Raw genomic sequence first — 72,089 nt, 5'->3', positions numbered from 1 at the left:
TTCCCGAAGGGACCCGGGAGACCTAATCCTAGCCGCCTCCTGCCAACGCCGTCGCCTCTTCCCTCGCGCACGACGGCGCCCAGCCGCCGGCGACCGCGAGATCGCCCACATCCAGCCCCCTCCTTCCCCTACAATCTCCGCTCTAGATCCGGTAGAACCCTAGTTTCTACCAATTTGGTATCAGATAGCTCGGTTCCGATCATGTCTGCACCACTGCCCCCACCACCCAGCTGCCGGCACCCTCCACCGCGCCACCCGCCGCCATCTACACCCCAGAGGAGGTCACCGGGGTCCTCCACGCCCTCCTCGCAGCGGTCCAAGAGATCCTGCTGTACTTGGCCAGCCCCTACGGGCCTCCGCCACCCCCGCTGCCGGCAGCCGCCACCGGTCGTCCGGCCCTGCCATGGTACTCGCCGCACTCGGCGGCCTTCGCGGTGTTCGTTGGGCCGCTGCAGCCCCAGCTACAGCTGCAGCCGCCGCTCGCCACCACCCCGCAGTGGCCGTCGCCAGTTCTCACGACGCCCTCATGCAGCAGCCGCCCCCGCCACCACCCCCATCTGGCCGCAGTGGCCATGAACGGCCCTTGCGGCTCCCGCCACGCCCGTCACCCACATGCAGCAGCAGCTACAGCTTCATCCCGCCGCGTCCGTCACGCCCATGCAGCAGCCGCTGCAGCGGCTGCAGCCCCAGGCAGCCCCGTTGCTTAGCACCGGGCCGGCGGGCGTTCCGATCCAGCAAGTCCGGTTCCCACCCTCACCGTCACCGCTTCCGGCCTGGCCTACACCACAGTCGGTCTACACTATGGCCGGGGACATATATTAGATAGAATTGAACTTTAAATAGTGGCCTAGCTGATATTCCGTATGCGACATATATTAGATCAGTAAGTGCAGTTACAACTCAATTTATATTTGATATAATTCCTAAATAACATTAGATGTAAAATATGAATAATGGCAATTTTATTTTTGTGGAAACGCTAGAAAGCAGAGTCGTGAATGTATTTTATGCTCTCATCATCAGATATGTCTGCTTTATTTTTTTCTCTTTGTTTAAGAACAGGGTCATTTGTCCTACGACACGTCGGAGAGAGAAAATGACCGTCAGACACAAAACAAAATCTGATATCGAGAGATGCCTGATTCTTTAAGGCAGTCAATGTGGATCAGTTTGTGTTGTTAGACTTAATTAAGAGCAATTCAAACAGTGTTATCGTATAGGCAGCATTCCAGTTTGATGGAGCGTTTTCATTGATTATGGAGGCCTCTATGATGCACAAACTCAGTGTCTTCATAATTATTGTGTATGTTATCATTGGACCAATTCTTTTCCAATTAAAACAAAAAAAGTGAACTTTCCTCTCCATCACACACAATTGTGACAGAAAGCGCGCTTTTACAAATTATGCTGACTCCATAAGATGGCGACTCTAGTAGATGTATTTTGTCAGTCCGTCATAGTGGCAGTTATTATGGCACTTTGGCCAACATGACTTGTTCTAATTCTCATTTAGATGGAAACTGCTACTGCTGTCGATTTAAAATAAGTGTCGTAGTTTTGAATTAATTCTAAATTAAATTTGCGACACTTATTTTGGATCAGAGAGAGTAACAAATATGAATATTTTATTGATAATTCAATTTCTGTACTTAAGAAAATATTTCAGCATTGCAACACACGGTCATTTTAGGTGCATGCAAATGGATAAATGAAACCAAAAACTGTAAAAGGAGGGAAATGATGTGTAATCAAGGGCAAACGAGACAGGTGGCAATTCTTGCAAAACATATGTTGGGCGTTGCATTTTTCGAAACTCCAATTTGCTCCATGTACCTCAGTAATGGCAATCTTATTTTTGAGAAAACCCCAGAAGACAGAGACGTGAAAATATTCATGCTTTCATCACCAGGTCTGACTACTTTATTTTTTTTCCTCTTTGCTTAAGAACATCACCATTTGTCTGGCGCACGTTGAAGAGAGACAATGGCTGCCAGACACATGAGAAATGCTTGACTTCTTTGAGATAGTCAATGTGGTTTTGTTTGTGCGCTAATGTGGATTTGTTTATGTGCTTATCTGTCAGACTTAACAAAGAGCAACTCAAACATAGTTGTCGTATAGGTCTTCATATTCATATGGAGCTATGGATCTTTTTTAATAGATACGGAGGTTGCTTAGGGATGCGAAATTCAGAGTCTTCCTAATTGTTGCCCCTCTGGTTATGGAACCTACATGTCAATGTGTCATTTTCCCTAATTAAGATAAAAGTTTCTTATGAGGTAGGACTACATGAAGAACCCCTGAGGAAGTACTCGCTTCTCCTAGCGTCTCCTCAATAGTGGCCTCTGTTTTCATCGCATTTTGAAGATCCGACAACATTATCACGTGTGCAGGCTTGACCCAGCCCACCATCATCGGGTGGGCCCGTGGTCTTCCCTGTCATGTGGGGCTAGCTGCAGGGGCGACCTACTTTTTTTGAAAAGGGGCGCTTTATTACTTAAAAGGTTCAAGCATTATACCCGGTGAGGGAGTCCTGAATTAGGGGGTGTCCGGATAGCCGGACTATACCTTCGGTCGGACTCCTGGACTATGAAGATACAAGATTGAAGACTTCGTCCCGTGTCCGGAAGGGACTTTCCTTGACGTGGAAGGCAAACTTGGCGATACGGATATGTAGATCTCCTACCATTGTAACCGACTCTGTGTAACCCTAGCCCTCTCCGGTGTCTATATAAACCGGAGGGTTTTACTCCGTAGGACGAAGAACAATGATACCATAGGCTAGCTTCTAGGGTTTAGCCTCCTTGATCTCGTGGTAGATCTACTCTTATACTACCCATATCATCAATATTAATCAAGCAGGAGTAGGGTTTTACCTCCATCGAGAGGGCCCGAATCTGGGTAAAAACATCGTGTCCCTTGTCTCCTGTTACCATCCGCCTAGACGCACAGTTCGGGACCCCTACCCGAGATCCGCCGGTTTTGACACCGACATTGGTGCTTTCATTGAGAGTTCCTCTGTGTCGTCACTTTTAGGCCCGATGGCTTCTCCGATCATCAACAGCGATGCGATCCAGGGTGAGACCTTTCTCCCCGGACAGATCTTCGTATTCGGCGGCTTTGCACTGCGGGCCAATTCGCTTGGTCATCTGGAACAGATCGAAAGCTACGCCCCTGGCCATCAGGTCAGATTTGGAAGTTTGAGCTACACGGCCGACCTCCGCGGAGACTTGATCTTCGACGCATTCGAGCCGCAGCCGAGCACGCCGCACTGTCACGATGGGCATGATCTAGCTCTGCCGCCGAATAGTGCCCTGGAGGCCGCACCCGCATCAGCTCCGACCCTTAATTCAGAGCCAACTGCGCCAATCGAGGATGGGTGGTTGGACACCGCCTCGGGGGCTGCAATCTCTACGGCGATCGAGCCGAACACCATCCCTATTCTCTGCGAAGCCCGTGACTCCAAGGAGCCGGACTCCTCTCCAGACTCCGAGCCCTCCGCGCCCCTACCGATCGAACCCGATTGGGCGCCGATCATGGAGTTCACCGCCGCGGACATCTTTCAGCACTCGCCCTTCGGCGATATTCTGAATTCACTAAAGTCTCTCTCTTTATCAGGAGAGCCCTGGCCGGACTATGGTCAGCAAGGTTGGGATGCGGATGATGAAGAAATTCAAAGACCACCCACCACCCACTTCGTAGCCACTGTCGATGATTTAACCGACATGCTCGACTTTGACTCCGAAGACATCGACGGTATGGACGCCGATGCAGGAGACGATCAAGAACCAGCGCCTATAGGGCACTGGAAAGCCACCTCGTCGTATGATATATACATGGTGGACACCCCAAAAGAAGGCAATGTCGATGGAACAGCGGAGGATGACCCCTCCAAGAAGCAGCCTAAGCGCCGGCGTCAGCGGCGCCGCTATAAATCCCGCCAAAGCAAAAAACGGTGATTCCGGCACGGGAGATAATAACACCCCGGACAGTGCCGAAGACAACTGTGACGCCCGGATAATCTTGCTACAGTAATTCCACGTTAATCGTGCCACGTCACCTCGGTTACTGTTGCTAGGCTTTCGTTAGATCAAACCGCGTCGGATTCAAATCTAAATTAATGTCAACAATAAAAGTTTTTGAAAGTTGAAACAAAAATGTTCGGTGGGTGCCGAATATTACAAGGGTAATTATAATAAAGCAAACACATTTTTATAAAATGTTTAGATAATTTAAAATGATTTAAAAACAGAAAAGAAAATAAATAAATAAAAAGAACAGAAAAAAAACAGAAAACAAACACAACAAAAAAAAAGGGGAGAGAGAGTCCCCCCCCCACTGGGCTCCGGCCCAGCAGGCCGGCCCTTTCGGCCGCAGGCCCAACCGCCCCCCCCCACGCCTCCCTTATCCCCCCCCCCCACGATCGAACCCTAGCTTACACCACCCCCCACTCGCACCACTCCTCCCCCCCCGCTGGATCTGGATCGGGGAATCCCGATCCCCTCGCCCTTCTCCCTCGCGCACCCGTCGCCGCCTGGACCGTGCCTCCGCCTCGACCTCCCCGTCGCCGGACCCCCCCATCACCGGACTGCTCCTCTACGGCGTCGTCGCCGTCTTCCTCCTCAACCCCCGCTCCCCACACCCTACGCACCCCGGTGAGGCCCTCGGCCTCCTCTCCCCTCTCCGCCGCACGCTCGCGCCCGCCTCGTCTCAGGTCGGACGAGCCCCATGGCTCCGCCCCCCCCCCCCGCCTGGAGCTCTGCTCCCGCACGCGCCCCCGCACAGCCCCGTGCCTCCCCTCTCGCTCGCCCGCGCCGGGGCGCACCCCCTGGCTGCGGCCTTTGCACGCACGTTCCGCCGTGCCCATCAGCTTCGACCACCGCAGCACACCGTGCCCCGCCTCCCGCCTCTCCCCCCGCTGCGTTGCCGCGCCGGCGTGCCCTCAAGCCCGCACGCGCCCCCACTTTCCTCCTCCCCGTGCGCGCACGACCGCAGCGGCCGTCGTGCCCGCCTGCCTTCGCATCGCCCGCCACTGCTGCGGCAGCTGCTACCTCTGTCGCACCCCCCGCTGCCCAGCATCGCCGGCGCCGCCCCATTCCGGCCACCCTCGCCGCTGCCGCTGTCGTCCCAGGCGGCCGGGCTTGCCGTGCCCGTGGCCGGCGTGGCCGGCGCCCCCCCTGCCCATCTGGGCATTTGCCAATCGGGCTGGGTGCCTGCGCCCGTAACCCGTGCGCCCGAATCGCTGTGGCCCCTTGGGCCACTGACATGTGGGGCCCGGCCCCAGAACGTTTTAATTAAAAAAAAGAGAAGAAAAGAATTTTAAAATAATAATAATAATAATAAAAATAATTAATTAAGTTAATTAATTATAATTAGATTAACCTAATCACTAATTAACCTAATTAACTGTTAGTTAATTAAAACAGAGTATGACGATCGGGACCCACACGTCAGTTGACTGCTGACGTCATGCTGACGTCATGCTGATGTCAGCAGGCACTATTCTGGATAATGTTGATTAAATTAAATAAATAAATCCTAAAAAATGATTTAAATCTTTTAAAATTAATATAAAATAAACCGTAGCTCGGATGGAAAAACTTTGTACATGAAAGTTGCTCAGAACGACGAGACGAATTCGGATACGCAGCCCGTTTATCCGCCACGCATCCCTAGCATAGCGAACACGCAACTTTCCCCCTCTATTTCACCGGTCCGAAAACGCGAAAAACCGGGGATACTTTCCCGGATGTTATCCCCCTTCACCGGTATCACCTACTACCGCGTTGGGGCACCTCTAACGCCGTAACTTGACAGGTCATGCATCGTCATGCATTTGTTTGCATTATATTTATTGTTTCTTCCCCCTCTTCTCTCGCTAGACACCGGGACCGACGCCGCTGCTACCCAGTACGACTACGGAGTTGACGACCACTCGCTCTTGCCAGAGTAACCAGGCAAGCCCCCCCTTTGATCACCAGATATCGCCTACTCTTCTCTATACTGCTTGCATTAGAGTAGTGTAGCATGTTACTGCTTCCCGTTAATCCTATACTGATGCATAGCCTGTCCTTGCTACTACTGTTGTTACCTTTACCTGCAATCCTAATGCTTAGTATAGGATGCTAGTGTTTCATCAGTGGCCCTACATCCTTGTCCGTCTGCCATGCTATACTATCGGGCCGTGATCACTCGGGAGGTGATCACGGGTATATACTATATACTTTATACATGATACATGTGGTGACTAAAGACGGGTCGGCTTGAGGAGCACCCGCGAGTGGATCTTTGAGGCGGAGCGACAGGGCAGGTTTCGACCACCTAGGAGAGAGGTGGGCCTGGCCCTGGTCGGCGTTCGCGGATACTTAACACGCTTAACGAGATCTGGGTATTTGATCTGAGTTTGGCCATTTGGTCTATACGCACTAACCATCTACGCGGGAGTAGTTATGGGTATCCCGGCGTCGTGGTATCAGCCGAAGCCTTCTTGACGTCAGCGACGGAGCGGCGCGCGCTGGATTGGACTGGAACGCCACTAGGCTAGGTCTGCTTCCGGCCGCCCACGCAACGTGCAGGTGTGCTAAGGGCGATGGGCCTAGACCCCTGGGCGCTTAGGTTTAGACCGGCGTGCTGACCTCTCTGTTGGTCTAGGTGGGGCTGCGACGTGTTGATCTTCCGAGGCCGGGCATGACCCAGAAAAGTGTGTCCGGCCAAATGGGATCGAGCGTGTTGGGGAATGTGGTGCACCCCTGCAGGGAAGTTAATCTATTCGAATAGCCGTGATCTTCGGTAACAGGACGACTTGGAGTTGTACCTTGACCTTATGACAACTAGAACCGGATACTTAATAAAACACACCCTTCCAAGTGCCACATACAACCGGTGATCGCTCTCTCACAGGGCGACGAGGGGAGGATCATCGGTTAGGATTATGCTATGCGATGCTGCTTGGAGGACTTCAGTCTACTCCCTTCTACATGCTGCAAGACGGAGGTGGCCAGAAGCGTAGTCTTCGATAGGACTAGCTATCCCCCTCTTATTCCGGCATTCTGCAGTTCAGTCCACATATGATACCCTTACTCCACTTGATACCCATGCATATGTAGTGTAGCTCCTTGCTTGCGAGTACTTTGGATGAGTACTCACGGTTGCTTTCTCCCCCTTTTCCCCCTTTCCTTTCATTCTGGTTGTCGCAACCATATGCTGGAGTCCAGGAGCCAGACGCCACCGTCGACGACGACTCCTACTACACCGGAGGTGCCTACTACTACGTGATGCCCGCTGACGACGACCAGGAGTAGTTAGGAGGATCCCAGGCAGGAGGCCTGCGCCTCTTTCGATCTGTATCCCAGTTTGTGCTAGCCTTCTTAAGGCAAACTTGTTTAACTTATGTCTGTACTCAGATATTGTTGCTTCCGCCGACTCGTCTATGATCGAACTCTTGTATTCGAGCCCTCGAGGCCCCTGGCTTGTAATATGATGCTTGTATGACTTATTTTATTTGTAGAGTTGTGTTGTGATATCTTCCCATGAGTCCCTGATCTTGATCGTACACGTTTGCGTGTATGATTAGTGTACGATTAAATCGGGGGCGTCACAAGTTGGTATCAGAGCCGACTGCCTGTAGGAATCCCCCTTCCACACTCCTTGGCCGAAGTCGAGTCTAGACATTACCAAACCTTTTACTAACATGGCTGTGTGCCTTACGGGCCCACGTCGCCATCTGGGTGGTATTAGGATCTTTTACTCCTCGATCCTTACTCTGGGACTCTGAACCCTCTTCTACTCGGGTTAAACGATTTTTACTAAACCTGACTCTAGGTTCTCGTAACTACTTTCTCCCGGAGAGCCCCTTATCACAGATGATCGCATGCTGCACCAGAAGATTCCGAAGATACTCTCCAATGTTCTCTTGAGACTTTGTGCCCGCCGCCTTTGCAATTCCCTACCACCGAATTATCCCTATGGGTAAATAGATACACCAGTCGTCCTTACTTTTATTCCTAGCTGATCTTGTTATTGCAAGATACCCCGAAATTCTCTCTATTGTTCCGAGAATACTTTGTGCCTACCGCCTTGTAGTTCTTTGCCGCCTGAATGTCCCTATGGATAAATCTCGCACCTACCGAGTATCCGCTCATCCCCAGTTGCTTATGTGTTTCACTAGGGTCTTCGAAATAATATTCGATCTTCCGAAAATCCTTAGTAGCTTATTGCCCTTGAAATTCTTGCTTGCTTGCATTATGGTTAATCCCATAAGTCTCGTAATCATTATTGGCATCCCTTGTCATTGTCATTTTGGGTCTTTGATCCAATATGGTTGTGAATGCTTGCAATCCTCAGGATTTATCCTTCCGGCTCAGACATCATTTTAAACATGAGCTGGTTCTCGACCAATCGGATTGCCATCGATTGTACCCTAAGCATACGTAACTTATCCATCCTTAATCATAGTGTTGCTTCTGATCCCTTGGTCAGAAATTATAATTCTTTTGCATTTGAGCTTTGAATTAGTCAGTTGTTTCTATAGTCTGATCTCCTTGCATTGTTTCTTCCTCTGGTTGAGTACCGATGCTCACATCAGATCCTTTGAGGACCACCGGATCCTTTGTTGGATTTTATCCGATAACGTCCTTCATATTCAATCCCTTTGGAAGTTCTTTCTCCATTGGTAAATCCTATCCTTTGATTGACCAACCATGCTCTGCTTTCGAGCTTGTGGTATTTACTATTGAAGCTTGTGGTATATGTTTCCACGGTACCCTGGCGGGTTGAACCTATGCCTTCCTTAATATGTGTGAACTCGAAAGTTTTCACGAGTCATACTCTTCTGGTGTTTTGCTAGATAAAATCTCAACACTACAGCTTCTTCGAAAGTGAGAGGTGAATGGAAGGTTATACATTGAAGAATTGGGAGTCGACCTTGAACTTTGTGTTCATGCCCATGGACACGACGTAGATCCTACCATAGAAGCTTCTTGTAATAATAACTATTTCGTTGATATAATACCATCTGGTATCTGTGAACTGATCCTATGCAATCGTGGTTTCGACCATATTTTCTCTTTGATCCCATTTCTCGGGCAAGTTTAAGCACTTGTCTTTTGCAAGTCAATACACCAGTCCAACCTCTACCTTGATCTACAGTCGAGTATTACCCTCTGGTATCTCAAGTATATCTAAGAACTATGTTGCATCTTATGAGTCTCCATCAGCTATTATTTCTCACCGATTCCAATTTTTCATGGGTGATGAGTTGTTAGTCGCTCAAGAACACCGGTAAGTGAACCGATTCCGCACTCTGGTTCGATAACTCTAAGTAATATTCGTTGCTTATGAGTTTAATAATCCTTCAAGTCATTCCTAGCCTGATCGGCTATACCATTATTGGGCTAATTTTTAACTGTGCTACCTGGTCCTGCTTCACGGAGCACAAATTTCGACAGTGAGCTAATCTTATGTCGATCTTCTTTGTCATATCATTTCTCCTTGAATAGCAAACTTGATTTCGAGTTTGTTTCATACCCATGGTTCTGATAATTTTCCCTTCACCGTTCCTTTTGCTTGATGTCATCGATGATCGATTATATCCTCATGAAACCCCTCGACAAGTGTGCCATGATCATCATCAACATTTTGACCCCTTCCAGGATATCAATTGAATTCATGATGAGAAATACCATCCTTGCCCTCGATGAGTTGTTTTGTCATCGACCACTTTATTGCCTTCCCTCCAACACAAACTTGTCCGTGTTCTGTGTTGTACCTTGAGTTCATTGCTATCCAGCATTTGTTCTTCTTTACCTTGGAGTATTACCATCTTTTATGACAAGAATTTCACGAGGATTACTCCACCTCTTAAGAATTCTTGGTATAGCGATACTTCTCACCATCACCATTCTTTCTTGGTCCCCGTGTTGATTCCAACAAGTGAACGGTGTTGTTTGGATTCTTTCCTTCTAGCAACCCTATTGCTTTGGAGATAATGGTCGGCCGTTCATTCTTAGACTACTGGTTGTTGAACCACCATTCTAACATTGATCATTCTACGTAAGCCCATATTTCGGGTGCACCTTTAACTGTGTATGTTTTCCTCAAGCATACATCATTATATCATTTGATCCGACAAATGATATCTCTTTGTTCACCTGATTGTGGAAATTCATTTTTTTGGAAATCTTGACAAAATGTTGCTGAATCCATCAGCCACCTCCTCATCTCTCCTTGGATTAGTGGAGAACTCTTGTTTCGGAACTCGCTTCCATAGTTCAATTCCCGAGAATCTTACAATGTCATCTCGACAATGTGTGTTACACCTTTCTTCTCAGGCATCCCTAGTCTGAGTTATCCTGACACCAATCAGATCTGAATCTCGGTCAGATATGATGGTTGGAACCTTTTCCAAGAGTCATAACATTGGTCTTTATATAACCGGTAAGGTGGTGTCATGCCTAGTACACCTGGCCGGAGGACCTATTGTCATAGCTCCCTTCTTAAGCAAGGTTAGCGATTTTTCCATGCGGAAATTGTAAAACTTATTCTACAAGTTGTTCCTGATGGATCCTTCGTGCATCCAAATTCTGAACCTTACTTGATGACCTTGTCAATGCTATCTCGAAGCATGTCTATGGTACTCTGCACATTTTGAAGCACCATGCTAAATTTCCTTTATCAACTATTCAAACACTGTTGTATGGGTAATGTCATGAAATTTCTCTCCCCTTACCTAATGAGTTTTCTACATTATATCCTATCATGGATATCATGCTCTGCTTCACCTTGGGAAGGATATATCCCTGAAATATGTGTTTAAACACATTTTCCTTTCCATTGTTCTGTTTAACCTGATGATTACATTTTCCTTTCCATTGGTTTCCTTGACCTTTCTTGTGATCTATATACTCTAAGCAGTAATAATTCACTGCTTAGGTAAGCACCTCGTTGCACCACTCTGTTAGTATGACCCTGTTACTAGTGTTGATGACATTTCGGTAGCCACCGATGGACGAGAACCTTGCCTATTGGCCCGCCTCGTTCAACGAGCAGGAAAGTGGTTCTCTTCGTCCCTCGCCCTTGGTATCGATGTTGTTGCCGACATAACTGGCAGGCTACCCTCTGAATTGCCTTGCTATCATGACCGTGCAAGATGTCAGCCCCCTTTCTACTTTTTACCCACATGGTGGGCCCATAACCTACCGTTCCACAGGATCGAAACCTGACCCTCCTATGCACCCTGTTGTCGAAGTTAATCCTCGCGCTTGGCTTCGTATTTAATTCACGGGCCACCTTCCTAGTGCTCTATTCTGGTATCAGACGCAATACTTACTCTCGTTGCTCTGAAACCCTTTCTCACTCTGGTTCAGACTTCAAGCAACTATCTATCCACTTGGAACCCCTTATTGTACCTTCGTACCTTACTCTTGATGTATTCGATATGTTCAGCTCGAGAGATAATCTTACGCTCATTCATGGGTTAACCCCCAGATTGTTTCCCTCATAAACATTCTGTCGTAGCTGAGCTGCCCCTTACCTATTCGTAAGTACGTTGGAGTTCCCGAGAAAAGGACGACATCACCATGATGACCTGAAGCAGAGAAATGAAGACGTCGATGTAATGGATCGACCTCTTCAAGAAGAGCAACCAAGACTGAGAAGGTTCGTTAGCATTTCGTAACCAGACCTTTCCCCCTTATTCCCCCTCTTAAATCTCGGGACGAGATTTCTTGTAGTGGAGGAGAATTGTGACGCCCGGATAATCTTGCTACAGTAATTCCACGTTAATCGTGCCACGTCACCTCGGTTACTGTTGCTAGGCTTTCGTTAGATCAAACCGCGTCGGATTCAAATCTAAATTAATGTCAACAATAAAAGTTTTTGAAATTTGAAACAAAAATGTTCGGTGGGTGCCGAATATTACAAGGGTAATTATAATAAAGCAAACACATTTTTATAAAATGTCTAGATAATTTAAAATGATTTAAAAACAGAAAATAAAATAAAAAAAAGAACAGAAAAAAAAACAGAAAACAAACACAACAAAAAAAGGGGAGAGAGAGTCCCCCCCCACTGGGCTCCGGCCCAGCAGGCCGGCCCTTTCGGCCGCAGGCCCAACCGCCCCCCCACGCCTCCCTTATCCCCCCCACGATCGAACCCTAGCTTACACCACCCCCCACTCGCACCACTCCTCCCCCCCCGCTGGATCTGGATCGGGGAATCCCGATCCCCTCGCCCTTCTCCCTCGCGCACCCGTCGCCGCCTGGACCGCGCCTCCGCCTCGACCTCCCCGTCGCCGGACCCCCCCATCACCGGACTGCTCCTCTACGGCGTCGTCGCCGTCTTCCTCCTCAACCCCCGCTCCCCAGACCCTACGCACCCCGGTGAGGCCCTCGGCCTCCTCTCCCCTCTCCGCCGCACGCTCGCGCCCGCCTCGTCTCAGGTCGGACGAGCCCCATGGCTCCGCCCCCCCCCCCGCCTGGAGCTCTGCTCCCGCACGCGCCCCCGCACAGCCCCGTGCCTCCCCTCTCGCTCGCCCGCGCCGGGGCGCACCCCCTGGCTGCGGCCTTTGCACGCACGTTCCGCAGTGCCCGTCAGCTTCGACCACCGCAGCACACCGTGCCCCGCCTCCCGCCTCTCCCCCCGCTGCGTTGCCGCGCCGGCGTGCCCTCAAGCCCGCACGCGCCCCCACTTTCCTCCTCCCCGTGCGCGCACGACCGCAGCGGCCGTCGTGCCCGCCTGCCTTCGCATCGCCCGCCACTGCTGCGGCAGCTGCTACCTCTGTCGCACCCCCCCGCTGCCCAGCATCGCCGGCGCCGCCCCATTCCGGCCACCCTCGCCGCTGCCGCTGTCGTCCCAGGCGGCCGGGATTGCCGTGCCCGTGGCCGGCGCCCCCCTGCCCATCTGGGCATTTGCTAATCGGGCTGGGTGCCTGCGCCCGTAACCCGCGCGCCCGAATCGCTGTGGCCCCTTGGGCCACTGACATGTGGGGCCCGGCCCCAGAACGTTTTAATTAAAAAAAAGAGAAGAAAAGAATTTTAATATAATAATAATAATTAATTAATTAATTAAGGAATTAATTAAGTTAATTAATTATAATTAGATTAACCTAATCACTAATTAACCTAATTAACTGTTAGTTAATTAAAACAGAGTATGACGATCGGGACCCACCCGTCAGTTGACTGCTGATGTCATGCTGACGTCATGCTGATGTCAGCGGGCACTATTCTGGATAATGTTGATTAAATTAAATAAATAAATCCTAAAAAATGATTTAAATCTTTTAAAATTAATATAAAATAAACCGTAGCTCGGATGGAAAAACTTTGTACATGAAAGTTGCTCAGAACGACGAGACGAATTCGGATACGCAGCCCGTTTATCCGCCACGCATCCCTAGCATAGCGAACACGCAACTTTCCCCCTCTATTTCACCGGTCCGAAAACGCGAAACACCGGGGATACTTTCCCGGATGTTATCCCCCTTCACCGGTATCACCTACTACCGCGTTGGGGCACCTCTAACGCCGTAACTTGACAGGTCATGCATCGTCATGCATTTGTTTGCATTATATTTATTGTTTCTTCCCCCTCTTCTCTCGCTAGACACCGGGACCGACGCCGCTGCTACCCAGTACGACTACGGAGTTGACGACCACTCGCTCTTGCCAGAGTAACCAGGCAAGCCCCCCCTTTGATCACCAGATATCGCCTACTCTTCTCTATACTGCTTGCATTAGAGTAGTGTAGCATGTTACTGCTTCCCGTTAATCCTATACTGATGCATAGCCTGTCCTTGCTACTACTGTTGTTACCTTTACCTGCAATCCTAATGCTTAGTATAGGATGCTAGTGTTTCATCAGTGGCCCTACATCCTTGTCCGTCTGCCATGCTATACTATCGGGCCGTGATCACTCGGGAGGTGATCACGGGTATATACTATATACTTTATACATGATACATGTGGTGACTAAAGACGGGTCGGCTTGAGGAGCACCCGCGAGTGGATCTTTGAGGCGGAGCGACAGGGCAGGTTTCGACCACCTAGGAGAGAGGTGGGCCTGGCCCTGGTCGGCGTTCGCGGATACTTAACACGCTTAACGAGATCTGGGTATTTGATCTGAGTTTGGCCATTTGGTCTATACGCACTAACCATCTACGCGGGAGTAGTTATGGGTATCCCGGCGTCGTGGTATCAGCCGAAGCCTTCTTGACGTCAGCGACGGAGCGGCGCGCGCTGGATTGGACTGGAACGCCACTAGGCTAGGTCTGCTTCCGGCCGCCCACGCAACGTGCAGGTGTGCTAAGGGCGATGGGCCTAGACCCCTGGGCGCTTAGGTTTAGACCGGCGTGCTGACCTCTCTGTTGGTCTAGGTGGGGCTGCGACGTGTTGATCTTCCGAGGCCGGGCATGACCCAGAAAAGTGTGTCCGGCCAAATGGGATCGAGCGTGTTGGGGAATGTGGTGCACCCCTGCAGGGAAGTTAATCTATTCGAATAGCCGTGATCTTCGGTAACAGGACGACTTGGAGTTGTACCTTGACCTTATGACAACTAGAACCGGATACTTAATAAAACACACCCTTCCAAGTGCCACATACAACCGGTGATCGCTCTCTCACAGGGCGACGAGGGGAGGATCATCGGTTAGGATTATGCTATGCGATGCTGCTTGGAGGACTTCAGTCTACTCCCTTCTACATGCTGCAAGACGGAGGTGGCCAGAAGCGTAGTCTTCGATAGGACTAGCTATCCCCCTCTTATTCCGGCATTCTGCAGTTCAGTCCACATATGATACCCTTACTCCACTTGATACCCATGCATATGTAGTGTAGCTCCTTGCTTGCGAGTACTTTGGATGAGTACTCACGGTTGCTTTCTCCCCCTTTTCCCCCTTTCCTTTCATTCTGGTTGTCGCAACCAGATGCTGGAGTCCAGGAGCCAGACGCCACCGTCGACGACGACTCCTACTACACCGGAGGTGCCTACTACTACGTGATGCCCGCTGACGACGACCAGGAGTAGTTAGGAGGATCCCAGGCAGGAGGCCTGCGCCTCTTTCGATCTGTATCCCAGTTTGTGCTAGCCTTCTTAAGGCAAACTTGTTTAACTTATGTCTGTACTCAGATATTGTTGCTTCCGCCGACTCGTCTATGATCGAGCTCTTGTATTCGAGCCCTCGAGGCCCCTGGCTTGTAATATGATGCTTGTATGACTTATTTTATTTGTAGAGTTGTGTTGTGATATCTTCCCGTGAGTCCCTGATCTTGATCGTACACGTTTGCGTGTATGATTAGTGTACGATTAAATCGGGGGCGTCACAACAACCACCTCCAGCAAGATTCAACACAGGAGGATGGAGAAGCCAGCCCTCATGAGAGAGCGGCAGACAGAGAGGTCGAGGACGATAATTATATGCCTCCCTCCGAAGACGAGGCAAGCCTCGACGACGACGAATTTGTCGTGCCGGAGGATCCCGTCGAACAAGAGCGTTTCAAATGCAAGCTTATGGCCACGGCGAGCAGCCTCAAGAAAAAACAGCAACAGCTTAGAGCTGATCAAGATTTGCTAGCCGACAGATGGACTGAAGTCCTTGCGGCCGAAGAGTATGAACTCGAACGCCCTCCAAGAGCTACCCAAAGTGCAGATTGCTACCCCGATTAGAGGAGGAAGCACCTAAACCTACATCACCAGCGCATGACGCGGCCGACCGGCCACCTCGTGGCTGCGACAGAGAGGCCTCTCGGCCCTCCACTCAAGCCGCACCCCGGCGCCGCTTAAAAAATACCAAGGAACGGGAAAACGCGCCAGACCTGTGAGATATATTGGAAGACAAGGTAAGGCAAACAAGATCGATCTACGGATCGCGTGGGCGCCCCACGGCACGAGACGGTACTCGTCACGCTGGATACAGTAAATCCGGCCGGGCCGAACACAGTAGACAAAGCTCGTTTGAGCTGCATCGTGATATAGCCCAATACAGAGGCGCCGCACACCCACTATGCTTCACAGATGAAGTAATGGATCGTCAAATCCCCGAGGGTTTCAAACCCGTGAACATCGAATCATACGATGGCACAACAGATCCTGCGGTATGGATCGAGGACTATCTCCTTCATATCCACATGGCCCGCGGTGATGACCTACACGCCATCAAATACCTCCCACTCAAGCTTAAAGGACCAGCTCGGCATTGGCTTAACAGCTTGCCAGCAGAATCAATTGGTTGTTGGGAGGACCTGGAAGCCGCATTCCTCGACAATTTCCAGGGAACTTATGTGCGACCACCAGACGCCGATAACCTAAGCCACATAATTCAGCAGCCAGAGGAATCGGCCAGACAATTCTGGACACGTTTCCTAACCAAGAAAAATCAAATCATCGACTGTCCGGACGCAGAGGCCCTAGCAGCCTTCAAGCATAACATCCGCGACGAGTGGCTTGCACGGCACCTAGGACAGGAAAAGCCAAAATCTATGGCAGCCCTCACGACACTTATGACCCGCTTTTGCGCGGGAGAAGACAGCTGGCTAGCTCGCAGCAATAACATGACCAAGAGCCCTGGTAATTCGGATACCAAGGACAGCAGTGGCAGGTCGCGTCTTAACAAGAAAAAGCGCCGCATTAACGGCGACAATGCTGAGGATACGGCAGTTAATGCCGGATTCAGAGGCTCTAAACCCGGTCAGCGGAAAAAGCCATTCAAAAGAAATACTCCGGGCCCGTCCAGTTTGGACCGAATACTCGACCACTCATGCCAGATACATGGCACCCCCGAAAAAATAGCCAATCACACCAACAGGGATTGTTGGGTGTTCAAGCAGGCAGGCAAGTTAAATGCCGAAAGTAGAGACAAGGGGCTGCATAGCGATGACGAGGAGGAGCCCCGGCCGCCGAACAACAGTGGACAGAAAGGTTTTCCCCCACAAGTGCGGACGGTGAACATGATATACGCAACCCACGTCCCCAAGAGGGAGCGGAAGCGTGTGCTAAGGGACGTATACGCTGAAAGAACATGCGGTGCCCCCATGTTTGGTTTTGGTAATTGATGACAATCTCTATGGACTAATGGTTTCCTTGAGTTATATTTGAAGGTTTTGTCCATAGGCTTTTCTTGGAGTACATGTGTTGGTTTCAAGGAGAGTTTGTGTCGACCAAGGTGCTATTCAAGGGATTATCCAAAGATTGGTCATTTGGGAGTTGAGCTTATTGCAAGCATGTCTTGAAGAAGAAGATTGTGTGATCATTCATGTTTACCTTCAAGACATCATCCAAACGAAGAGAGTTGGAAAGATTCAAGGTTGATCAAGACTATGTCAAGAGTGAATCAAGTTGATCAACTCACAAAGAGTAGAAGATGTACCGAGAGGGATCAAGTGATCCCATGGTATGGAAAGCATTGTCCATTGCACTTTGTGTACTAACCCATGGTCTATGTGAGAGTCTATGTGGGGTTAGGTACGTGTCCATGGGCTTGCGTCAAGAGGATGATATCATATAACCCATGGGAAGGATGACATCAAGTGGTGATCGTCATCAAGATTGTCGTGTGCAATTTCAAGTGCAGAATCACGAAGAGATCAAGTGCTTGAAGCTTGCCATCCATTGTGGTGTCAATGGACTTGTGAAGATGTGCCGAAGAGTGGCTCACCCATAGTGGAGTATGGGGGAGCAATCATCTAGTCTTCATCGACCCAACGCAATCAAGAAAGGTGGTCCATCTTGAGGAGGACAAGATCGTCATCATCTAACTCAAGTGGATCATGTGCAAGGCAAAGGTTTGCCCTTTATAGGTTTTCTATTTTACCGGTCTCATGGTGGTAGTTGGGAGACCGGGTTATAGGATCGATAGACGTACTATCAAGGGGGGCTCTCAAGTGAGTAGCTTGATCGTATCGTTTGTCGAGAGCTCAAACCATTGCATCCTTGCATCATGTTTCTTGGTTCTTGTTTGGTTCTCTTTGTGAGTCTTAGAGCTTATGGTCATCTTGATGACAAACTTGGTTTCATCAAAAACGGAGTTCGCATGCGTCTTCTATGATGTTTTCAGTGTTGTAGGTTTTACCGGTCTTATCCGAGGAAGGGTCCTCACCATTTTCTTATGGGCCTTTTATAATTTGCTTCTTATTGATATTTATTTCAAGATTGTGTTAGCCCTTGTCGCTAGCTTTCCAACAAACTTGGTTTCATCGAATTCGGAGTCCGTTTGCAAAAGTTGTGGCAGTTTTGGTGTTCTGAAAAGGCTGCAGCGGTACTACCGCGAATTGGAGCGGATGTAATTTTTTACTACCGCTCCAAAGCAGTACTACCGCGGCTCCTACAGCGGTAGTACCTCTCCGGACCAAAAACTCGTCCTAAGTCTTGCGGTGGTAGGCCCGGATGTTTTTTTAGTACCGCTCGCAAGCAGTAGTACCGCTACCATTTGCGGTAGTACCGTGAGGTCGAGCGGTAGTATCGTGAGGACGAGCGGTAGTACCGCTCTGGTGGTTCTTCTGGCCTTTTGCCTCCTCGCTGTTGTTTTTCAAAGGGGTACTTCCGCCCTAGTGGTAGTACCGCTCCTTGGAGCGGTAGTACCGCTCTGTGCGGGCTGTGAGCATAACGGTTCGATTTTTCCCCACCTATAAAAGGGGGTCTTCTTCCCCAATGAACCTTATCCTTTTAGCTCGTGTTCTTCCCCCATTGTTGACCTTCTTTGAGCTTGCTAACTCTCAATCCCTCCAATGATTCTTGCTAGTTCTTGAGGGAAAAGAGAGAGGAGATCTAGATCCACGTTTCCACCAATCTCTTTCTCCTCTAGGTGAGAGGAACCCCTTGGATCTAGATCTTGGAGTTCTTCGTGTTCTTCTTTCGTTCTTCCTCTCATTTTCTTCCCTAGCATTAGTTGCTTTGGTGGGATTGGGAGAGAAGGACTTGGGCACTCTGTGTGCCCTTGCCATTGCATTTGGTGCATTGGTTTGAGTTCTCCACGGTGATACGTGGAAGTGAAGTTTGAGAAGCTTATTACTCTTGGGTGTTTGGGCACCCTAGAGCTTGTTCCTCTTGGGTGCCTTGGCGCCCTAGACGGTTGGTGGTGTTCGAAGCTCAATCATTGTGGTGTAAAGCTCCGGGCAAGCGTCGGGGTCTCCAATTAGGTTGTGGAGATCGCGCCGAGCAATTTGACGGGTACCGGTGACCGCCCCCAAGGGTTGCCAAAGTGTACGGGTTCGGTGACCGCCCCCAAGGGTTGCCATTTGTACGGGTTCGGTGACCGCCCTCAAGGATCCCTTAGTGGAATCACGGCATCTTGCATTGTGCAAGGGCGTGAGGAGATTACGGTGGCCCTAGTGGCTTCTTGGGGAGCATTGTGCCTCCACACCGCTCCAAACGGAGATTAGCATCTGCAAGGGTGTGAACTTCGGGATACATCGTCGTCTCCGCGTGCCTTGGTTATCTCTTACCCGAGTTCTTTACTTATGTGCTTTACCTTGTGATAGCCATATTGTTTCTTGTCATATATCTTGCTATCACATCGTTGTTTATCTTGCTTAGTATAAGTTGTTGGTGCACATAGGTGAGCCTAGTTGTTGTAGGTTTTGTGTTTGACAAATTAACCGCTAGGTTTATTCCGCATTTGTTCAAGCCTAAACCTTAATTATTTTAAAGCGCCTATTCACCCCCCTCTATGCGACATCCACGATCTTTCATACGCGATGGAGCCAGTCGCCCCAAAGTTCAACCCATGGTCTTCCTGCCCGATCACTTTTGATCGAAGGGACCACCCCACTAGCATCCGTCATGGCGGATTCACCGCATTGGTTTTAGACCCAATTATTGACGGATTTCACCTCACTAGAGTCCTTATGGACGGCAGCAGCAGCCTGAACCTGCTTTACCAGGATACAGTGCGGAAAATGGGCATCGATCCCTCGAGGATTAAACCCACTAAAACGACCTTTAAAGGCGTCATACCAGATGTAGAGGCCAACTGTACAGGCTCAGTTACACTTGAAGTGGTCTTCAGATCTCCGGATAATTTCCGAAGCGAGGAGTTAATCTTCGACATAGTCCCGTTCCGCAGTGGCTATCACGCACTGCTCGGGCGAACCGCATTTGCCAAGTTCAATGCGGTGCCGCACTATGCATACCTCAAGCTCAAGATGCCAGGCCCTCGAGGAGTCATCACGGTCAATGGAAACACTGAACGCTCTCTCCGAATGGAGGAGCATACGGCGGCTATCGCAGCGGAAGTACAAAGCAGCCTCTCAAGGCAATTCTCCAGTCCGGCCATTAAACGTCTGGACACCATCAAGCACGCCCGGAGTAACCTACAACAAGACCGCCTGGCACGTTCCGAGCAAGCGTAGCAATGCGGCCCCAACCCCAGCCCTCGTGAACTTGCGAAACCAGTGTTGCGCGTACATAACTACGCTCTGGAAATACCATAGGCACAGGGGGAGGGGCACCATCACGGCACGCCCGAAACGCGGCTTAAACTGCACTAGGGGCTGCCGATTTCTTAATTTTCTCTTATTTTCAGGACTCCATTCTTCGGAAGGCTTGTCCGACAGTACAACTGCCGCACAAACGATACAACCAGGGAAGCAGAAAGCTACGCCGCACTATGGAACTCTAAGGTGGTCTCTATAACGAGCAGTATACCTGTTTCACATACCATTCCGCAGCTCGCCCCTGGAAAGGACATGTTAAATAGTCCCATCTTTTGCTTATTGCACTATTTGTATCGTTCTGCTTTGATCGCAGCTTTTTTAAATAAACAATGCATAGCTTCCGTCTATTATTGCATTACTCTTTTTTACGAATATATGTTCATTAATGACATGTTGCACCCGTACACTTTGGTACGGCCAATACGCCAGGGGCTTAAGTACCCCACAATACGGTGTGAGAAGTCCAAACACTTTCACAAGTGCGGCACCCCGAACTTATAGCATTATATGCATCGGCTCTGAATCATGTCTTGGGTCAATAGTTGGGTTTGCCCAGCTCCTATGTTTTGGTACCTTACGTTTCGTTATATCCGCTAAGGTAGCACTAGGAGAACTACTGCGATTGTGCCCCAGTTAAGCTGGGCTAAGCACCTCAGTAGAGAAAGCTAAAACTGACCGTCATGATGAGGCGAGAGCTGGTCGCTGTTCGAGAGGTTTTCGAGTCCCTAAAGACTTATGTCGCTTAGAGCGAGGAGTCGGCTTTGTCCGGCCTAGGCGTGGATAGCGCCCCGAACTCGGTCTTCCGAACACTAGGGGCTTCGCTGAAATTTAAAATTATAGAATTCTATGGCTAAGTGAGAGTGTTCAAGCATTATAGTCCGATTGCCTTGTTCATTGTGTTGAGCGCCTCCCTCGAAGGACCCAAGAATGGGGAAAAGAGCACTCATGTTTATCCCGAACACCCCAGCACTCGTGGCATGGGGGCAGAAGCCGGCGACTCGCCATCTCTCAAATTTGATAAACGGCCGCACAGAAGGTAATATTTTAAATTCAAAAGCATTGCTTAGCGCATATGAACAAGTTTTCAGCGTACAGGATCACAAATGCGAGTTTACTCAAAAATTACATCTTTGGAGCATTCATCCGCTATAAGGCGGGCACCCTTCAGGACGCCCTCATAATACGCTTCCGGGATGCGATGCTCCTTACCCGGCGGCGGCCCGTCCTTCACCAGCTTCTTCGCATCCATCTTGCCCCAGTGCACTTTAGCACGGGCAAGTGCCCTACGGGCACCTTCGATGCAGACGGAGCGCTTGATTACTTCAAGCCGTGGACAGGCATCCACCAGCCGCCTCACCAGCCCGAAGTAGCTCCCAGGCAGAGCCTCTCCAGGCCAAAGCCGAACTATGAGGCCCTTTATGGCCTGTTCGGCCACCTTGTGGAGCTCGACCATTTGCTTCAACTGGTCGCTCAAAGGCACCAGGTGTCCAGCCTCAGCATACTGAGACCAGAACACCTTCTCCGTCGAGCTCCCCTCCTCGGCTCGGTAGTAGGCGGCGGCATCAGACGCACTGCGGGGCAAATCTGCGAATGCTCCTGGAGAGCTCCGGATTCGGGTAAGTAACAAGTAATTCACTTTCACGTGCTTGCTTTGCATAATGAATGCCTTACCCGCCGCTATCTTCTTCATCGCTTCAGTTTCTTGGAGGGCTTTCTGGGCTTCGGCCTTGGCAGACTTCGCGCTTTCGAGGGCTGCCGCAAGCTCGGACGCTTGCGTCTTTGAGTCAAGCTCCAAACTCTCGTGTTTTTTCACGAGAGCCTGGAGCTCTTTCTGCACCTCCTCCACCCGCGCCTCCTGCTTCCCCCTCTCTGTGCGCTCCGCGGCCGCTCTGTTTTCGGCCTCGAACAGCGCTTTCTTAAGGGTTGCTACCTCGGTCGTGGCCCCTATAATAGCACGTTGATCCTGTCATTTTTTGCAACCACATCTTCTCTATATACTTGCGCAAGGTATTACTTACCTTCCTTCTCCTCGAGTTGCCTCTTGGCATGGCCGAGCTCGTTCTCAGACCGCGTGAGGTTTTGCTTCAGCGTATCCACCTCCGCAGTCAGTGCGGCGGAGGCCAGCAGCGAAGCCTGCATACGCATATTGACTTGATTATGTTAGACTCCTGCGAATGTTATTAGATCCTCTATTCGGCTTTTCTTTCCGAACGCCGAACAGAGCATCAGGGGCTACTGTCTATGCGGTAATATTTTTACATATTCTTTACTTACCTCAAAGCCTGCTAGAAGGCTGGCACAGACTTCAGTCAGTCCGCTCTTGGCAGACTGAACCTTCTGGATCACCGCACTCATAATAGTGCGGTGCTCCTCGTCGATGGAGGCGCCGTTAAGCACCTCCAGCAAATTGTCCGGTGCCTCCGGTTGGACGAAGGTCACCGGCTCGGTAGGCTTGCTCCTCTTGGAAGGAGGCTGCCTACCGGAGTCCGGAATCGTTGAAGGTTCCGGCGCGGTGTCCGGGTCAAGGCCGGACTTGGAGCCCTTGGGGGTTCTATCCCCTTTACGCCTGGAGTCCGGGAGGTCGCCTTGCGGCGCCTCCAGGACCACCTCCTCCTGGCTTGGAACCTGTTGGGACGCCACCTCGGCGTCGTCCGTAGGATGGGGGGAGGTAGCCGTCGGAAGCGAATTCACATCCGACGAATCCAGGGAACCGCTAGACGACACGTCGAGCCGGTCTTTGGGTGGACTGCATAAACATGTTCGACGTAAGGAAAAGCTGTGCAATGGAGGAACACTATGAATCACTCTGGTATCCGGATACTTACGATCTCGCCAGGGGCTTGGCCCTATGCGACCACTCCTCTTCGCCGTCATCGGCGTTGGTGGAGTAGTCCGGAGGAAGGGTCTTCCCCTTCTTGGACCCTTCGGCCTCCCCAGTTGGGGCGGCCTTCCTTTTCTTCCCTCCCCCCGCTGGAGGGGGAGAGGTCTCTTCTTCCTCCTCCTCGTCTTCATGGGAGGAATGCGTCTTGGAGTCATCGGATGATGAATCCGACACCTCCAAGCGTCGGGCACTCTTTCGAGTCCCCGTGGCCTTCTTCTTGGCCTTCTTCTCCAACACCACATAGGGTGTCGGAACCAGCAGCTTCGCCAAGCGAGCGTCCGCTGGGCCTTCGGGCAAAGGAGCCGGACAGTTGATCTGTCCGGACGTCTCCTGCCAATCTTGTCAAAGGTAAGGGAGCTTAGATCCCGCATGGAGTCAAACTATGAAAAACTAATACCCTGTAAAAGGTAAAAACAGCTTACCGCACTAGCGTGACGCTGCCTGATAAATCCGCGATCCTCGGTAGAGGATGCGGGGGCCTCGGCGCCCTTGAAAAGCACCTTTCAGGCATCTTCGTACGTCGTGTCGAAGAGCCTGCTCAGAGTTCGGTGCTGCACCGGGTCGAACTCCCACAGGTTGAAAGACCGTTGTTGACACGGGAGGATTCGGCGGATGAGCATAACCTAGACTACGTTGGCAAGTTTGAGCTTCTTGTCCACCAGGGTTTGGACGCATGTTTGGAGTCCGGTCAGCTCTCCTTTTTTACCCCACGACAGGCCCGTCTCTTTCCAGGAGGTGAGCCGCGTAGGGGGTCCGGATCGGAACTCGGGGGCTGCGATCCATTCAGGGTCGCGCGGCTCGGTGATGTAAAACCACCCCGATTGCCACCCCTTTAGGGTCTCCACGAAGGAGCCCTCGAGCCACAGGACGTTGGGCATCTTGCCCACCATGGCGCCTCCGCACTCCGCCTGGGTGCCGCGCACCACCTTCGACTTGACATTGAAAGTCTTGAGCCATAGGCCGAAATGGGGACGGATGCAGAGGAAAGCCTCGCACACGACGATAAACGCCGAGATGTTGAGGACGAAGTTCGGGACCAAATCGTGGAAATCCAGGCCATAGTAGAACATGAGCCCCCGGACAAATGGGTGGAGAGGGAAACCCAATCCGCGGAGGAAATGGGGGAGGAACACCACCCTCTCATGGGGCCCGGGGGTGGGGATGAGCTGCCCCTCTTCGGGAAGCCGATGCGTGATGTCGTTGGACAAGTATCCAGCCTTCCTTAGTTTTTTGATGTGTCCCTCCGTGATGGAGGAGACCATCCACTTGCCTCCCGCTCCGGACATGGCTGGAGAAGGTTGAGGTGGGGTGTGCGGACTTGGGCGCTGGAGCTCGAGTGCGCAGAAATGGATAGGCAAAGGAGGAAGAAGGCGTGGATGAAAAGGTGGATCCTTATCCCCTTATATGGGTGGACGCGACTATGCGTCCCCACCAGCCTGGTAAAACTCGCTTATCTCCCAAGCGTCGTAATCAATGGCGCGGTTGGGTTACCCACGCCCGTATTGATGAGAATCCCGGAATAAGGGGACACGATCTCTGATTTTGACAAGACGTGCCAAGGAAACCGCCTTGCTAAACGCGCTGAGGTGGGACAGTAAAACGATTCGAATAAAGACTTGGTCGTGGTGTGATGTGTGATGTCACGCTACGGAATACGTCAGCAGATTAGATTTGTGTAAATATTATTCTCTCTATGGCAATATGTGGAAACTTATTTTGTAGAGCCGGACACTATCTTTGTGTTTAAAATCTTCTATGAAGTACTTGAAGGAGGAACCCGCCTTGCAATGCCGAAGACAATCTGCGCGCCGGACTCATCGTCATTGAAGCCTGGTTCAGGGGCTACTGAGGGAGTCCTAGATTAGGGGGTGTCCAGATAGCCGGACTATACCTTCGGCCAGACTCCTGGACTATGAAGATACAAGATTGAAGACTTCGTCCCGTGTCCGGAAGGGGCTTTCCTTGGCGTAGAAGGCAAGCTTGGCGATACGGATATGTAGATCTCCTACCATTGTAACCGACTCTGTGTAACCCTAGCCCTCTCCGGTGTCCATATAAACCGGAGGGTTTTAGTCCGTAGGACGAAGAACAATGATACCATAGGCTAGCTTCTAGGGTTTAGCCTCCTTGATCTCGTGGTAGAACTACTCTTGTACTACCCATATCATCAATATTAATCAAGCAGGAGTAGGGTTTTACCTCCATCGAGAGAGCCCGAACCTGGGTAAAAACATCGTGTCCCTTGTCTCCTGTTACCATCCGCCTAGGCGCATAGTTGGGGACCCCTACCCGAGATCCGCCGGTTTTGACACCGACACCCGGCCTCGGGGGCGACCTACTTGCATGGTGTTCTATGTCCCCCACCCTCCTCGGATGTTATATGCCGCTTACTGAGAGATATAGCACCCTCTAGTGTTTCCACTGGTCCGTAGTTCGAGGCTAACCTTTTCTTCCATGTGGTTCTTTGCCGGTTTTGTTTTTCCTTTTTCTTCCGATGTTCTTGTCTTTTTGTTCTCCATTTGTCATTTTTTTCCCTCCCGTGTGGTTCTTTGCCGTTTTTCTGTTTTTCTTTTCTGTTCTTCTTTTCTTTTTTTGCTTTTCCTTTTTCTTTTTTCATTTTTTCATTATCAAATTCTTGAAAATTTTAGTCCATCCGGTTTTAGTGTATGTATTTTTTATTTTTTTGTATGCCATGACTATTTTTTGAAATATGAACGAATAATGTTTTGCACTTCATGAACATTGTAAAATATAGGCCAACATTTTTTCCAATACACGTTGAACATTGTTTGAATTCATGGTATATCTCTCTCACACATACGTTGAAGATTTACATGTTAAACAAATTTTGAATGCATATTTGAACATTTTTATATTCTTGTCTTGGCGAAGGCCATTTTTGCAGTTGACTCAAGGACCCAGAAGTCCATTTAGAAGAACATTGGTTTTCCATGAGGTTGGAAGGGATTTTATCCAGAAGATCCAGGAAGGTGGGAATCCCCTAATAGAGAGAAAAAACATGAGTGAGTCCCAAGTTGACTGAGTCAAATGCCTTGCAAAAATCAAGTTTGAAGACCATGGTAGACATTTTTCTAGTGTGGCGGGAGCTTAGAATGTCAGCATTGTAGTTAAAATTGTCCGTGATGTTGCATCCACAGATGAAGCCAGTTTGGTCGACGTGGGGGGGGGGGGGGGGGGGGGGGATCAAGGATTTTACCCTTTTGGTCTTGAGAGGGCTAGATATTTTATGCTTGCATCATGAGGGATGGGATGGCATGTTCCTTAATAATCGGATCTTATTTTTGTGGAAACGCTAGGAAGGAGAGTCGTGAAAGTATTTTATGCTTTCATCACCAGAGATGTCTGCTTTAATTTTTTTTCTTTGCTTAAGAACAGGACCATTTGTCTGACGACACGCTGGAGAGAGACAATGACAGTCAAACACAAATATCGAGAGATGCCTGATTTCTTTAATGCAGCGATGTGGATTGGTTTGTGTTATTGGACTTAATTGTTGTCGTATAGGCAGCATTCCAGTTTTATGGAGCGTTTTTTATTGATTATGAAGGCCTCTAGGACGTGGAAACTCGGCGTCTTCATAATTATTGGCTATGTTATCATGGGACCAATTCTTTTCCAATTAAAATACAAATCGTAAACTTTCCTCTCCATCACACACAATTGTGTTAGGAAGCGTGCTTTATAAATTATATATGCTGATTTCATAGGATGGCTACTCTTCTAGATGTATTTTTGCCTGTCCGTCATAATGGCGGTTATTATGGCAATTTGGCCAACATGACTTGTTCTGATTCTCATTTATTTGGATGGAAATTGCTACTGCCTCCGATTTAAAGTAAGTGTCATAATTTTGAATTAATACCAAATTAAATTCACGACACTTATTTTGGGTCCGAGGAGTAACAAATATGACCATTTGTCTGACGACACTTCTTTTAATCCTTTTCCCTTTGTTTAAGAACAAGACCATTTGTCTGACGACACGTTGGAGAGAGACAATGACCGTCGGAGAAAAAGAAATCCGATATGGAGAGATGCCTGATTTCTTTAAAGCAGTCAATATTCTAAAATAAGTGCCATAGTTTTAAATTAAAATTGCGACACCTATTTTAAATCAGAGGAGTAACAAATATGAATATTTTATTGAGAAAGAAATCATGTTTCCGTAGTACTTGAAATTATTCCACCGTTGCAATACACGGACATTCATTCAACGCCAGTAGGAGTACAAGCAATTTGGCGTACATGGCTATATTTTGGGGTACCTAGCTAGAGCTAGCTAGTCGATGAAGTTGCAACACACACACACACGCAAGTTCAACTAGCAGGAGCAATACTAGATATTTTGGGCTGGCTACCTAGGTAGGAGTAGGTGGGTAGCTAGTCGGTGAAGTTGTTGAGGCATGCGTGTGGCTCGGTGGCCTTGGCGGCGGGCGTGGGCTCGACGGTGGGGGAGGGCGGGACGGGCGTGCAGAGCAGCTCCCTCGGCAGGTCCGGGATGCCCTTGAGGTAGAAGGTGTAGAAGATCTTGAAGGGGAAGACGATCTGGTTGAGCTTGACCTGGCCGTACACGCCCTCGAAGACGCCGGAGCCGCCGGTGACGGCGAGGTAGGACTCCTCGTAGGTGAGGTAGGGCCCCTGCACGGTGATGTGGCCGTAGTCGCCGAAGTAGATGCTGTAGATGGCCTCGTAGCGGTCGCCGTTGCGCTCCGGCACGTGCTGGATCAGGATGCAGATCCCGGCCGTGATCCCGATCCGCTTGTCCAGGCTCCCGTTGTACACCTGCAAGCATAAGGTCGCCGTTGACTCACTCGCCCACTCAACAAAGCTAGCAGAGGAAGATGAACGGAACAGAGGAAGGAGCAAGAAAGATTCATCACTTGCTGGACTGACTGACCTTGTTGGTGAAGGGGACGAGGTCGCCGAGCGCGTTCTGGCTCTGCTTGGCGCTCAGCCGGAGGTAGGCGGGGCTCTCGCGGTCGCGCTCGTTGAGCTCGTAGACGTGCAGCTCCTGCACCTTGGTCGGCCTCGCGTCCATGGCCACCGCGGGCTTGGGCGAGAAGAGCGACGCCCGCACGGGGCCGCCGCACTTCCTGCCCGAGCCGACGCTGACCCTGCCACCGAACCCAACCCTGGCGGCCCGCGAAGGGGTCAGCTTCGCCGAGACGGACGCGCCGGCCCTGACGGAGACGGAGGAGGGGGGCGCTGCCATGGTGCTGCTGGTGGTGGTGGCGACGCCTAACCGACGATGATACTCTCGGATTCGATCTGCTTTCGATTGACGATGAGCTGGTAGGCACCCTAGGCTCCTTATTTAAGCACGACGAGTCAGTGAGCCGTCGCGTTCGGTGGTGCGTGCGCGAGCTAGCTAGTGCGCCGTGCTTGCCGCTGGATCGGATCATTCAACTTTTATTATCATGGGTCCTTGTTCTCACTGTTCTGAGCACGCCGACCAATAATTGGCACGAGGGGAACGTGGTGAGCGAAGGCGACACCGTGCTTGCCATCCCATTTGTTTGTTTCTTAGTACTAATCCGCAGCTAGGAAATATTCAGTTTTGAACCGTGGTGTGGTAGTACGACATAACTCATCATGGTATTAGTACAGTTCTTGTACTACTACGACGATTAAATCAAGGTCCGCATGCGTACGAGTGAAAAGGCAACCGCCGCCCGATTGCATGGTCGTAGAAAGATCAAAAGGTAAATGCCGTGTGTGGAACAGTTTTGATTAGCCTTTTGAAAGAATTGTAACGGCGATTTCGGTTGACCCAGCAACATTTTTTTACCGACAACTCTTATTTTTCCTATTTGATTCTTGCTTTCACAATCAATCACTAACCGCATTCTCACGGCTCATGTGCTATTAGCATCGATTTTCTTATTTTTCAAAGAGTTGACTCATCTGGCATGCTTGGCTTTCTTGTCGCCTTCCTTTGTTTCTGTACCTTCATACAGATACTTTGGATCTACTCCTTTTCTGTACCGCACCATGTGCCTAGTAGTGCAATCGATAACTAGAAAGTCGTTTCCTTGGAAGAACAGGTATATTACTAAATAAGGAAAAATGTGCTATCCTAAAGCGACAATTCGAGCAGTTTACCTCGGCCTTTGTGGCATATACCCTCGAAATGTCACATATATCCATATTCGACACATTTGAGTTGTGCACGCACAGATCATCACGTTTAGTGGGCTTTATCTTGCCTAAGAGCAACTCCAACGGATCGACCCAAACGCACAATGTATTTGTCTGTTTTTTGTCCGTTTGGATCGGCCGCCCGCCCGACGTCCGTCCAGTTTTGTATTTGGGTCGGTAGTGCGCACAACTCGTCGATCCATTTCATATCTGCACTCAACTTAAAAAAAAGTCCGCGGCCGATCATGCCAGCATCATGCCAGCGTCGGCATACAATGTCGGCTTCAGAAAATTCACCACAGTTCATGTTGGCGCACTCGTCAGCCGGCCGACACACATGCAAGCACACAAAAAAGGGTGGGACTTGAGTTCGCCCACGCCATTGCGGCCCTCGTGGGCATGCCAGCGCACCTGCCGGCATACAAAAAAGACGGCGCTCGCCGCTATAGATCACTCGTCGTCGAATTTGAGCATGTCGGCCTGCATATTCTCGAACCACGGCCTCTTCCTTGGCGACACGGTGTTGAGATCCACCTTCACGATCTCCACTCCGGTCATCATGCTCGCGAGAGCCACTTCTTTGGCCTTGGTCTTGGCGTTGGCGGCCTCGATCTCTAGCATCTTGGCTTGCTTCTCCGCCTCGAGCTCGAACATCTTAGCTTGCTTCTCCGCGTCCATCTCAAGCCTCCTCCTTTGGATCTCCATGAAAGCGTCCATTTGCTCCGCCTTAGAAACGCCGGCGCTCCTCCTCCCTTGAGTCCTTCTTGTTCATCATGCCCTCCACGCTTGCGATCAAGGCGTTGGATGCCGCATCCCGCTTGTCCTCCTTCTTGGAGTTGGTCTTCCCCCGCGGGGGTGCCGGCTCGCCCTCCCCAACCTCCTCCACGGCTTTCTTCCCCCCACGCGACTTGAGGACGACGTATTGCGCCTTGAACTTCTCCTCGTTCTTGATGACCCGAAAGCAATGGAAGAGGTTGAAGCACTTGTCGTTGAGTTGAACCTTGAATGCCTCCAAAGCTTGAAATGCCTACAAAATGTTTCCATGCAAGCATATGGGTAAATGATATGCAAATGAACACGCAAGCATGAACTTGATGACACAAAAGAGGGCGGCTTGCTATCATACCATGTCTTGCATGCCGATGCCGCTCACGGGGTGGGCCTTGATGCTCTCAAGAGTGGCGCAAAACTTGTTGCACTCTTGTTCGATCACCCTCCATCGCTTGGAAATGGACACCCACCCACGCATGCTCACAATTTGGTTAGGCGGAAACTTCTTGCGCTCATGAAACTCCCGGTGGACACGAATCCAAAAAGTTAAATGCTTTTGTTCGGCATCGGTCTTGGGGTCTTGTCCGATGTCTCGTCAACACTCGCAAAGAAGCTTGTCCTCGGCCGCCGTGTATGCCTTCATGCGCTTGCTCTTACGCTTCGACTTAGGACCGGCGGTTTGGTTGGCGAGCTCGTCCTCGAACAAGGGCTCCACTTTGATGTCGCACTCGTCCTCTTCCTCTAGCCCATAGTCGTCCGGGAACTCGTGGTCGAGTGGGCAGCCGTCCAGGTCGATGCCGGCCTGATCACGCATGAAGGCCGCCTATCGGGATCATAGCCAGCAGCCGGCGTGAATGGCCCGCGGCTGTCCTGGCTTTGTGTCTCGTCGGGATCGTAGCCAGCGGCTGGCGCACCACCCTCGAAGATGAGGTTCTGCATGTAGTCCTCGTCGACGGCGGATGTCATTCCGTCAAACAGGTTGCGGGCCTCCGGGAGCACGCCGGCCGGCGTCTGCCGCGCGCATTTCCTCGCGCCACCGAATGACGAGCCACTGGCCACCGGGGTGGCGTTGAGGTCGATGGGCGCGGGCGCGGGAATGGAAGGCGCGACCACGCTCACGTCGGGCGAGCACTCCCCGAAGAGGCGGGAGGCCTGCGGGTACACGTGGAAGCCGGGCACCGGGTTGCAAGCCGACGCGCGGGGCGAGTCGGGCAGCACCATCCGAGGAAACGTCGATGAGCCGGTGCTGGCCGCGGTGACGACGGAGTTGAGGAGGCCGTGTTGTCCAGGGTTTAACCCTAGCATGTAGAGCGCCTCCCTCGTTGCCGCCGCGACGCGGGCGTTGGTGACCTCCTGCGGCGCGGTGACGGCGACGGCGGCCTGCGCGGCGGCCTCATCCCTCGCGTCCGCCGCGTGCCTCCAGTCCTTCCTCTTGGGCGACTCCTTTGCCCGTTGTGCGGGCGTCAGCGGCTTCTTTGGCTTGGCCGCGGCAGCGATCTTGCACGAGGCACGAGGCTTGTTGGGGAACGCAGTAATTTCAAAAAATTTCCTACGCACACGCAAGATCATGGTGATGCATAGCAACGAGAGGGGAGTGTATGATCTACGTACCCTTGTAGATCGCAACGGAAGCGTTGACACAACGTAGAGGAAGTAGTCGTACGTCTTCTTCCCGATCCGACCGATCCAAGCACCGTTACTCCGGCACCTCCGAGTTCTTAGCACACGTACAACTCGATGACGCTCCCCGGGCTCCGATCCAGCAAAGCTTCGGGAATGAGTTCCGTCAGCACAACGGCGTGGTGACGATGATGATGTTCTACCGACGCAGGGCTTCGCCTAAGCACTACAACGATATGACCGAGGTGGAATATGGTGGCAGGGGGCACCGCACACGGCTAAGGAACGATCACGAGGATCAACTTGTGTGTCCTAGGGTGCCCCCCTGCCTCCGTATATAAAGGAGCCAAGGGGGAGGGGCGGCCGGCCAAGGAGGGCGCGCCAAAGGAGTCCTACTCCCTCTGGGAGTAGGATTCCCCCCCCCCCCAATCCTAGTTGGAATAGGATTCCTCGAGGGGGGAAAGAGAGAGAGGGGGCCAGCCACCTCTCCTTGTTCTAATAGGACTAGGGGAGGGGGAGGCGCGCGGCCCACCTTGGGCTGCCCCTTTCTCCTTTCCACTAAAGCCCACTAAGGCCCATATAGCTCCCGGGGGGTTCCGGTAACCTCCCGGTACTCCGGTAAAATCCCGATTTCACCCGGAACACTTCCGATATCCAAACATAGGCTTCCAATATATCAATCTTTATGTCTCGACCATTTCGAGACTCCTCGTCATGTCCATGATCACATCCGGGACTCCGAACAATCTTCGGTACATCAAAATGCACAAACTCATAATAACTGTCATCGTAACGTTAAGCGTGCGGACCCTACGGTTCGAGAACAATGTAGACATGACCGAGACACGTCTCCGGTCAATAACCAATAGCGGGACCTGGATGCCCATATTGGCTCCTACATATTCTACGAAGATCTTTATCGGTCAGACCGCATAACAACATACGTTGTTCCCTTTGTCATCGGTATGTTACTTGCCCGAGATTCGATCGTCGGTATCCAATACCTAGTTCAATCTCGTTACCGGCAAGTCTTCTTTACTCGTTCCGTAATACATCATCTCGCAACTAACTTATTGGTTGCAATGCTTGCAAGGCTTATGTGATGTGCATTACCGAGAGGGCCCAGAGATACCTCTCCGACAATCGGAGTGACAAATCCTAATCTCGAAATACGCCAACCCAACATGTACCTTTGGAGACACCTGTAATGCTCCTTTATAATCACCCAGTTACGTTGTGATGTTTGGTAGCACCCAAAGTGTTCCTCCGGCAAACGGGAGTTGCATAATCTCATAGTCATAGGAACATGTATAAGTCATGAAGAAAGCAATAGCAACATACTAAACGATCGGGTGCTAAGCTAATGGAATGGGTCATGTCAATCAGATCATTCAACTAATGATGTGATCTCGTTAATCAAATAACAACTCTTTTGTTCATGGTTAGGAAACATAACCATCTTTGATTAACGAGCTAGTCTAGTAGAGGCATACTAGTGACACTCTGTTTGTCTATGTATTCACACATGTATTATGTTTCCGGTTAATACAATTCTAGCATGAATAATAAACATTTATCATGATATATAAGGAAATAAATAATAAATTTATTATTGCCTCCAGGGCATATTTCCCTCAGTCTCCCACTTGCACTAGAGTCAATAATCTAGATTACACAGTAATGATTCTAACACCCATGGAGCCTTGGTGCTGATCATGTTTTGCTCGTGGAAGAGGCTTAGTCAATGGGTCTGCTACATTCAGATCTGTATGTATCTTGCAAATCTCTATGTCTCCCACCTGGACTAGATTCCGGATGGAATTGAAGCGTCTCTTGATGTGCTTGGTTCTCTTGTGAAATCTGGATTCCTTTGCCAAGGCAATTGCACCAGTATTGTCACAAAAGATTTTCATTGGACCCGATGCACTAGGTATGACACCTAGATCAGATATGAACTCCTTCATCCAGAATCCTTCGTTTGCTGCTTCCGAAGCAGCTATGTACTCCGCTTCACATGTAGATCCCGCCACGACGCTTTGTTTAGAACTGCACCAACTGATAGCTCCACCGTTTAATGTAAATACGTATCCGGTTTGCGATTTAGAATCGTCCGGATCAGTGTCAAAGCTTGCATCAACGTAACCATTTACGATGAGCTCTTTGTCACCTCCATATACGAGAAACATATCCTTAGTCCTTTTCAGGTATTTCAGGATGTTCTTGACCGCCGTCCAGTGATCCACTCCTGGATTACTTTGGTACCTCCCTGCTAAACTTATAGCAAGGCACACATCAGGTCTGGTACACAGCATTGCATACATGATAGAGCCTATGGCTGTAGCATAGGGAACATCTTTCATATTCTCTCTATCTTCTGCAGTGGTCGGGCATTGAGTCTTACTCAACTTCACACCTTGTAACACAGGCAAGAACCCTTTCTTTGCTTGATCCATTTTGAATTTCTTCAAAACTTTGTCAAGGTATGTGCTTTGTGAAAGTCCAATTAAGCGTCTTGATCTATCTCTATAGATCTTAATGCCTAATATGTAAGCAGCTTCACCGAGGTCTTTCATTGAAAAACTCTTATTCAAGTATCCCTTTATGCTATCCAGAAATTCTATATCATTCCCAATCAGTAATATGTCATCCACATATAATATCAGAAATGCTACAGAGCTCCCACTCACTTTCTTGTAAATACAGGCTTCTCCAAAAGTCTGTATAAAACCAAATGCTTTGATCACACTATCAAAGCGTTTATTCCAACTCCGAGAGGCTTGCACCAGTCCATAAATGGATCGCTGGAGCTTGCACACTTTGTTAGCTCCCTTTGGATCGACAAAACCTTCTGGTTGCATCATATACAACTCTTCTTCCAGAAATCCATTCAGGAATGCAGTTTTGACATCCATCTGCCAAATTTCATAATCATAAAATGCGGCAATTGCTAACATGATTCGGACAGACTTAAGCATCGCTACGGGTGAGAAGGTCTCATCGTAGTCAATCCCTTGAACTTGCCGAAAACCTTTTGCGACAAGTCGAGCTTTGTAGACAGTAATATTTCCGTCAGCGTCAGTCTTCTTCTTGAAGATCCATTTATTCTCAATTGCTTGCTGATCAGCGGGCAAGTCAACCAAAGTCCATACTTTGTTCTCATACATGGATCCCATCTCAGATTTCATGGCTTCAAGCCATTTTGTGGAATCTGGGCTCACCATCGCTTCTTCATAGTTCGTAGGTTCATCATGATCTAGTAACATGACTTCCAGAACAAGATTACCGTACCACTCTGGTGCGGATCTTACTCTGGTTGATCTACGAGGTTCAGTAGTATCTTGATCTAAAGTTTCATGATCATCATCATTAGCTTCCTCACTAACTAGTGTAGGTGTCACTGAAACAGTTTTCTGTGACGTACTACTTTCCAATAAGGGAGCAGGTACAGTTACCTCGTCAAGTACTACTTTCCTCCCACTCACTTCTTTCGAGAGAAACTCCTTCTCTAGAAAGGATCCATTCTTAGCAACGAATGTCTTGCCTTCGGATCTGTGATAGAAGGTGTACCCAACAGTCTCCTTTGGGTATCCTATGAAGACACATTTCTCCGATTTGGGTTCGAGCTTATCAGGTTGAAGCTTTTTCACATAAGCATCGCAGCCCCAAACTTTAAGAAACGACAACTTTGGTTTCTTGCCAAACCATAGTTCATAAGGCGTCGTCTCAACGGATTTTGATGGTGCCCTATTTAACGTGAATGCGGCCGTCTCTAAAGCATAACCCCAAAACGATAGCGGTAAATCTGTAAGAGACATCATAGATCGCACCATATCTAATAAAGTACGATTACGACGTTCGGACACACCATTACGCTGTGGTGTTCCGGGTGGCGTGAGTTGCGAAACTATTCCACAATTTTTCAAATGTACACCAAACTCGTAACTCAAATATTCTCCTCCACGATCAGATCGTAGAAACTTTATTTTCTTGTTACGATGATTTTCAACTTCACTCTGAAATTCTTTGAACTTTTCAAATGTTTCAGACTTATGTTTCATTAAGTAGATATACCCATATCTGCTTAAATCATCTGTGAAGGTGAGAAAATAACGATATCCGCCATGAGCCTCAATATTCATCGGACCACATACATCTGTATGTATGATTTCCAACAAATCTGTTGCTCTCTCCATAGTACCGGAGAACGGCGTTTTAGTCATCTTGCCCATGAGGCACGGTTCGCAAGTACCAAGTGATTCATAATCAAGTGGTTCCAAAAGTCCATCAGTATGGAGTTTCTTCATGCGCTTTACACCGATATGACCCAAACGGCAGTGCCACAAATAAGTTGCACCATCATTATCAACTCTGCATCTTTTGGCTTCAACATTATGAATATGTGTGTTACTACTATCGAGATTCAACAAGAATAGACCACTCTTCAAGGGTGCATGACCATAAAAGATATTACTCATATAAATAGAACAACCATTATTCTCTGATTTAAATTAATAACCGTCTCGCATCAAACAAGATCCAGATATAATGTTCATGCTCAACGCTGGCACCAAATAACAATTATTTAGGTCCAATACTAATCCCGAAGGTAGATGTAGAGGTAGCGTGCCGACCGCGATCACATCGACTTTGGAAACGTTTCCCACGCGCATCGTCACCTCGTCCTTTGCTAGTGTTCGCTTAATCCGTAGTCCCTGTTTCGAGTTGCAAATATTAGCAACAGAACCAGTATCAAATACCCAGGTGCTACTGCGAGCTCTAGTAAGGTACACATCAATAACATGTATATCACATATACCTTTGTTCACCTGGCCATCCTTCTTATCTGCCAAATACTTGGGGCAGTTCCGCTTCCAGTGACCAGTCTGCTTGCAGTAGAAGCACTCGGTTTCAGGCTTAGGTCCAGACTTGGGTTTCTTCTCTTGAGCAGCAACTTGTTTGCCGTTCTTCTTGAAGTTCCCCTTCTTCTTTCCTTTGCCCTTTTTCTTGAAACCAGTGGTCTTGTTGACCATCAACACTTGATGCTCCTTCTTGATTTCTACCTCCGCAGTTTTCAGCATTGTGAAGAGCTCGGGAATAGTCTTGTTCATCCCTTGCATATTATAGTTCATCACGAAGCTCTTGTAGCTTGGTGGCAGTGATTGGAGAATTCTGTCAATGACGCAATCATCTGGAAGATTAACTCCCAATTGAATCAAGTGATTATTATACCCAGACATTTTGAGTATATGCTCACTGACAGAACTGTTCTCCTCCATCTTGCAGCTGTAGAACTTATTGGAGACTTCATATCTCTCAATTCGGGCATTTGATTGAAATATTAACTTCAACTCCTGAAACATCTCATATGCTCCATGATGTTCAAAACGTCGTTGAAGTCCCGATTCTAAGCCGTAAAGCATGGCACACTGAACTATCGAGTAGTCATCAGCTTTGCTCTGCCAGACGTTCATAACATCTGGTGTTGCTCCAGCAGCAGGCCTGGCACCCAGCGGTGCTTCCAGGACGTAATTCTTCTGTGCAGCAATGAGGATAATCCTCAAGTTACGAACCCAGTCCGTGTAATTGCTACCATCATCTTTCAACTTTGCTTTCTCAAGGAACGCATTAAAATTCAACGGAACAATAGCACGAGCCATCTATCTACAATCAACATAAACAAGCAAGATACTATCAGGGACTAAGTTCATGATGAATTTAAGTTCAATTAATCATATTACTTAAGAACTCCCACTTAGATAGACATCCCTCTAATCTTCTAAGTGATCACGTGATCCAAATCAACTAAACCATAACCGATCATCACGTGAAATGGATTACTCTTCAATGGTGAACATCATTATGTTGATCATATCTACTATATGATTCACGCTCGACCTTTCGGTCTCAGTGTTCCGAGGCCATATCTGCATATGCTAGGCTCGTCAAGTATAACCCGAGTATTCTGCGTGTGCAAAACTGGCTTGCACCCGTTGTAGATTGACGTAGAGCTTATCACACCCGATCATCACGTGGTGTCTGGGCACGACGAACTTTGGCAACGGTGCATACTCGGGGAGAACACTTCTTGATAATTTAGTGAGAGATCATCTTATAATGCTACCGTCAATCAAAGCAAGATAAGATGCATAAAGGATAAACATCACATGCACTCAATATAAGTGATATGATATGGTCATCATCTTCTTGTGCCTGTGATCTCCATCTCCGAAGCACCGTCATGATCACCATCGTCACCGGCGCGACACCTTGATCTCCATCGTAGCATCGTTGTCGTCTCGCCAATCTTATGCTTCTACGACTATCGCTACCGTTTAGTGATAAAGTAAAGCATTACATCGCGATTGCATTGCATACAATAAAGCGACAACCATATGGCTCCTGCCAGTTGCCGATAACTCGGTTACAAAACATGATCATCTCATACAATAAAATTCATCATCATGCCTTGACCATATCACATCACAACATGCCCTGCAAAAACAAGTTAGACGTCCTCTACTTTGTTGTTGCAAGTTTTACGTGGCTGCTACGGGCTTAAGCAAGAACCAATCTCACCTACGCATCAAAACCACAATGATAGTTTGTCAATTTGACTCCGTTTTAACCTTCGCAAGGACCGGGCGTAGCCATACTTGGTTCAACTAAAGTTGGAGAGACAGTCGCCCGCAAGCCACCTATGTGCAAAGCACGTCGGGGGAACCGGTCTCGCGTAAGCGTGCGCGTAATGTTGGTCCGGGTCGTCTCGTCCAACAATACCGCCGAACCAAAGTATGACATGCTGGTAGGCAGTATGACTTATATCGCTCACAACTCACTTGTGTTCTACTTGTGCATATAACATCAAACCATAAAACCTAGGCTCGGATGCCACTGTTGGGGAACGCAGTAATTTCAAAAAATTTCCTACGCACACGCAAGATCATGGTGATGCATAGCAACGAGAGGGGAGAGTATGATCTACGTACCCTTGTAGATCGCAACGGAAGTGTTGACACAACGTAGAGGAAGTAGTCGTACGTCTTCTTCCCGATCCGACCGATCCAAGCACCGTTACTCCGGCACCTCCGAGTTCTTAGCACACGTACAACTCGATGACGCTCCCCGGGCTCCGATCCAGCAAAGCTTCGGGGATGAGTTCCGTCAGCACAACGGCGTGGTGACGATGATGATGTTCTACCGACGCAGGGCTTCGCCTAAGCACTACAATGATATGACCGAGGTGGAATATGGTGGCAGGGGGCACCGCACACGGCCAAGGAACGATCACGAGGATCAACTTGTGTGTCCTAGGGTGCCCCCCTGCCTCCGTATATAAAGGAGCCAAGGGGGAGGGGGCGGCCGGCCAAGGAGGGCGCGCCAAAGGAGTCCTACTCCCTCTGGGAGTAGGATTCCCCCCCCCCCCAATCCTAGTTGGAATAGGATTCCTCGAGGGGGGAAAGAGAGAGAGGGGGCCAGCCACCTCTCCTTGTCCTAATAGGACTAGGGGAGGGGGGGAGGCGCGCGGCCCACCTTGGGCTGCCCCTTTCTCCTTTCCACTAAAGCCCACTAAGGCCCATATAGCTCCCGGGGGGTTCCGGTAACCTCCCGGTACTCCGGTAAAATCCCGATTTCACCCGGAACACTTCCGATATCCAAACATAGGCTTCCAATATATCAATCTTTATGTCTCGACCATTTCAAGACTCCTCGTCATGTCCATGATCACATCCGGGACTCCAAACAATCTTCGGTACATCAAAATGCATAAACTCATAATAACTGTCATCGTAACGTTAAGCGTGCGGACCCTACGGTTCGAGAACAATGTAGACATGACCGAGACACGTCTCCGGTCAATAACCAATAGCGGGACCTGGATGCCCATATTGGCTCCTACATATTCTACGAAGATCTTTATCGGTCAGACCGCATAACAACATACGTTGTTCCCTTTGTCATCGGTATGTTACTTGCCCGAGATTCGATCGTCGGTATCCAATACCTAGTTCAATCTCGTTACCGGCAAGTCTCTTTACTCGTTCCGTAATACATCATCTCGCAACTAACTTATTGGTTGCAATGCTTGCAAGGCTTATGTGATGTGCATTACCGAGAGGGCCCAGAGATACCTCTCCGACAATCGGAGTGACAAATCCTAATCTCGAAATACGCCAACCCAACATGTACCTTTGGAGACACCTGTAATGCTCCTTTATAATCACCCAGTTACGTTGTGACGTTTGGTAGCACCCAAAGTGTTCCTCCGGCAAACGGGAGTTGCATAATCTCATAGTCATAGGAACATGTATAAGTCATGAAGAAAGCAATAGCAACATACTAAACGATCGGGTGCTAAGCTAATGGAATGGGTCATGTCAATCAGATTATTCAACTAATGATGTGATCTCGTTAATCAAATAAAAACTCTTTTGTTCATGGTTAGGAAACATAACCATCTTTGATTAACGAGCTAGTCTAGTAGAGGCATACTAGTGACACTCTGTTTGTCTATGTATTCACACATGTATTATGTTTCCGGTTAATACAATTCTAGCATGAATAATAAACATTTATCATGATATATAAGGAAATAAATAATAACTTTATTATTGCCTCTAGGGCATATTTCCTTCAAGGCTTGCCTTTCCCGGCAGGGGCGGAGGCGCCGGACGAGGCGAGGGAGGCGAGGCCTGCGGTGGCGTCGAGGTCGATGGCGTCCTCCATGGCGGGGTGTGGGGCGGGAGCACACGTGCGGGAGGGTTTTGGGGAAAATCGGGGGAAATGGTGGTGGCTGCCACCGACCGGCGGGCCCGGGGAAGAGTAGGCACGCGCGCGTGTCCGTCTTGTGTCTGCGCCGATGCAAATCCAGCTCAAAAATGGACCGGGAATGAGTCGGCAGGCAGACACCAAGTGGACGCGCGTCCTTTTGGGTCGGTGCATTGGGCTGACTTTTCTGTCCGCGCCGATCCAAACGGACGCCAACGGACGAAATGGATCGCCTCATTGGAGTTGCTCTAACAACCATCTACCGAACAGTTGAATGATCATTCATTATATTTTTTTGCGGGTAGAGAGCCTCCTAGTGCAATGACTAGTGTGTCATATGTTTCCACTCAAGCCACCTGCATTTCATTCTTCCCAACTACTTAACAACGAAAGTTAATAGAGGGAACTTCCCTCATTAGCCTCATTTTTTCCATTCTTGATTTTTCTTAATCGCCTATAGCCTTATTCAAACCCGGGCAACATTGTTTGGATCATAAAGCCAAAAAAGGGAAGAACTTCTATAATTAAGAATTACAACGAAATTTGCAATATGAAATACATTGCAGTCATACCAAAGTAGTAACGCCGCCACCGTATACCGGCACAAACATGATTGCTTTCAAAAGGTTTTCGAAAGCTCCATTAGTCGTCATCCAAAAGGATGAGAAGTCATGAGCTTTGAACATACTTAGGCCAAGGATGACCCTCTGGAAGTAGAGCCATCGAACGACAAAATCTTTACCAAAATACCAAAGAAGTAGTCTAGACTCATCAAAGTAATAGACACAAACGCAAACTCGTTAGATCCACGTGTATGCGGACATAGCTCTTCCCTGTACCGGTGCGCTGCTAACCCTAGACCCCGTGCACACCCAGAACAAGACATTGACTGCATATACTACAAACACAAATCTCTACTTACTGAACTTGTTCATATAATGTAGAGGGAACCACGTATAAACCCATGGAATCACATCTAAATTCCCTATGTGGGACAAAAGTTTTACTTGAAACACTTGTGCACTTACCGGAGACTATAGTGGCCACCAACCAGTGCCCCCTGGCCCAACCCCTCCCCCCCCCCTAGTCAAAGTAGGAAAGGTATGGTATCAGTTTTCAGGTTCTAAACCCTAGCCGCCGCAGCTTCCGTACCCACGCGCCACCCCTGGGGCGGTCGGCCTCCATGACCGCCGTCGGGGGCCGCGTCGCCCGTACCTAGGGTTCGTCCGCCGGTCGTGTTGACCGGCTGTCCTAGAGAGTCTTTTTTCCGAGCCCTTGCTTCAGATTTTTTCGCTTTCTTGTCGGTCGTTTTGATCAGTGTTTTTCTCTTTGGTTTTTCGATCTATACTTGATCGGTTTGCGTCGCCCTCCGCCGCCGTCGACCACCGTGCGCCTCTACTCCGACACCGGCGTGATCGGCCGACCTCTTCACCGACCCGGCAGCCCCGCGCAACAGGCGGCCGCTAACGGTCGTCGTCCGTGCGTCTGGCCGCTCGTCGCCCCAACTCGGCAGCCTCGCGCGACAGGCGGCCCTTCACGGTAGTCGCCCATGCATCGGCCCGCTCATCGACGTACGCCGGCCGTCACCGCCCTGTCCCCGAGTTCAGCGCACCCCTCCATCGATTGAGCAACGGGCTGCCTCTGCATCGCCCTATCGGGCCGCAGCGCCGCCGCCCCATGGTTCTCCCCGTGGCTGCACCGATCCACGCCGCCGCTGCGTCGCCTCTTTCGGTCATAGCGTCGTGGCATGTGGTCCCTGCCGCCGCCCTAAGGCTGTTCCCGTGGTTGCACCACATCGCGTGTGGCCGCTGCGTCGCCCCTTTGGGTCGTAGTGCCGCGGCCTGTGGTCAACCACCGCACCGAGGCCGTCCGCTCCAGGCCGTCCCCGAGGCTGCACCGACCCTCGCGCTACCGCTGCATCGCCCCATCGGGCCATAGAGAGCGTGGCACGCGATCCCTGCAACCTCCCTGAGGTCTTCCCCACCGCGTCCCAACCAGCCCGCCGCCGTTGCGTCCCCCCTTTGGTCCGTAACGCTGCGGCCCGCGGTCCACCACCGCCCACGCGCATTGACTTCCACGTGATATGCACCACGCCACCTCCCTTGGCCCGGGAACGTCACCGTCCGGGCCGGTCTTTGTCACGCTGTCGGGTTCATTCTTGCCTACTTCGAGCACCACCGCCACGCTCCTTCTCTAGCCGCCGCTGCTCTTCTTTCATGGCTCCACGGTGACTACCTCGACACTGGCGACCCCTGACTCGACCCCGACCATGGCGTTCTTCGCACAGCTACCCTCGACTACGGCTACACCACCTACGCTCTCGACTACCTCGACAAATGGCACAAAGGGCTACCGCCTTGCATGAGCAACCTCATCGGTTTCCACTCCAGCCACGACTCCGCGATGCATCGACTGTTACGACTGGGGGGGTATCCGTCGGCTTCCCTTCGGATTCTTCTCCAGTCTCACCGTCTGCGTCGCTGCCGTTGTGCCCGAGGGGGAATGTTGAGTATCGTGATTATTAGGAAAGCTAGGATAGCGTAGGATATTATTCTACCTTGCCTTGTACTCCAAGATGATCATGTACTCCTATATATATGCCCACGAGGCTCAAGAAATAACGCAACTATTCCACCAATCCATCTCTCCCTTCTAACACTACGCTTCCTTGAGATAACAAATTAACTCAGTCAACTACTACATCTGTCCTTGCTTATTAGTCCCCATTGTAGTTTGGATCAAAACTTCATGACAAGTTTGACTAGAAAAATGTCAAGTCACCCAAAATTCTATTGTTGGATTCATATTTTAATATAGTTTACAATGATATTATTTTTGGTAACTATGATTTATATTTTATTAGTTAAAATCATGATTAAAATATGACCCAAAATTACAGGGGGCCTGGCTTGTAAATGAGCATGGAGGTACATGAAAAACTGCACGAATTAACTATCCAACCATCTCCTCATGCACAACTCTTTCTTACTCTTCGTCTTCCTCAAGCCTCGGAGGCAATTCCCCTTCTTCAAATCCCCAGTTCTCATTAGTCTCTAGTCATAGCAAACGTTCCACTCTCGATTCCTCATCTATTAATTGTTCGTGATTTTTTAAAGGGTCTTCTATTTCTATGCGTCCATGGTGTGGAAGTGGATCCCCGGCTGCAAGGGGAGGCAGGTTCTTCCTCCAACAGGCGCCAGCCGCATTTAGCATCTCCCCGCCGGTGGCCCCGTAGCGCTCTCAGACATACGTGATGGTTGAGATCTGCTAGCGCTATTGGGAGACGGGGATGCCGCTACCGTGGAGCGACGTGCACCTCCCCAACAACTAGCATCACTCCGCAGATCGGGTGCCCATTCCATCGAACCCGGTGAGCGGCCACGGTCGCCTCGAGGAGATCAAGCGCCGCCGCGCGCCTGCCGCCGAGCCTCGTCAACGACGCCAGGTACATTGTCAACTCCCCATTGTGGGATACGTGGCTCCGCGATGAGCACAACTTGCAGCGGCAATCCTTCTTTGTCAGTCGTGCTCCGAGCCCGCCACGGGAGCTCTCTGCCAGCCAGGCGCGCACTCTCAGCCCGCCTCGATCGCGCGGGCGTGGGCGGGCTAACATCGACACCCTCCTCCTTGCCGTCCCCGCCACCACCACCCTCCCATGACCGCCGAGGAGGAGGCGAAGCTCATGAGGCGGGTGCTCGAGGCCTCCGTATGGGAGCACGACGAAGCCCAATGGGAGGGCCTAGAAGAGATGATTGCCCTCTTCGCCGCAGGTGACGTCGCCATCCCGGAGCTGCAGGCCGTGGTCAAGGAGGAGGCCATGGAGGAGGTGTCCACTAGTAGAAAAAGGGGCTTTCGTTCGGGCCTAGCCAGCCCATTAGTCCCGGTTCTTTCACGAACCGGGACCAATGGATGCATTCATCCCGGTTCGTCAGCCCAGGGGGCCGGCCGGGGCCTCATGGGCATTGGTCCCGGTTCGTATGGACCCATTTGTCCCGGTTCCAGGCACGAACCGGGACGAATGGGCCTCGCTCCTGGCCCACAAACATTGGTCCCGGTTCTTGGCTCAAACCGGGACGGAAGGTTGGGCTTTAGTCCCGGTTCCAGCCATGAACCGGGACAAATGAGTTGCCTATATATACCCCATCGCTGCAGCAGAGTACTCTGCTACCTCTTGAGCACTGTGTTGGTTTTCCCCGAAGAGGAAGGGATCATGCAGCAAAGTAGCATAAGTATTTCCCTCAGTTTTTGAGAACCAAGGTATCAATCCAGTAGGAGGCTACACGCGAGTCCCTCGTACCTGCACAAAACAAATAAATCCTCGCAACCAACGCAAATAGGGGTTGTCAATCCCTATAAGGCCACTTACGAGAGTGAGATCTGAAGATATGATAAGATAATATTTTTGGTATTTTTATGATAAAGATGCAAAGTAAAATAAAGGCAAAGTAAATAGCAAAGGAAATAACTAAGTAGTAGGAGATCAATATGATAAAGATAGTCCTGGGGGCCATAGGTTTCATTAGTGGCTTCTCTCGAGAGCATAAGTATTCTACGGTGGGTGAACAAATTACTGTTGAGCAATTGACAGAATTGAGCATAGTTATGAGAATATCTAGGTATGATCATGCATATAGGCATCACGCCCGAGACAAGTAGACCGACTCCTGCCTGCATCTACTACTATTACTCCACTCATCGACCGGTATCCAGCATGCATCTAGAGTATTAAGTTAAAAACAGACTAACGCCTTAAGCAAGATGACATGATGTAGAGGGATAGACTCATGAAATATGAAGAAAACCCCATCTTGTTATTCTCGATGGCAACAATACAATACGTGCCTTGCTGCCCCTACTGTCACTGGGAAAGGACACCGCAAGATTGAACCCAAAGCTAAGCACTTCTCCCATTGCAAGAAAGATCAATCTAGTAGGCCAAACCAAACTGATAATTCGAAGAGACTTGCAAAGATAACCAATCATACATAAAAGAATTCAGAGAAGATTCAAATATTATTCATAGATAGACTTGATCATAAACCCACAATTCATCGGTCTCAACAAACACACTGCAAAAAGAAGATTACATCGAATAGTTCTCCACAAGACAGGGGGAGAACGTTGTATTGAGATCCAAAAAGAGAGAAGAAGCCATCTAGCTACTAAGTATGCACCCGTAGGTCTGAGGTAAACTACTCACACTTCATGGAGAGGCTATGGTGTTGATGTAGAAGCCCTCCGTGATTGATGCCCCCTCCGGCGGAGCTCCGGAACAGGCCCCAAGATGGGATCTCATGGATACAGAAAGTTACGGTGGTGGAATTAGGGTTTTGGCTCCGTATCTGATCGTTTTGGGGTACGTAGGTATATATAGGAGGAAGGAGTACGTCGGTGGAGCAACAGGGGGCCCATGAGGGTGGAGGGCGCGCCTGGTGGGGGTGGGCGCGCCCCCTACCTCGTGGCCTCCTGTTACCTTTCTTGACGTAGGGTCCAAGCCTCCCGGGTCTTGTTCGTTGAGAAAATCACGTTCCCGAAGGTTTCATTCCGTTTGGACTCCGTTTGATATTCCTTTTCTTCGAAACCCTAAAACTGGCAAAAAACAGCAATTCTGGGCTGGGCCTCCGGTTAATAGGTTAGTTCCAAAAGTAATATAAAAGTGGATAATAAAGCCCAATAATGTCCAAAACAGTAGATAATATAGCATGGAGCAATCAAAAATTATAGATACGTTGGAGACGTATCATACTACACAGTGCTCTGTTTTTTCTGGCTGGCGAGGAGAGGGCATTTGGGTGCTCTAGCTCACCTCCTTTGCACACGAGGTGTTCGATGAAATGCCCAAGCCACGCTAGTTAAGCTTTCTCCTCTCGAAGCTCGACCTCCAAGCTCCATTTTCCCCGAGATTTGTCTAGGTTTAGCGGTCCGTCACGTCCCGTCCCCGTCTTCACCGCCGTCGATCGCCCGCGCGGATCTCGTCGCCTGCACCACTGTGGTGAGCCTCTTATCTTCTTATGAAAGAAAAAAAATTCTTACTTTAGATAGATACTTGTCTAATTTTCTTACTTTTATTATTGCTTGTGCTTATATAGTGCGATGGTTTTGGTATCCGCCCCCGTCGGCCCTCGTCCTGGCTATGATTCGGATGTGGTATATATTATCTTTTATAACTATCTGGTTCATTTATTATTTATGACAATTATGCCCATCAAGTTGACATAAATTTTATTTATGTAGGAGGTAGTTGAACCAGAAATTCCAACCGACCCTATTGCCGAGAGGTTAAATTTAGTTGAAGAAGAAAACAATTACTTGAAGGAAAAAAATAAAAAAATTGAGGAGGGGAAGATGATATTGGAGTTGCATGTTGTGGATGTCGTCGATGATCACAAGATCAAGATGGATGCAATGCGGTTGAATATGAGAAAGATTAGAAAATATGCCGTTCATACCGAGGCTTGGTATCATTATGCCGTTGGATCAATTTTTACCTTGGTTGTGATTATGATCGCATTTATTGTTGCATTGAAAGGTTTCACATAGTTTAAATGTATGGTTTAACTAGATGCTCTAGAGAGCTATATGTTGTTCAGTGAGAACTATGTATGTACCTTGTTTTTAATGTGATGATGAACTTCTATTAATTTGGTCACTTATCTATCCATGAGAGCTATATGTACTAAATTGATGATGTAGCTTTGAATGGTGCATTTTATACACGAAGTGCATCCAGTTTTTGCCATAAGCCTCTCTACTTTCTTGCACATGCTATGTGGGTGAAATGATGATACCATGCCAACTTTCAACCTTTTCAGAGTTCATTTGTAGTGATTTTCAATTTTAGGGTCTTATAGCTCAAAATAATCAGTAAATGCATGAAAAATAACAAATGAAGTCAGAAAAGGTTGAAAATTGATGATGTGGCTTTGAATGGTGCGTTTTGAACACAGAAAAAGTATGGGGTTCAAATAAGTTCAAAAAAATGAAATCCCTTTGTAACAAACGAGTTTCCGTATGAAACCCTGATACTTCGAAAGAGATTGTCCATTTTGTACACGAAGTGCATCCAGTTTTTGCCGTAAGCCTCTCTACTTTCTTGCATATGCTATGTGGGTGAAATGATGATACCATGCCAACTTTCAACCTTTTCAGAGTTCATTTGTAGTGCTTTTCAATTTCAGGGTCTTATAGCTCAAAATAATCAGTAAATGCATGAAAAATAACAAATGAAGTCAGAAAGGGTTGAAAATTGATGATGTGGATTTGAATGGTGCATTTTGAACACAGAAAAAGTATGGAGTTCAAATAAGTTCAAAAAAATGAAATCCCTTTGTAACAGACGAGTTTCCGTATAAAACCCTGATACTTTGAAAGAGATTGTGCATTTTGTACACGAAGTGCATCCAGTTTTTGCCGTAAGCCTCTCTACTTTCTTGCACATGCTATGTGGGTGAAATGATGATACCATGCCAACTTTCAACCTTTTCAGAGTTCATTTGTAGTGCTTTTCAATTTCAGGGTCTTATAGCTCAAAATAATCACTAAATGCATGAAGAATAACGAATTTCAGGGTCTTTCAGTAAAAAAATTTATCATAAAATAAATAAATAAATAAATTGAAACAAAATAATATAAACTCTAATAAAATATATAAGTAGAAACAAAATAAAATAAAATAAAATTTAATAACATAAATAAAATTTATGAAACTAAAAATATCAAAGTATTTTCTGTTCAAAACATTATAAGAAACCTCTAAAATTTATGAAACTAAAATTATATAAAATTGATGCAACTAAAATTATCAAAGTATTTTCTGTTCAAAATCATTAAAAGAAAAAAAGAATTTTCATAAAGAACTTTTTTGTTAGAAACTTTAATAGAAAAAGTATTTATCATAAAATGAAATAAATAAGTAATTAGAAACAAAATAAAATAAAATAAATAAGTATTTTGTTGTAAGTAGAAACAAAACAAAAAAATAAAGCAAAAAAGAAAACAAAAAAACTGGGGAAAAATTGCCACCTATTGGGCCACCACGGCGTGAATACGACTAGAAACCCATCCATGGGCCAGGATTCAGGCCCGCAGAAGGCCTAGTAGGCCCATTAGGCATAGCAATCACAATTAGGCCCGTAAGCCTGCAATGGAGAGGAGCTCGAGAGGGGTGTGGCAGTGGGGCTTATAAACCACTGCGCGTCCCTCTTGACTAGCGAGGTGGGACTAAACTCCCACCACCACCTCGCTGTGCAAGGCCTTTGGTCCCGGTTGGTGGCACCAACCGGTACTAAAGGGGTGCATTGGTTCTGGTTCGTGGCACCAACCGGAACCAATGCCCCCCCTTTAGTCCCAGTTGGTGCCACCAACCGGGACCAAAGGCCACCGCTTCCCACCCTTTGGGCTGCTGAAAAGAGACCTTTGGTCCCGGTTGGTGGCACGAACCGGGACCAAAGGGGGGTATTCGTCCCGGTTGATGCCACCAACCGGGACCAAAGGTCCTACTATATAATCCCACACTTAGAAAATTTGGCAGTTTCATCGCCAATTGCCTCCTGACGACGCCGAGCTCATCGACGCTGCCAGGCTGCCCCGACGCCGTCCGCCGCCCTGCCGTCGCCTCCGACCGCGTCGACGCCGTCGCCGTCTTCGTCGCCGTCGCCGTCGCCGACGTCGTCCCCAAGCCCGCGCGCCCCTGCCCTCGCCCCCGAGCGCGCCTTCACCGTCCGCCGTCCCCGAGCCTTCCTCGTCCCCGACGCCACCTCGCTGTGAGCGCCGCCCCGTTCCCCTGCTCCTCCCCATGTACTGGCCGCCGTCGCTGCCGCTTGCTGCCACCGCGCCGCCACCCCTGCACTTCGCTGCCGCCGCGCGCCGCCCTTGCCCTGCGCGGCCGCCGCGCGCCGCCCTGCCCTGCCGCCGCCCCTGCCCTGCATTTTTATTTCATAGCATTTTTTCATAAATGTATTTTTTTGTATATATGTGTGTATGTGTATATATGTGTGTGCATGTTCATAGCATTTTTTTCATAAATGTATTTTTTTGTCAATTTATGTATATGTTCATATATATGTGCATATTTGTAAAACAATTGTGTATGTATAGGAAAATTTATGTATATGTTTTTGTGCATATTTTTTGTCAATTTATGTATATGTTCATATTTAGAAGAAAAAAGGAGTGGAAAAAGAAGGTTAGTGCATTTTAGGTTAGTGTAGAGGAAAACGTAAACTAAGGAAAAGGAAGAAAAGTTTTATATATCTAGCTAGGAAAGGAAGAAGAAGAAAAAGAAGGAGAGGAAAAATGAAAATAAGAAGAGGAAGAAAGGAGAAGAAGAGGAGAGGAAGAAGAGGGGAAATAAATAAGAAGAGGAAAAAAGAAGAAAAAGAAGAGGAGAAGAAGGAAGGAATAGAGCAGAAGAAGAAAAAAATAGAATATTTTCTATTTTTTCTTCTTCTCCTCTATTCCTTTCTTCTTCTCCTCTTTTTTTCTTCTTTTTTTGATCTTCTCCTCTATTCCTTTCTTCTTCTCCTCTTTTTATTTCTTCTTCGTCTTCTTATTTTTTTATCGGGTATGTCGTTGTCGATATACCCCCTCCCTGATAATATTATTTTCACATGTATGTATGTCGTCGTTGTCGATATATATAACTCCCTCCCAGATAACTTCGATATGAGGGGCGGTCGATATATATACCCTCTCTCGACCGTGATAACTTATACCACGGGAGCACCCCCCGACCCTCTCGCTCGACCAAAACTCTCGAGGACACCCAAACCCTAGAAAAAAACAATGTCGGTCTCCTACCCCCACCCGCCGCGCCCCTACCCGATCGACAAACTCTCTTGAGGCCACCCAAATTTACCAAGTTAAAAGAGCGTTGTCGTCGAGGCCACCCCGAACCCTTGAAGCGTTGTTGAGGCCACCCCAAACCCTCGAAGCGTTGACGAGGCCACCCCAAACCCTAGAGAAGCGTCGAGGCCAGGCCACTAATATGATTCCTTATTGTGCTTAGCTAGCTAGTTCTATGTTTGCCACTAATATATCCATTTATCATGTTTGAATAATAATTGCCATGTTGTAAATATTTGCAGAAACTATGGATCCGCACCCCCGAGACGAACAGAAGCGGTGTTGGGGGAGATAATCGCACATGGAAGTGATGTCGTCTTGTCATTTCTCAACATCACATGCACCGATGGTCTGGAAAGATAGGATGAAGAAGCAGGCTACGACGATGATCAAACAATGGAGGAGGAAGGACACCGTGATGACGGCTCCGGTGACCGAATGGAGGGGGAAGGACACCATGATGATGGCTCCGATGACCGAACGGAGGGGGAAGGACACCGTGATGATGGCTCCGGTGACCGAACGGATATTAATTAAGCATGTGCTGACTATAGCTAATTGATGCATTAATTGTTTTTGGTATGTACACATATTAACTCTCTTCTTTTTCTTCTTTTCTAGCCCTCCGGATCGACCAACACTTCGGTAACGAGACGAGGCTCGAAGAGAAAGTTGCGCACGGATGAAAGGTACACGATCATCGAAATTGATCGCGCTGGCCAACCGATTGAACCCCTCCGGACCAAGCAAAAATTTAATGCTCAGTGCGGGGTTCTAGTTAGGGACATGATCCCGATCAGCATCGAGCAATGGTTGAAGCCTAAGGACAAAGACTCTCAGGTGTCTTATGTCAGCGATAGGCAGAAAGCTGATCTTTGGACCGCGCTGCAGGAAAATTTCACCTTCCCGCCAGAGGAGGATCCGGAGAATCTAGTTAAAAAGCCAATGATCAAGGCTTATGCTCTTAAGAAGATGGCTGAGCTATTTAGGAGGTGGAAGATGAGCTGAAATCATCGTTTGTCGACCAAGACAAGACTCCAGAATTCATCGGCCGATTTGAGAAGATCAAAGATCAGTGGCCCGCATTTGTCACCAAAAAGAAATCTGAGAGAGCGGCGAAGATGTCAGCGACAAACAAGAAAAATGCTGCAAAGAAGAAGCATCACCATCGCATGGGGTCAGGTGGCTACCTGAAAGCCCGGTCGTTGTGGGACAAGGCTGAGAATGACCTCATTGCTAAAGGGATCGAACCAGAGACGCGACGCTGGCCAGACCGTTGCAGGACTTGGTTCTTCGGGGTTGGGGGAAAATTGGACCCTGTAACAGCGAAGTGCGTTTGGACCAACGAGAAGCTTCAGGAGTATATCGAAAAGGCGCAACAAGGGACGTTCGTTTCGGACAGAGAGAATGACAAGCTCACAGAGGCCCTTGGGTATCCTGAGCACCCCGGACGGACACGAGGCACGCCAAGCTCCCTTTCATGGAAGGATGGATTTCCTGACGCAGACGGTTACAAACGTCAGGAGAGGAAGAAGAAAAAGGAGCTGACCCAACTACGGGCGTTGCACGCAAGGGTACAAGCGCTAGAGGAACGGGACGAGGCCCACAGCGCGCGACTGCTGAAGCTGCTACACCCGAAGCTACCCCACCATCTCAGCGGAGAAAGAATGTGGCTTCCACGGAGCTACTACAGGAGCCTGTCTTCACGGCTCCTGCTAGCTACCCCGTGGATGCTATCACGGAGTCTCAGAATTGCCACCTTGTGACGTAGTGGATGGATTTGAAAGTCAAGGCGGCTGTTGGCTCTGTTGCACCTCCTGAACCTGGCGCAACTTTTCACTGCCGGCCGATTCCAGAAGGATATGCTAGGGTGATGGTGGATGAAATCACAAAAGGATTTTAGGACCTCCAGCTCATCAACCTTCCGAACTGGACGCCTCAGCCTCCTCCTCCTCCTCCGGTGAGTCAGGGCACTCCGCCTCCTCCACCGCCTCCTCCTCCGACGAGTGATCAGGGCACTCAGCCTCCTTCTCCGGCGTGTAGGGGCACTCCGCCTCCTTCTCTGCTTGCGCCGGCGCGCCCGAGCAGCCACCAGCCTCCTTCTCCGGCGCGTGGCGGCACTCCACCTTCTTCTCCGCTTACGCCGGCGCGCCCGAGCAGGCACCAGCCTCCTCCTTCTTCGCCTCGCCAGCAAGGGCAGAAGAGACCCGCCGCCGCCCCGGCTACTCCGGCGCGTCGTAGTCCTTCTCCTCCGCCTCGTAAGCAAGCACGAAAGAAGACAGCCGCAGCCGCTCCGTCTGCTCCAGCGTCTAGCAGTACAGCCAGAGGCAGGCAATACAGATTCGGTCCACCTCTCAAGCCTCTAGAGAAGTTACCATACGAGAGGACCAGGAAGAAAACGCGAAGATCATGGGAAAAGAAGTGAATGACTTCTTTGAAGGGGTGAAAGCAAAGAGACATCCACCTCCGGAGGAGAAGGTAGACCAGGTGAAAGCAAAGCGCACAGTCGATGCCCTAAGGAAACCACCAAAGTCTCCGCCGAAAACCAACTATGAGCGCATTACTGCAAAGGTATATATCGAAGCAGAGCGGTCGGGAAATACTATCAGTGATCGAAGGTTAGCAGAACGACGAGTTGGGAAAAAAATTGCCCAGCTCGGCGAACAAGCGGACCAATCATGCCCCCCGCTCAAGGTGTCTAGCGATATCGTCGCTAATGATCCGAGGATGGTGCCCGGTTATAGCAATCTTGAAGATTACCTGCCCGACGATGTACATTATGATTTCTTCGAGGTGGAAGAACACCAATACCATTACGGGAAGCCTCTTGTCAAAGATGAAAAATCTCTAACAACGATGATGCGAAGATTCCATGATTGGTACATGGAAACCTGAAGAGAGTTTGAGGGGACAAATACTTTGTATCTGAGAGTTAAAGAGGAGCACGACCTCGTTGGAATTGATTTGTTGACTGCTCCATTTGAGGAGTTCTTCCAGTGGTTCAATCAAAAGGCCCTCGATAAATAAACGGTCACTTGCTACTATCTGTAAGTACTACTTCTGTCATTAAGTCTCTATATATAGCTCAGCTCTTTCATTGCATGTATATATGATTATCCTCACTATATTATGCAGATTGAAGATCGTCGAGTGCAGAAAAGCAGAAATGTATGATATTGGGTTCATTAACACAAATCTCATAGATAAATTTGAGGTTGAAAAGAACGCCGATGATGCTGAGGCCAACTTGCTCAAATCATTGATAGTAGATCAAAACAAAGATAAAATACTCTTTCCTTACAACTTCGAGTGAGTGTTACTGTCTTGTGCATATTCGATTTCCCTTATTACTCGAGCGAGGTTATAGTAATGTAATTGATGAGTTATGCATGCATGCGCAGCTTCCACTATATTCTCCTGGAGATTAAGCTTGAGCAGGGACTAGTAACCGTCTTAGACTCGAGACGAAAATCTCCCGAGACCTATGCGGACATGACTAAAATGCTCGAGAAGTAAGTTCAATCGATCATTATCGCACCATATCGACAACTTTTTGTTCATTTCCTGATATCAAGTAATTGTTTTCTTTGTCTCGCAGGGTTTGGAAAGTATTCACCACACAAGCTCCGGGACTGCCGGGGGAGCTGCGATGGACATACCCGAAAGTAAGTAGTACTAGCTAGCTAGTTCCGTGCATCTCGATCCCGTTGATTCTAGCTACTTTCATCAATGCCATTTATAATGCTTCACTATCAGTTTGATTGACCTCTATTTCTCGTAAAGTGCTTGTGGCAGGAACAAGGGAATGATTTCTGTGGATACTACGTGTGCGAGTTCATCGACAACGCGACTTGCAAAGATAAGCGGGGCTACTCTAAAAGACAATTTGATGTGCGTAAGCAATAATATTCACAATTTCATTTTATTACACCATCATTTCTGTTGAGTTCATTCATATATATGTATTAACCCCCTTCTTCAAATTAGACGTGGGAGATGCGGAATGAACTCCTACCAGAAGATCGCATGAAAGCAATTCAAGAGGAATTAGCGGGATTCTTTCTTGACCACGTCATCAATAAAGCCGGAGAATACCATGTGGAACTTGATTTCAAATGCTAGGGGATTGTAACAGATCTTACATATTGTATATGTATGTAGCCAGTAGCGTCGGATAGATAATACGAAAACTTGTTGTTCGGCCAATCTCTTGGAGAAGGAGAGGTCGATCACTTCTCTCGGTATGCATGACGAACTTCTGTACTTAATGGTTTCCTTCATTTTCTTACTAGCTAGCGTGTCGAGGGCCTCTCTATACGTATAGTACGTAGCGTCGACCAAGCACGGAGATAAGAGAGGACACTTCTCTCTATTACTTAATTAGCTACCTAACACAATATATGAAACACCTTAATTAACCATACAAAAACCCCAAATCCACCCCCCTTTCAGAAAAAAAACCCTAGCCCCTGAACAGCTAACGCGTGGATGCCTATTGGTCCCGGTTGGTGCCACCAACCGGGACTAAAGGCCCTCCTGCCTGGGCTCGCCACAGCGGCCACGTGGAGGCCCATCTGTCCTGGTTCATATAAGAACCGGGACTAAAGGCCAAGGGCATTAGTAACAACCCTTTAGTCCCGGTTCCGCAACCGGGATAGATGGGCCTTATGAACCGGGACAAATTACCCTTTTTCTACTAGTGGTCCGACGAGCCCACCGTCGCGGCCTGGAACCCAACATTGGTCGCCCAATCGTGGACGTGGACGGAGACGATTCCGTGCACATCGGAGTATGTCTCTGTGCCGCCCTCGTGGGTGGGCGCCGAGGCATGGTCACCATCTCCACCACAACCAGAGGTGGTGCAGGCGCTTCCCGCCTGGTGGCAGCCGCAGGGGACGCCAACCCACCTGTGGTAGCCTCCGTCCTACATCAACTTGACCAAGGATGAAGAGGACGACAAGGGCGGTGACTGAAGACGGTGACAACCCTAAATCTAGTTTTTTTTGTCTTTTTAATTTCAAGTTCAGTTTGAATGTGCGGCCTTAAGACTTAGCGGATGTTTATGTATATATATATATATACATAAACACTATTCTGATCACGAGATCAGAATAATATTCTGATCACAACCTGATGTGCCCCGCTAGTAGTACGTTGAACTTCCCTGTGAACTAGGTTGAACTTCCGCCAACATTGCCCAAATGGGGCTTGCGATATACCCTTGGAAAGCTATGGACATCAATATCATGACCCAACTTAAATTTTTGGCAAAATATAAGCGGTTTAAGAGCAGTTTTGAAAACCGTTTTTTCTTCACACAAAAAACGTGAATCGTATTTTCGATCGCATTTCTAAACCATTTATCGGAATGAGGCATATAATATGGCGTTGGAAAGCTGCTGCAAAACCGCTCCTTCTACATGTTCAAAGTTTTCTCTAATTCCCTATGGTTAAAGAGTAATTTGAAAAAATATAAAATTTCATAAACTGAACAGCTAAGTTCGTATTTTCGATGTCATTTCTAAATGGCTAATCCAATTGAGGCATATGACATGGAGTTGGAAAGCTTATGAAAATGCGCAACTTTTTCATTTTGAAAGTTTTTTTTTCTAATTTTGAATGGTTTAAGAGTAATTTAGAAAACGGTCCAAGTCCTACCGAGTTCGTATTTTCGAGCTAATTTTTTAACCGTGCGTCCGAATGCAGCAAATGATATGGCGTTGGAAAGCTTGAACAAATGCGAAACTTTTTGGTGTATATTGTTTCTCCCAATTCTTTACGGTTTTAAGTCAGTTTCGAAAATGGCGAAAAACGTATTTTTGCCATATTTTCTACAAACTTTAACGGAAAGGCGCAAATAATTTACCGTTGAAAAGCTACGAAAAATGCGAAACTTTTTCATGTTGATGGTTTTCTCTGATTCCTAGCCGTTTTTATGTAATTGCGAAAATGGGAAAATCATTCGTTCTGCCTTTATCGCGAAACCGATTCTTCGAAAATGCACCGCGTGAAGAATCTGAACTTCTCGGCACGTGTACTCGAACTCCACTCTGTTTTTTCACGTGCTTTTCTTGCTCGTAGCTCTTCATCCACTGCTTGTAGCTCTCCATCCACTCACTAGAATTGAGCAAGTGATATACCGATGGAAAGCTATTGTAAACACGCAACTTTCACGTGTTGATCATTTTTTCATACTCGCGACGATTTTAAAAGTTTTTCATCTCAAATTCATTCACTATAGTAGTCGAACTTCCTGCTGTTTTCACGTTGAACTTCTATGTCGTATTTTACTTCTATGATGTAACTGTAATCTACAAACGTTTTTTAGCAACTAAATGCCTGTTTAAATAGGAATCTCACTCATTGGCGGATTTTGTTCTTGGGTCGTGATGAAACAATGCTCTGTTGCACTTTTACTACCTGAGTTGTTCTACCTGAACTTCTCCTAGTGCTAGATTGAACTTCCGCCAATATTGCCCAAATGGGGCTTGCGATATACCGTTGGAAAGCTATGGACATCAGTATCATGACCCAAGTTAAATTTTTGGCAAAATATAAGTGGTTTAAGAGCAGTTTTGAAAACCATTTGTTCCTCATACAAAAAACGTGAATCGTATATTCGATCGCATTTTTAAACCGTTTATCGAAATGAGGCAAATAATATGGCGTTGGAAAGCTGCTGCAAAACCGCTCCTTCCACATGTTGAAAGTTTTCAATAATTCCCTATGGATAAAGAGTAATTTGGAATATCGAAGAATTTCGCAGACAGAACACCCGAGTTCGTATTTTTGATGTCATTTCTAAACGGCTAAGCCAATTGAGGCAAATAATATGGCATTGGAAAGCTTATGAAAATGCGCTACCTTTTCATGTAGAAAGTTTTTTCTAATTTTGAACGGTTTAAGAGTAATTTAGAAAACGGTACAAGTTTCACTGAGTTCGTATTTTCGATCTATTTTTTAACCGTACGTCCGAATGCAGCAAATGATACGGCGTTGGAAAACTTGAGGAAATACGAAACTTTTTTCTATGTATTGTTTCTCCCAATTCCTTACGGTTTTAAGTTAAATTTAAAAATGGCTAAAAAAGTATTTTCACCGTAATTTTTACAAACTTTATCGGAATGGGGCAAATAATATACCGTTGAAAAGCTAAGGAAAATGCGAAACTGTTTCATGTTGATGGTTTTATGTGATTCCTAGCCGTTTTCAAGTAATTTCGAAAATGGCGAGATCATTGGTTCTGTCTTTATCGCGAAACAGATTTTTCGAAAATGCACCATGTTAAGAACCTGAACTTCTCGGCATGTCTACTTGAACTTCACTCTGTTTTTCCACGTGCTTTTCTTGCTCGTAGCTCTTCATCCACTGCTCGTAGCTCTCCATCCACTCACTGAAATTGAGCAAGTAATATACCGATGAAAAGCTATTGTAAACACGCAACTTTCCTGTGTTGATCATTTTTTCATACTCGCGACGATTTTAAAAGTTTTTCATCTCAAATTCATTCACTATAGTAGTTGAACTTCGTTTTGTTTTCACGTTGAACTTCTGTGACGTATTTTCGTTTGTAATTTTCTCATCCATTCGTTACTGTTACACAAATGATATTCCTTTTGTACAAACCTCTCTCACAATAATTTTTTTAGGTTTCTCCGACCGAGGACTTGAACTTATAACAACAAACTTTTTGTCTTTGCTTTTTTATTATTTTTAATACAAAATGCACACCGTGTAGTATGTGAACTTCTGACAGTTATCAATCTGAACTTCTCTCGATTACGTGAAAATATCTGAGTTTTTTATGAATATTAATCTGAATTTCTTAACCCTTTTTTATGTATTTTGAAGCGCTCTATTTTTAAAAGTTGAACTTCTTGTTATTTTATTTTTGAACTTCTTGTTTCCATTCTTTAATAACGAAGAAAATATGAGTTTTCTATAATCATTGAACTTCTCCATCCTTTTAATTTGGACTTCCTGGTTTTATTTTCTTAATCCTTTTTATGAATTTTGAAGCGCTCTACTGTTAAAAAAATTGAACCTCTTTGTGCATTTTAGAAATGTGAATAAGTGGATTATTTTAGTAAATGTCGAACTTCTTCGTTATTTAGAACTGAACTTCTTGGTTTATTCATTAGTAATGGGAAATATTCAAGTTTTTGTAATAAATGTCGAACTTCTCCATTTTTTAAATTGAACTTCTTAGTTTTTTATAATAACAAGGAAAATCTGGGTTTTCATATACATTGAACTATTCTATTTTAAAAAATAGAACTTCCTGGTTTTTGCAATTTGGACTTCTTGGTGTTATTCACTTGTAATGGAAAAAAATCTTACTTTTGTAATAAACACCGTAGAACTTCTTGCTTATTTTGAACTGAACTTCTTGGTTTATTTGTGTTTTTATTTGTTTTAGAAATGATATTTTTTTCCTTTTTTATGAACATCGAACCGCTCTATTAATTTAATTTGACCTTCTATGTTTTTTGTAAAATGGAAAAACAATTCCATTTATAAAAGTTCATTTTTTATTTTTGAACTTCCTGGTTTTCTAGAATCACTAAATTTCGGGGTTTTAAACCTTGTACTTCTCTGTTATTGTAGTTTGACCTTTTTAGTTTTTTGTTTTTCAAAAATGATTTTTTACTTCGTTATGTAAAAGGAAAAAATAATTCAAATGGACACCGAACCACCCCATTTTCTAAATTTGAGCTTCAAGGTTTTTTTGTGGATACGGGCGAAATCCGTTTTTAATAAGTAGTGAACTTCTCTATTTTTTAATTTGGACTTTCTTGGGCTTTCAATTTGAATTGCTTCGTTTTTATTTTCTTAGAAACAGAAGAAAAAAATATTTGAGGCGCAACAAATCCAAAGTTGCAACAACGTCACACGCAAAAACTACAATCTGATCTTTTTTGTTTTGAACAACTACAATCTAATGTGGTCAGTATTAGTTACATCCAACAAGCAAGTTCATTGTTTAGGTCTGTAACCCCCAAGATGATGTTGAGAGAAATCATTGTGGGTAAAATCGTACACATGCTATAGGAGGTTTGTTTGAGGCGCGCTGGTCGACAGCTCTTAGCAAGTGAACACACTGCCTCGCTCCGTCTTGCTGCAGTCCAAAAATTTCCGTCGAGGGGTGTCCTGTGGCGGCGACAAATTGGAGCCCGGAGGGTGGCACTCACCATCATGTATGGAAGCGTGGTACGCTGGAGCAGTGACAACATGGACACCACAACCTGCATCTAGAGGAGGCCATGACCTGCCGAGCGACAAAGTGTAGGATTCTAGAGACACAAGCTTTTGAGCTGAATGGAGAACAAAAAAGGCACAAAACAACCGAAAACTTGAATATCAAAACAAGACAGCAGCCTGCAATTTCTTCTTCTTTCCCAAACTGTCTTTTTGGAACGAGAATTAAAAATGCTAGAAGAAATTGAGCCGCACTCCATCTTCTTTCCGAACTTTTGCCTGTAGATATAACTTTGCCCATGTCTGTTTTCCTTCATTGACAGGTACACACAAGCAGGCGACATGGAACGTGGGGATTTAGCAGCAGCGGAGCCTGTGAACTGTTGCTTCTTGAATTCAGCACAAAAATTCAGACGCGAACATAATTCTGAAGCAAAATAAAACAAGGACCATAGCACAAAGACCAACGCTGCTCAGCAAACTGGCCACAGGAGAGAAGAAAGAAAGGCGATGCCAAGGAAGGTCGGATTTGGCCGTCCCTGCAGTCCACGCGTGACAGCGGCGCCTAGGTACGCGGCGGCAGTTGGCCGGCGGTGGGAAAGGAGCTCGCGTAGTGGCGCACGAACTTGGGGGAGGGGAGGTGTTGTGGCATGAGCCCCGTAGTCCAGCGAGGTGTGAATCCGGGGTACGGCCGCTCGGGGGAGCTCGTGGAAGAGGGTAAGCACCGGCGATGTGGTGGTGCGGTTTGCGGCGGCGTGTGGGGGCCCCTGCGACGCACGAGGGAGCCAAGGTCCCAGCGGTGATGTGGCAGGCGAGCTAGGACCCCGATGGCGGCGACGCTTGGGATCCAGGGCCCTACAGCGGCGCATGGGAATCCATGGCCCAGCGAACAGCATGCGGGGTTCTGGGGCCCTGCGGTGGATGGATCTGAGGGTGGAGACGGGAGGAGGCTTGCCGGCCATGGCGGAAGAGGTGCCTCGGTCGCGCGGAAGGAGGCGCGCCGGCCGTTGGGGTGGAAGGTAGGTGGTGCTGGGCGCAGGGGGGGAGGGGAGAGGGGGGTGGAGGGGCGCCCCTGCGACGCACGAGGGAGCCGAGGTCCCAGCGGTGATGTGGCAGGCGAGCCAGGACCCCGATGGCAGCGACGCTTGGGATCCAGGGCCCTACAGCGGCGCATGTGAATCCATGGCCCGGCGAACAGCATGCGGGGTTCTGGGGCCCTGCGGTGGATGGATCTGAGGGTGGAGACGGGAGGAGGCTTGTCAGCCATGGCGGAAGAGGTGCCCCGGTCGCGCGGAAGGAGGCGCGCCGGCCGTTGGGGTGGAAGGTAGGTGACGCTGGGCGGGGGGGAGGGGGTGTTGGGAAACGTAGTAATTTCAAAAAAAATCCTACGCACACGCAAGATCATGGTGATGCATAGCAACGAGAGGGAAGAATGTTGTCTACGTACCCTCGTAGACCGGAAGCGGAAGCGTTAGCACAACGCGGTTGATGTAGTCGTACGTCTTCAGGCCCGACCGATCAAGCACCGAAACTACGGCACCTCCGAGTTCTAGCACACGTTCAGCTCAATGACGATCCCCGGACTCCGATCCAGCAAAGTGTCGGGGATGAGTTCCGTCAGCACGACGGCATGGTGATGATCTTGATGTTCTACCATCGCAGGGCTTCGCCTAAGCACCGCTACAATATTATCGAGGATTATGGTGGAGGGGGGCACCGCACATGGCTAAGAGATCAATGACCAATTGTTGTGTCTATGGGGTGCCCCCTGCCCCCGTATATAAAGGAGTGGAGGAGGGGGCCGGCCAAGGAGGGTGGCGCGCCCTAAGGGAGAGTCCAACTCCCACAGGGAGCAGGACTCCCCTTTTTCCTATTAGGAGTAGAGAGGGAAGGAAGAGGAAGGAGGGAGGAAGGAAAGGGGGGCGGCCCCCCTCCCAATTCTGATTGGGCTTGGGGGGGTGCCCCCTCCCTTGCTCCTTTCCCCTCCTTTCCACTAAGGCCCAATAAGACCCATATACCTCCCGGGGGGTTCCGATAACCTCCCGGTGATCCGGTATTGTCCCAATCTCACCCGGAACCTTTCCGGTGTCCAAATATAGTCGTCCAATATATCGATCTTTATGTATCGAACATTTCGAGACTCCTCGTCAAGTCCGTGATCACATCCGGGACTCCGAACAACCTTCGGTACATCAAAATATATAAACTCATAATGAAACTGTCATCATAACGTTAAGCGTGCGGACCCTACGGGTTCGAGAACAATGTAGACATGACCGAGACACGTCTCCGGTCAATAACCAATAGCAGAACCTGGATGCTCATATTGGCTCCTACATATTCTACGAAGATCTTTATCGGTCAGACCGCATAACAACATACGTTTGTTCCCTTTGTCATCGGTATGTTACTTGCCCGAGATTCGATCGTCGGTATCTCAATACCTAGTTCAATCTCGTTACCGGCAACTCTCTTTACTCGTTCTCTAATACATCATCTTGCAACTAAGTTATTAGTTGCATTGCTTGCCAGGCTTAAATGATGTGCATTACCGAGAGGGCCCAGAGATACCTCTCCGACAATCGGAGTGACAAATCCTAATCTCGAAATACGCCAACCCAACATGTACCTTTGGAGACACCTATAGAGCACCTTTATAATCACCCAGTTATGTTGTGACGTTTGGTAGCACACAAAGTGTTCCTCCGGTAAACGGGAGTTGCATAATCTCATAGTCATAGGAACATGTATAAGTCATGAAGAAAGCAATATCAACATACTAAACGATCGGGTGCTAAGCTAATGGACTGGGTCATGTCAATCACATCATTCTCCTAATGATGTGATCTCGTTAATCAAATGACAACTCATGTCTATGGTTAGGAAACATAACCATCTTTGATTAACGAGCTAGTTAAGTAGAGGCATACTAGTGACACTTTGTTTGTTTATGTATTCACACAAGTATTATGTTTCCGGTTAATACAATTCTAGCATGAATAATAAACATTTATCATGATATAAGGAAATAAATAATAACTTTATTATTGCCTCTAGGGCATATTTCCTTCAGTCTCCCACTTGCACTAGAGTCAATAATCTAGATTACACAGTAATGATTCTAACACCCATGGAGCCTTGGTGCTGATCATGTTTTGCTCGTGGAAGAGGCTTAGTCAATGGGTCTGCTACATTCAGATCTGTATGTATCTTGCAAATCTCTATGTCTCCCACCTGGACTAGATTCCGGATGGAATTGAAGCGTCTCTTGATGTGCTTGGTTCTCTTGTGAAATCTGGATTCCTTTGCCAAGGCAATTGCACCAGTATTGTCACAAAAGATTTTCATTGGACCCGATGCACTAGGTATGACACCTAGATCAGATATGAACTCCTTCATCCAGAATCCTTCGTTTGCTGCTTCCGAAGCAGCTATGTACTCCGCTTCACATGTAGATCCCGCCACGACGCTTTGTTTAGAACTGCACCAACTGATAGCTCCACCGTTTAATGTAAATACGTATCCGGTTTGCGATTTAGAATCGTCCGGATCAGTGTCAAAGCTTGCATCAACGTAACCATTTACGATGAGCTCTTTGTCACCTCCATATACGAGAAACATATCCTTAGTCCTTTTCAGGTATTTCAGGATGTTCTTGACCGCTGTCCAGTGATCCACTCCTGGATTACTTTGGTACCTCCCTGCTAGACTTATAGCAAGGCACACATCAGGTCTGGTACATAGCATTGCATACATGATAGAGCCTATGGCTGAAGCATAGGGAACATATTTCATTTTCTCTCTATCTTGTGCAGTGGTCGGGCATTGAGTCTTACTCAACTTCACACCTTGTAACACAGGCAAGAATCCTTTCTTTGCTTGATCCATTTTGAACTTCTTCAAAACTTTGTCAAGGTATGTGCTTTGTGAAAGTCCAATTAAGCGTCTTGATCTATCTCTATAGATCTTAATGCCCAATATGTAAGCAGCTTCACCGAGGTCTTTCATTGAAAAACTCTTATTCAAGTATCCCTTTATGCTATCCAGAAATTCTATATCATTTCCGATTAGTAATATGTCGTCCACATATAATATCAGAAATGCTACAGAGCTCCCACTCACTTTCTTGTAAATATAGGCTTCTCCAAAAGTCTGTATAAAACCAAATGCTTTGATCACACTATCAAAGCGTTTATTCCAACTCCGAGATGCTTCCACCAGTCCATAAATGGACCGCTGGAGCTTGCACACTTTGTTAGCTCCCTTTGGATCAACAAAACCTTCCGACTGCAGCATATACAACTCTTCTTCCAAAAATCCATTCAGGAATGAAGTTTTGACATCCATCTGCCAAATTTCATAATCATAAAATGCGGCAATTGCTAACATGATTCGGACAGACTTAAGCATCGCTACGGGTGAGAAGGTCTCATCGTAGTCAATCCCTTGAACTTGTAGAAAACCTTTTGCGACAAGTCGAGCTTTGTAGATAGTAACATTACCGTCAGCGTCAGTCTTCTTCTTGAAGATCCATTTATTCTCAATTGCTTGCCGATCATTGGGCAAGTCAACCAAAGTCCACACTTTGTTCTCATACATGGACCCCATCTCAGATTTCATGGCTTCAAGCCATTTTGCGGAATCTGGGCTCACCATCGCTTCTTCATAGTTCGTAGGTTCATCATGATCTAGTAGCATGACTTCCAGAACAGGATTACCGTACCACTCTGGTGCGGATCTTACTCTAGTTGATCTACTAGGTTCAGTAGTAACTTGTTCTGAAGTTTCATGATCATCATCATTAGCTTCCTCACTAATTGGTGTAGGTGTCACAGAAACCGGTTTCTGTGATGTACTACTTTCCAATAAGGGAGCAGGTACAGTTACCTCATCAAGTTCTACTTTCCTCCCACTCACTTCTTTCGAGAGAAACTCCTTCTCTAGAAAGGATCCATTCTTAGCAACAAATGTCTTGCCCTCGGATCTGTGATAGAAGGTGTACCCAGCAGTCTCCTTCGGGTATCCTATGAAGACACATTTCTCCGATTTGGGTTTGAGCTTATCAGGTTGAAGCTTTTTCACATAAGCATCGCAGCCCCAAACTTTCAGAAACGACAACTTTGGTTTCTTGCCAAACCATAGTTCATAAGGTGTCGTCTCAATGGATTTTGATGGTGCCCTATTTAACGTGAATGCGGCCGTCTCTAAAGCATAACCCCAAAACGATAGCGGTAAATCTGTAAGAGACATCATAGATCGCACCATATAAAGTAAAGTACGATTACGACATTCGGACACACCATTACGCTGTGGTGTTCCGGGTGGCGTGAGTTGCGAAACTATTCCGCATTGTTTCAAATGTAAACCAAACTCGTAACTCAAATATTCTCCTCCACGATCAGATCGTAGAAACTTTATTTTCTTGTTATGATGATTTTCAACTTCACTCTGAAATTCTTTGAACTTTTCAAATGTTTCAGACTTATGTTTCATTAAGTAGATATACCCATATCTGCTTAAATCATCTGTGAAGGTGAGAAAATAACGATATCCGCCACGAGCTTCAACATTCATTGGACCACATACATCTGTATGTATGATTTCCAACAAATCTGTTGCTCTCTCCATAGTACCGGAGAACAGTGTTTTAGTCATCTTGCCCATGAGGCACGGTTCGCAAGTACCAAGTGATTCATAATCAAGTGGTTCCAAAAGTCCATCAGTATGGAGTTTCTTCATGCGCTTTACACCGATATGACCTAAACGGCAGTGCCATAAATAAGTTGCACTATCATTATCAACTCTGCATCTTTTGGCTTCAACATTATGAATATGTGTATCACTACTATCGAGATTCATCAAAAATAGACCACTCTTCAAGGGTGCATGACCATAAAAGATATTACTCATATAAATAGAACAACCATTATTCTCCGATTTAAATGAATAACCGTCTCACATCAAACAAGATCCAGATATAATGTTCATGCTCAACGCTCGCACCAAATAACAATTATTTAGGTCTAATACTAATCCCGATGGTAGATGTAGAGGTAGCGTGTTGACCGTGATCACATCGACTTTGGAACCATTTCCCACGCGCATCGTCACCTCGTCCTTCGCCAGTGTTCGCTTAATTCGTAGTCCCTTTGTTCACCTTGCCATCCTTCTTATCCGCCAAATACTTGGGGCAGTTCCGCTTCCAGTGACCATTCTGCTTGCAGTAGAAGCACTCAGTTTCAGGCTTAGGTCCAGACTTGGGTTTCTTCTCCTGAGCAGCAACTTGCTTGCTGTTCTTCTTGAAGTTCCCCTTCTTCTTCCCCTTGCCCGTTTTCTTGAAACTAGTGGTCTTGTTGACCATCAACACTTGATGCTCCTTCTTGATTTCTACCTCCGCAACTTTTAGCATTGCGAAGAGCTCGGGAATTGTCTTATTCATCCCTTGCATATTATAGTTCATCACGCTCTTGTAGCTAGGTGGAAGTGATTGGAGAATTCTGTTAATGACGCAATCATCCGGAAGATTAACTCCCAGTTGAATTAAGTGATTATTATACCCAGACATTTTGAGTATATGCTCACTGACAGAACTATTCTCCTCCATCTTGCAGCTATAGAACTTATTGGAGACTTCATATCTCTCAATCCGGTCATTTGCTTGAAATATTAACTTCAACTCCTGGAACATCTCATATGCTCCATGACGTTCAAAACGTCGTTGAAGTCCCGATTCTAAGCCGTAAAACATGGCACACTGAACTATTGAGTAGTCATCAGCTTTGCTCTGCCAGACGTTCATAACATCTGGTGTTGCTCCAGCAGCAGGCCTGGCACCCAGCGGTGCTTCCAGGACGTAATTCTTCTGTGCAGCAATGAGGATAATCCTCAAGTTACGAACCCAGTCCGTATAATTGCTACCATCATCTTTCAACTTTGCTTTCTCAAGGAACGCATTAAAATTCAATGGAGCAACAGCACGGGCCATCTATCTACAATCAAGCATAAACAAGAAAGATACTATCAGGTACTAAGTTCATGATAAATTTAAGTTCAATTAATCATATTACTTAAGAACTCCCACTTAGAAAGACATCCCTCTAATCTTCTAAGTGATCACGTGATCCAAATCAACTAAACCATAACCGATCATCACGTGAAATGGAGTAGTTTTCAATGGTGAACATCACTATGTTGATCATATCTACTATATGATTCATGCTCGACCTTTCGGTCTCAGTGTTCCGAGGCCATATCTGCATATGCTAGGCTCGTCAAGTTTAACCTGAGTATTCTGCGTGTGCAAAACTGGCTTGCACCCGTTGTAGATGGACGTAGAGCTTATCACACCCGATCATCACGTGGTGTCTGGGCACGACGAACTTTGGCAACGGTGCATACTCAGGGAGAACACTTTTATCTTGAAATTTAGTGAGAGATCATCTTATAATGCTACCGTCAATCAAAGCAAGATAAGATGCATAAAAGATAAACATCACATGCAATCAATATAAGTGATATGATATGGCCATCATCATCTTGTGCTTGTGATCTCCATCTCTGAAGCATCGTCATGATCACCATCGTCCCGCGACACCTTGATCTCCATCGTAGCATCGTTGTCGTCTCGCCAATCTTATGCTTCCACGACTATCGCTACCGCTTAGTGATAAAGTAAAGCATTACAGCGTGATTGCATTGCATACAATAAAGCGACAACCATATGGCTCCTGCCAGTTGCCGATAACTTGGTTACAAAACATGATCATCTCATACAATAAAATTTAGCATCATGTCTTGACCATATCACATCACAACATGCCCTGCAAAAACAAGTTAGACGTCCTCTACTTTGTTGTTGCAAGTTTTACGTGGCTGCTACGGGCTTAGCAAGAACCGTTCTTACCTACGCATAAAAACCACAACGATAGTTTGTCAAGTTGGTGCTGTTTTAACCTTCGCAAGGACCGGGCATAGCCACACTCGGTTCAACTAAAGTTGGAGAAACTGACACCCGCCAGCCACCTGTGTGCAGAGCACGTCGGTAGAACCAGTCTCGCGTAAGCGTACGCGTAATGTCGGTCCGGGCCGCTTCATCCAACAATACCGCCGAACCAAAGTATGACATGCTGGTAAGCAGTATGACTTATATCGCCCACAACTCACTTGTGTTCTACTCGTGCATAACATCAACACATAAAACCTAGGTTCTGATGCCACTGTTGGGAAACGTAGTAATTTAAAAAAATTCCTACGCACACGCAAAATCATGGTGATGCATAGCAACGAGAGGGAAGAGTGTTGTCTACGTACCCTCGTAGACTGGAAGCGGAAGCGTTAGCACAACGCGGTTGATGTAGTCGTACGTCTTCACGGCCCGACCGATCAAGCACCGAAACTACGACACCTCCGAGTTCTAGCATACGTTCAGCTCGATGACGATCCCCGGACTCCGAATCCAGCAAAGTGTCGGGGATGAGTTCCGTCAGCATGACGGCGTGGTGACGATCTTGATATTCTACCGTCGCAGGGCTTCGCCTAAGCACCGCTACAATATTATCGAGGATTATGGTGGAGGGGGGCACCGCACACGGCTAAGAGATCAATGATCAATTGTTGTGTCTATGGGGTCCCCCTGCCCCCGTATATAAAGGAGTGGAGGAGGGGGCCGGCCAAGGAGGGTGGCGCGCCCTAAGGGGGAGTCCAACTCCCATAGGGAGTAGGACTCCCCTTTTTCCTATTAGGAGTAGGAGAGGGAAGGAAGAGGAAGGAGGGAGGAAGGAAAGGGGGGCCCCTCCCAATTTGGATTGGGCTTGGGGGGGGGTGCGCCCCCTCCCTTGCTCCTTTCCCCTCCTTTCCACTAAGGCCCAATAAGGCCCATATACCTCCCGGGGGGTTCCGATAACCTCCCGATGATCCGGTATTGTCCCAATCTCACCCGGAACCTTTCCGGTGTCCAAATATAGTCGTGCAATATATAGATCTTTATGTCTCGACCATTTCGAGACTCCTCGTCAAGTCCGTGATCACATCCGGGACTCCGAACAACCTTCGGTACATCAAAATATATAAACTCATAATGAAACTGTCATCGTAACGTTAAGCGTGCGGACCCTACGGGTTCGAGAACAATGTAGACATGACCGAGACACGTCTCCGGTCAATAACCAATAGCAGAACCTGGATGCTCATATTGGCTCCTACATATTCTACGAAGATCTTTATCGGTCAGACCGCATAACAACATACGTTTGTTCCCTTTGTTATCGGTATGTTATTTGCCCGAGATTCGATCATCGGTATCTCAATACCTAGTTCAATCTCGTTACCGGCAAGTCTCTTTACTCGTTCTATAATACATCATCTTGCAACTAACTTATTAGTTGCATTGCTTGCAAGGCATAAGTGATGTGCATTACCGAGAGGGCCCAGAGATACCTCTCCGACAATCGGAGTGACAAATCCTAATCTCAAAATACGCCAATCCAACATGTACCTTTGGAGACACCTGTAGAGCACCTTTATAATCACCCAGTTACGTTGTGACGTTTGGTAGCACCCAAAGTGTTCCTCTGGTAGACTCAATATACTTCCATCCTCTTGGGAGTATGTACTTCCATCCTCAATATACCTCATATACGCATTAATTGTATCTCTTTATTATTCTCAATATACTTCATTAAATATTCTAAGATACCCCAATATGAGTTTAGTTGAAAAAATATCATATGCGACATACTTTTTGTAATATACCTTTTCACGTACAAACACATCAGTATATACGTAAATATTTAAAAATACATAGACTCACATGAATTTTTTCATGAAACTCATTTTGGGGTATCTAATAATTACTAATGAAGTATATTAAAAATAATAAAAAGGTATAAAAGATTCATCTATGTGGTATATGAGGAGCGGGAGTACGTACTCCCATGAGTACACAACCATTTTCCTATATATATATAAGTTTGTCTTATTTCCGACGCAAAAAGAGACCGTAAGAAAATATATAATCGCCGTAAAAAATATTTTATGTTATGTAAAATTACAAACGTAAAAACATAGTCTAAAATACACATAAACTGCAATTTTTTTTATCTTATGACCTATATTTTTATTTTTTTTATGTCAAATTTTACGTAGTGAATCAATAGAAATGTAACTATTTGAATTCCAAACGTAATTTAATTATGAAATGATCGTAAGATTACCTCGGGTGAAGAATAACTTATTCTGCACCCTGGGTGATGAGTAGTAACACTATATATATATATATATATATATATATATATATATATATATATATATATATATATCGTTTTAAAATTATTTGCATTGTCTATTTAGGTCTAATTTGATAGTCCAAAAGTGGACAAAAGTTTAGGATGCAGCGGCCGGAGGACGACATCTGGACGTGTGTGTCCGTTTTTTCGATCCAAACAAACAAAATCTAAAGAAAACAGACATCTGTTTAGGGTCTGAGCGTTGAAGTTGGCCTTAGAGTGAATGGAGGGTTCGGTGAGTGGGGATCAACCCTACCCCTGGGCGGATCGTTCCCAAGCAACCGAATACCCTATGCCCTGCTACCGCTGAACACTCACTGGCGACCTGTGGTGGTTAAGAACCATGCGCATCAATTATCTAAATCATGTATGAGGCCCAGTTACTGAGCCATCACCAGTTCACCAGCCATCAACTAAAATGTGTGCCGTGTGCATTGTTTGTTATGGAATTAATGAGTGCTCTTTATACACACTTGCAGTTGTGCTTAAAGAAAAACACATGGTGCTAGGATGGTTGTAAATATCACCATGATCAACTGATTAAGGAAAAAAGATCAACAACTAACGTCATGACTAGAGAATTGGTGTATTCATGTATTACAGCCTGGTTCGACAATATTTTATACTCCCTCTGTCCCAAAATAAGTGTCTCCACCTTATTATACAAAGTTGAGACACTTATTTTGGGACGGAGGGAGTAGATCATATGACTGCAGAAAGAAAAATAAATCTTGCAAGCATAGTTTCTAAACAGTCAACAATATTTTGTTAAATACATAGCATTGTATTCACATGCCCAAAGCAAACATTTAGCTGATTTTCTGTAGCAACCTAATTAAACTTCTCCATGATACACTGCGAAATAATTGGTATACAACATTGCCAAAACGATAACATTATGCAACAAATGTTAACAATGCCAATTTTAGTTGGGAGAAGCCCTGAGTTTCCTCAGAGTAACTGAAGTTCTTCTATGCTGCTCAAGCTCCATCCCATTCCAGAGCTGAGCACCTGGCTTGCGGTTGATCTCATGCTTCCAGTGATACCGTGCATCGCCTGACATTACAACAAGTGAGCCTGGGTTCAGGTAGACGGGAACGTTTGTACATTCGCTCTCCTCGGGCTTTTGCGTATCACAGGCAGCACCTTCTCGACTGAAGCGCATCACGCATGCAGACTCGAGAGAGACTATAACGATCCCGTCGTCGAAGCGCATGAGATCAACATGGGCACAGATACCCTACATTGCAATATCAGTTTGTTACAATAGATGACAGGAAAAAATGTAATACTCTCAACAAAAAGAAAAGAAAATTGTATCCCGCTGCTTTACTTGTGTAGTTGCCTTTGTGGATATATATTGAAGAAAGACTATCTGAATTATAGCACTATCTGCATGCTTGATGTTACACATAGGCTCCAAACTATGGAGGAGAATAAAAGTTCCATACCTCACCTGGCTTGTATGTGTTTGCAATCAGTTGATCAAAAAGCGGTTCTCTCCACAGTAAATCTGACGGCAAAGGACATGCGTCTTCATCCTCGTTCATCCACCCAGTGCCAACACTAGCATCATCAACACTACCAACGCAAATAGCTTCCCTAACAAGTGCCGAAAGTTCGACAGCCCATGGAGGGAGATCACCAAATCTCATTGCCTAGTACATCGATTTTGAAAGATTTCTCAACATTAAAACCGACTGATGAAAATGTAAAGCACATTTCCCAGATCTGAAACAATCGAGGGGAAATAAAGTTACTTGGTTGTGTGCATCACTGAACCATTCTTCTGCAAAAGAAACACAAATGGGCACATCAACACTTTGAATCATCTCATACACATTTAGGATTCATATAAGCGATAGCAAGCTAGACCTAAATTTCCTCTGAGATTTGGTGGCTGGAACCAAATATGGACACAGTGCCCAGCTAAAAAGATAGCCAGAGGAAGACATGAGGCGACCGGCCCGGCTACTCACCTCGTTGGATCGCGGCGAGAAGGCGCGACTGCTCGTCGGGCGAGAGGAAGGCGGCGCAGAGCCACAGGCCCCTTACTTCCGCCACCGCCGCCCATCTCCAGCGCTCGCGGCCCGCCCCTTGAACCGGTGGCGTGCTAGCCGCGCCGCGGGGCGCGTCGGAATCGCT

General features: G+C 47.5%; 2 protein-coding genes and 1 pseudogene across 2 annotated transcripts in view; all 3 read right to left on the bottom strand.

Moving 5' to 3' along the window:
• Positions 1-27,448: 27,448 nt before the first annotated feature.
• Positions 27,449-28,693, bottom strand: LOC125514845 (allene oxide cyclase, chloroplastic). Its single transcript, XM_048680214.2, has 2 exons — positions 28,223-28,693; positions 27,449-28,107 (listed from the first exon to the last, which is right to left on the bottom strand). Exons 1-2 carry the CDS (start codon positions 28,535-28,537, stop codon positions 27,706-27,708), a joined length of 717 nt encoding a protein of 238 aa, XP_048536171.1. The 5' UTR covers positions 28,538-28,693; the 3' UTR covers positions 27,449-27,705.
• Positions 28,694-30,829: 2,136 nt separating this feature from the next.
• LOC147966196 (uncharacterized) lies at positions 30,830-44,071 on the bottom strand (annotated as a pseudogene).
• A 26,598-nt stretch (positions 44,072-70,669) lies between these two features.
• The window catches only part of LOC125514880 (2-oxoglutarate (2OG) and Fe(II)-dependent oxygenase superfamily protein), a 1,687-nt gene continuing 267 nt past the window's right edge, over positions 70,670-72,089 (bottom strand). The window contains exons 1-4 of the mRNA XM_048680249.2: positions 71,924-72,089; positions 71,705-71,733; positions 71,396-71,602; positions 70,670-71,184 (exon numbers count right to left, since the gene is read on the bottom strand). The exon at positions 71,924-72,089 is cut by the window's right edge and continues 267 nt beyond it. Of these exons, the coding sequence (XP_048536206.1) occupies positions 70,870-71,184; positions 71,396-71,602; positions 71,705-71,733; positions 71,924-72,089 (717 nt within the window). The 3' untranslated portion in view covers positions 70,670-70,869. The remainder of the gene's footprint in view (positions 71,185-71,395; positions 71,603-71,704; positions 71,734-71,923) is intronic.

This window comes from Triticum urartu, chromosome 6A (genome assembly GCF_056163025.1).
Source record: "Triticum urartu cultivar PI428250 chromosome 6A, HENAU_Tu73, whole genome shotgun sequence".
Lineage (NCBI taxonomy): Eukaryota > Viridiplantae > Streptophyta > Magnoliopsida > Poales > Poaceae > Triticum > Triticum urartu.
The sequence above is the reverse complement of the archived record's forward strand: the minus strand, read 5'-3'. Positions and strand labels throughout refer to the sequence as shown.

What these genes read in the sequence shown, in the direction of transcription:
- LOC125514845 (XM_048680214.2), bottom strand. Translation starts at nt 28,537, where the DNA reads ATGGCAGCGCCCCCCTCCTCCGTCTCCGTCAGGGCCGGCGCGTCCGTC. An exon ending in TCGTCCCCTTCACCAACAAG is followed by an intron (nt 28,108 to 28,222) that starts GTCAGTCAGTCC and finishes TTATGCTTGCAG; the next exon opens with GTGTACAACGGGAGCCTGGA.